The sequence below is a fragment of the Equus asinus genome, chromosome 7 (assembly GCF_041296235.1).
Source record: "Equus asinus isolate D_3611 breed Donkey chromosome 7, EquAss-T2T_v2, whole genome shotgun sequence".
NCBI lineage: Eukaryota > Metazoa > Chordata > Mammalia > Perissodactyla > Equidae > Equus > Equus asinus.
The window spans coordinates 103,147,378-103,219,466 of record NC_091796.1 but is presented as its reverse complement, the minus strand read 5'-3'; the positions used below and the strand labels follow the sequence as shown (position 1 = coordinate 103,219,466).

General features: G+C 43.7%; 2 long non-coding RNA genes across 3 annotated transcripts; both read left to right on the top strand.

Moving 5' to 3' along the window:
* The first annotated feature begins 20,649 nt into the window (after positions 1 to 20,649).
* On the top strand, positions 20,650 to 40,861 carry LOC139045732 (uncharacterized). The gene is made up of 5 exons (XR_011504783.1): positions 20,650 to 21,771; positions 22,351 to 22,446; positions 22,537 to 23,365; positions 35,984 to 36,051; positions 39,697 to 40,861. It is a non-coding gene; the product is annotated as an uncharacterized lncRNA (long non-coding RNA).
* Positions 40,862 to 43,899: 3,038 nt separating this feature from the next.
* Positions 43,900 to 51,342, top strand: LOC139045731 (uncharacterized). Of its 2 annotated transcripts, XR_011504782.1 has the most exons (5): positions 43,900 to 46,249; positions 46,539 to 48,229; positions 48,475 to 48,950; positions 49,189 to 49,245; positions 50,797 to 51,342. It is a non-coding gene; the product is annotated as an uncharacterized lncRNA (long non-coding RNA). The 2 variants fall into 2 exon arrangements; XR_011504781.1 differs by having other exon boundaries at positions 46,539 to 48,950.
* Positions 51,343 to 72,089: the final 20,747 nt, after the last annotated feature.

Sequence of the window (72,089 nt, the reverse complement as noted above, 5' to 3'; positions counted from 1 at the left end):
GCCTTCTTCGATCAACTGTTGACATTGCTGAGAACTTTGATAACGTATGTGAATCAATTTCACTGAAATAACAAAGTTATTATTCTAAAATAAAATGTCTCTTCTGGATCTGTTTCTGATCCATCTATTTCTTCACCATGTGTCAGATTCAATTCAACCACAATAACCACATTTTGTTGTTGCAGTTACATCTGCATTAAAGTTCTACTTTGTACCAGTTCCTATGTCTCCTATTGGTGTTACAGAGGTGACTAAGTTCTGGTCATCCCTGACCTCAAGGATGTCTTAGTTCAGAAGAAGAGATGGATATTGGCTCATTATACCTGACTTAGACTCTCTCTTTTTCCTCAGCCCTTTAAGATTTTCGGAAGTGCCCCCTGACCCATTTCCCATACTGTCCTTGAGAGTGTGGGCAGCTCCACCATGCCTCTCCTTCTGGAGTTTGGGCCACCAGGAGTGGGTGTCCTTCTGCCTGTCACTAAGCAGAGATGACTTGAGTGGGTACAACTGACATGTTTCTTCCTTTTGGAAGTGTGGGTGCCTGCAACATTTTCTTTTCTTCCTCCCTTCTACAAGTGCAGCCGGGAGAATGCCAATGAGGAGTGGGTGGTTCCAACCACAGCCATCCAACTGGCCACCCTGAGTTCTCCAAATCTTAAACATCCACGCTGATGTGGGGTTGAGAAGATCAGACAATATGTTGCTTCTCCCTTGCCCATATTGGAAGAGGCTCGCAGCACTGCCAGAACAGGATACTGAGATTATTCAGATCGTCATACTTACAGAGAATGCCAATGCTGATCCTAAGGCCAATGCTAGCACACACTAAGAATATGGCTTTGTGTTCCTGCACTTGAATGTCTCAGCTCAGATTTCACTTCCCTCAATTTCCTCATGGAAAGTTTCCAAGCTTCCTCTTCCCAACGTCATTAGTGCCCTTTGCACTTCCTATTATGACCCCCATACCATCCCGTACTTACCCTTCTATTGCATTCTTTAGGCAAGTGGGAATATGTTTAATGTCTGTGTTCAGCATTAGCCTGTAAGCTTTAATAGGAGGAGTGAGTGAATGAGTCTTGTTCATCATTGTCCTTTCAGAACCTAGTATATAGTTCCTGGCACAGAGTAGGTGTTTAATATATAATATTTACATAGTCGAAATAAGATTTCACATTTTATTGAATGACCACAAAGACCTTTTAAGTTATGCAAAACAGATCTTAGTATCCCAATGTACAGATGAGGAAACAGGCTCCAGGCTGGTGACTGAGATCAAGCCAAAGCTCTAGAACCCAAGTTTTCTAATTCTTATCAATATTTTCCAAAGAATTTTTGTGCAATCTTGAGGAATACCAGAGAAATGTTTGGGACTCATCTGTAGAATGAAGACTAGGTGGTCATTAAGGATCATTTTAAGCGATCAGTTCAGGAAAACGAGTCATTGCTTACCTAGGTGCTTTGGAGAGAGCCTTGAGTATATAGGCAATCAACAAGAATGAATGTCAGTACCTCAGTTTCCTTTCTGTACAGTGGGAGCAAATGTGATTTGCTAGTTCATTGTGTTGTTCACAGGAACAAATACAATATCAAATGTTCAAGATTTTGGAAGTCTGTCTCTGTGTCAGATGACGGGGATTGATCTCCATGACATATCCATTTTGAAAGTCTATCTCTGTGTCCCATTGTGGGGGGGTTATCTCCATGACATCCTCATTTTTGGCGCCCCTTCGCTGTAGATCTGGTAAATCTCTTGGGATTGACTGAAAGCCCAGTAGCAAATGTTTTAGAAAAGAGCTTTCTAAGACTTCTACTCCTGTAACAATATTTCCCTTGGAGAAATAACTCAGGAACTGCAGTCTATGCACCCAAACCTGATGTTCTCTACTTTCTAGAATTCCAGGTCTCTGAAAATTCTAGTTCAATATGTTCGCCTTGATCTGGCCCCAGGTTCTGTCCTTTTAAGTTTATGGACTAGAGTATGGGCAAGGTCCGTTAGATTTATCTTTAGAATTGTCCTGGCAATCTGTTTGCCAAAGGAAAAAGTTGTCTTTCAGAAAGAGAAGAAAGTGGGACGTGCATGTTGTGCTAACATCAACACTTATTGGTCTCAAGTAACTATATACATATATTCACATGCTACCTTCAGATGCCAACACATCTGAGGCAATAGAGGGCAGATCCACAACCCTGAAAGTTTCCTTGTTTTAGTGCAAAATCTCTCCAACAAAATTCACTTTGGCCTAACCATGTCTTTTAGTCAGCTTCCCACATTTAAAGATTTGAAACAGTATGTTCCACTCCCAAGATTTCTTGCCCCAAAGTTAATTTATATGACCCCACCTTGATGAATAATTGGTGCTGGAGTAAAAGGTCTATGTTGATCAGTTGTAGGAGAAAACTTTTTACTTTTAAAATACACAAATTTTCAATTGAGTTTCTATTTTTAGAAATTTAGTCCATATCATATAATATCAAGATTAATGATAAAAATAAATGACTTTTTTTTTCACAAGCGTATCTTAAATGTGTAAAATCTACCTTCTCTTATGTGTGAAAGTAGGCAGCCCAACTGGAATTCCTGCTGGATCCAGGCATTAGAATGGGCTTAGCACCACACTCCTTGAAATTCCCACGTGCCACTGATTTCATTCCTGTTTCACTAGGGCTATGGACTTACCACACTCCCGTCCCTTGCTTCTTACTTTCAGGAGCTCTTTTGGGCTTGCTTTCATAGCTCCGTTTCATTCATCCTTTGGTTATTGAAATTTGTTACTTGGCTTTTAGTTTCTATTTGAGGAAATAAATTCCTCTATCTTTGCACCTAAGGGTGCATGATTGGCTTTAGAATAGCTTATTTTATTAAGAGCAAAACTCGCTAGGCTTAATAATCTAGAGAGCTACCTCAGTAATGGCCTCTAAATGGGCTGGCATGGCCACCTCTGATAGAGGAACATGGGAAATTGGAACATCTCTAGCACTGAGCTTTGCTATTCATTGACCAAAGTCTTCTAACCAAATTTACCATCATCTTGTAGTTATGTATGGCCATCCCAAAGATGTTAGCAAAGGCCCATCTGAGAATGTATGATTGAACTATAGTAGGTCTCTGGAAACCAGGCAATAGATTCCTGTACACCTGGTTCTTTATTCATACTTTCTATCACACATACATATCTCAAACTTTTGAGCATCTGCTATGTACCAGAAGGCATTGTTTTGTCACTGAAAATGCAGCGATTAATAAAATATTTTTGTTTCAAAATAACCTTGTAGGAGAGTCAACCTTGTACAGAATTGACTAGAATGAGAAGCATGGTGACTTCTATTCTGCTCTGTTTCCCTTTTTCATTTCATACATGTCTTAGACTCAAATGCCCCCAATCCTTAATGATATCAAATACCAATGGCAATTTTTGTCCAAACCTCCGAAATGAGGACAAAAGCTGTTGGTGGAAGGCTGGCTGGACTAGAAAACACCAGGAGTGATGAGGAGTGTTTGTTGTACCTCTGCCCCGACTCGTGTGTGTCTGCAAGCCACACAAGTCTTGGCTTTAAGTTGCATTTCCTGGGCTGTGAAATGAGGCTACTGCTAACTGCTCCTGTCACTGAATCAAAAGAAATATGTTTATGTGAAAGAGCTTTGAAAAGTCTCCAATACAATGCAAATGTGGTGAGAGGATATTAAACACCTTTGCAGAGCAACATGGGACTTTATGCAAACTGTGGATGGTGTGGAGTGAAGAGACAAGAAAGCGATGGACATTGGATCTTTTACCAATCTGTTGAAAGATATAGAAGACACTTTAGAAAATGCACAAGCCTACAACAATTTTCAAAAAATGTAAGGGAGTTCACAGACTCTCTTGTGGCCCATTTATGGAACACTAGAGAACTCTTGAGTCCCAGCTGAGAGCTGTTGGTCAGAGGAAGTATCCTTGGAACTCAGCAGGGATGACCAAGTCAACTTAAAGATGAAAACCTTTGAGTAGCCCAGAAATTAGCAATACCCGTAGACGCGCCCCTTCTCCATCCTGCACTGCTGAATATGGCTGTGCATATTTACATCTTATCGTTTCTTCTAGTGAAACAAAAGAGCACCATCTGCCCAACCACATTCCGCTTCCAGGAAACTGAAATGAGAGCGGATGTTGTCTTTCACTGCTTGTTTTCATTTTGTGTTCTTCCTTTTCTCTATTTTTGTTATTGCACTCTTAAAAGAAAATATATACTTGGAGCTGTTTTTTTTCCCCCGAATTATTCCCTGAGTTTTCCAAAGTCTACGTCCTCTTAGGTATAAGATGGCTGTCACTCAGAAGAAATGAGCATTCTTGTGGCTATTTACCAAACCAGGTTTCAAGCTGCCCTATAGACATTCCCTCATACCCGTCCATGGCAGGGGTCGTGCCTCATTCTCCTCCTATCCCCAAACCATCATCTCTTAGTAAACATAGGTTGAAATTTTAGGACCAGGAACAGGTCAGGAAGTCCTGTGGGTGAGAGGTCACAGGAAATGGTTAATAGACCAAAGGTGCCAGGGTGTGGCCTAGAGGGAGCTTTCTTGTGAAAAGACCTATTGACACCAATCCTTATGACGAAGCGTCCAAGAGTGAGGGTCCCTAACAAGACAAATAATCCCTCCAAGGCCAGTAGGAATCTGGAGTTCTCCCCAATTTGATAGCTCAGTCTTGTCTGGAAGAACAGGAGATTAGTGAGCTACAGGGTCAGGAATAAAATAGATGAGCAAGATTGCTAGAGGGCATCAAAGAATCGTCTACGAAAGAGAGAAGCCATGAAGCACAGATAGAACTTTGTCCCTGTCCTCTGTTTACTTGACTACACAATGCCTTGGTCAATGCAGTCCTTGGTAGATAACCACTTAAATGAGAGGACACTGGCTTGTCTTCAAGGGTCAATAAGCTGTAAGGAGCTGGACAGAGTGTGCCTATGGAGAGAAAAACACCACATGTAGGTGGGTGGTCACTGCATCAAGTTACCTGGGATGTGTGGCAAGGAGGAGAGGAAAGGAATAGGCAAAATTGTCTGAAAAATAACCCTAGGGCATAATGAGAGAAGGGTCCAAGGAGTTTAGCTGGGAACTCACTATGGCTCCACTGAGCCTTCAGACAAGGAGGCTCACCTGGAACTCCAGAGTGTGGCCAGAACAAAGCTGGATGCCCAAGTCAGGGGTCAGGACGGTGGACTAAGATGCACAGAGTGCACATCCCACCCGGGGAGGGGCAAGAAGCAACAAGACTTCACCCACAACAGTGAAGGAGTATGTGACTGGCTGGTCCAACTGCAGAAAAGATATTTTTCTAATGAAAAATGAGCATGCTGGAGTTCTAGGTACCATTTACCTGTAATGTAGCCTGGGAAAAGTCCCTAATTCTCCTGAGACTCACTTCCCTCTTTTGTAAAAATGAGGCAAAGATAATGACACTGCCCACTCCCCACCCACTAAGGGAGCTATAAGGCTGCAGCATAGCAGCGTAATTTGTGTGAAACCTCTTTGTAAACTGTGAAGTGCTGTTCCAACTGCAGGGCCTGTTGTCTTGTATTCCCAGGAGCTGTTCTACATTTGCTGTGCATGCTGCAAGACAAATAGGCTCAGGATACTTACAGTCTAATTGGGAAAGGAAGAGAAGTGACTTTACACTCTTAAGCAGCTAAGACTCTTAAACACCAGCTTCGTCTGTGGTATTTTCATATACCTTGCCTTATTTAATTTTTTTGTTTTAATGATCTTCCAAGGAGGTCACTACTTCTCTTCCTTTTGGAGGTGAGATTACATTGACATGGGGCACAAGTGCTAATTGGTGGAAGTAGGATTTGACCAAAGATTTTCCTGACTCTTTCTACTTTCATAGGCTGGGCAGGCCTTCCGTGAACTACACTCCAGAGGTGAACATCAATTTCAAGCTATAGCCAGGCTCCTAGATGTTACAGGCTCATAATCTACAGTACCAAAGAAATTGAAGTCAGAAATGGTATCTTCTTCCTACTTCCCCTCACTCAGAGCATCCTAAACACGTTGTTAACCCTCAATTTGCTAAGGCTCATCTCCCCAGACAAGATCAACGGCAAAGGTAACTTGTAGCTATTCCACCATGGAGACCCACTCTTCAAGCTCCTGTTGTAGATGCAGAGATCTGAAATGTGTGACTCCTGTGGTAACAGACAGTAGAAGAAAAATGACAAGGAGGTCATTACATGATCAATACAAAACTGGACTTGCTTCTAGAACCATCTACTGCTCACTGCCCCAGAAGGTAGCAAGCTGTCTGGAGACATTCAAGGAAGACTAGGAAATCTCTTCTCTTGCATTCCAAGAGAGGATCTCTGGATCAGGTGAAATAGTAGATTTAAGAATCTGTAATATACAATGTTAATAAATGCAATCCTAACATACTCTACATAATAATTTCCTCTTGATTGCATAAGACTTAGCACTTCAGCAAGAATTTTCACACTTTCATGCATGGCCTTAGAGTTGAAGAGTCTTGATCAAGGCCAATCAGCCAATATCCCTATCTCTTCTTCATAAATGTCAACCCTCCCTCACTTACCCAGGCAGCTCGTTGATGATATAGAATATGGGAGAGTATTATGGAAGCTGCATCCTGAACACCTGGGTCCTCAAGGTCAAGGGCAGTAACTCATACTGTTTCTCTAGTGCTTGGCACAGGAGTTCAGATTGCAGCCCCCTAAATAAGAGTTTGTTGAGAATTTTCAGAATTGTAGGCTCAAATCCAGGTCTTCACTCTAACCGGGGCTGCTTGTTCTGTTCTCTCCTGCTATAGCTGTCTAACCATCATCAGAGAAATTGCTTGGAATTTCTCTCCTGATAGAAATTTAAGATCCATCCTTCCTTTCTTCCTTGCTCCTTTCCTCCCTCCCTCCCTTCCTTCTATCCTTTCTTCTTTTTTTCTTTCATTTTATCTGTCAATAACTATCAAGCTCTGACTACCACAATTATAGCATGAACAAGAAGGACATGGTTCCTTGCCAAAGTTAAGAATTACCATAAATGGACCACAAAATAAGGGGTGCTCAGGTCCATGATAGTGAAAAATCAAGGTTAGAGGAACCCATCAATATTAAGTCCAAATGAGATAAAAGCAGAAAGAAGGCCAATCCTTGCAATTAGCAAATTTAGCCTTCTGAAAAAGTCCATAACAACGTACTTCCAAGATTAGTGAGAATTTCAAAGAAGTGCCAACAGTGGACTGGCCATTGGGAAAACCTGTTAAAAATTAAAACTAACCTGGGGACTAGATCTTGCTCTTTAAGTCATTTTACCTTTGAAACAACCATTTATACCTCCCAGCCTGTGGGGCTATTTTTATCAACAGTTAAAACTTCCCACTTTCAGGTGCTAGGTCATTTGGATGAAGACGATAAGTACCCTGCTCTCATGATCCTTGGAGACCAGTACAAAAACATCTGGGCTGGTGCGTCAGACTTCCTAACATCTTAGTGGACAAAGATTGGCTTTTTGCTGTTTTCAGTGACACTGTTTTCATCCTAAGCAGAGCCTTTAAAATATTCAATAAGTTCTTTTTTATTGGTTTGGAAAACAAAGCAAAAGGCTGAAAACCCAAGAATAGAAAAGTTCGGTTTTGATAGACTCCTTTATTCTTGCCTTTTTTCATTGAAAATGCATTAAAAAAAATCAGGGGCTGGATTTCAGTAGCTAGTTTCCTTCTGGAAAGAAAGGGGGGTGGGCAGTTAATCTGTTATCTTGTGTTTATGTAGCTGTTAATAAGAACTGCTTTGGTTTGCTCTGATTCAACTTCAAGGAATGTTTAAAAAAAAGATATTTTCGAAGGAAGAGAACACTTTTTATGGTAAAGAAGATGATAAAAGAAGAGTGCATTCTAATGCAGAGTGACAAAGACTTGATCTTGAAATCCTTTCAAATAATAATAACGGTGATGCTCATTGCTCCTTGCACGTGCTCAGAACTCTTCCCAGGGCATTTCTGACATGGAAACTCATTTAATCTTCACCACATGTCCAGCGCTCTAGCACTATTTCCATTGCTGTGGACTCCTGGGCAGGTGTGTCCACCAAGAATTAATTCTAGGATCCTCAGCTGCACAAAGGATTTTGGACTTTGTAAAGAAGATCTTCCCAGGGAGAGCGTTAGGTCCTTTCTGTTATTTTCATTAAAGTTGTGTGAAAATCCATCCAAGGAGGAGGAGGGGAAGAACGAGTGGTAGGAGACAGGTCTGGTTTTGTGACCACACGTGACTTTAACCTTCGTTCACCTTCCTACGAGATGAGTGGGGAAAGTCACCAACTTGCAGAGCAGGCTCGTGTGTGTTGTGGGTTTGTGGGAAACGATTCTGAAAGAACTCTGCCCAGGAGCCAGGCAGCATCTTTTCCTGGGGGCAGGTGGGACCCCTGCCCTGTGCCACAGATGGCCGTGTTTATTGCAAAAGCAGACCTTTTGAAAGTATTCTGAATGACCTTTTTCTGGGGAGCCATGCTTCCCAGGCCATGTGGAGAGGCTGAAAGGAGGCATCACGAGAGTTCATTAAATATCAGCAAACGGAGCTGATTGTTCAGTCCGGTTTCAAGGAGAGATTGTTGGAAATTATTCCACAGTCCCTTGCTCCCCCCTCTTACACTCATGTTCCACAAACAGAGCTCCTTTGCAAAGAGCTCACCCAGATCAGTTGCTCGCTCCTCTGTGTAAACACCATGGCATACAAGGGAGCCAACATTCTTTGAAAAATTAACACCTTGTACAAAAAACGAACTCCAGATAACCAAGCTCTTTGGTACCAGATTACAATTGATCAAGTCTCCATCCTGTCTTATCGGGTAACTTTGTCTTCCCCATAAACTCCATTAAGTGGAGGCACACAGTTTTTTGTCAAAGCAGGATGGGATTCACCAATTGGAGGCTAGCTCCTCATTTTATGACCTAGTTTCTCTGTGGCGGTGTGTGTACCCTCTCATAGGGTCTAAATGTTCTTTTTCCTTGAAATAATAAAGCATAGTTAAATATAAGAGAACAGGATTCTGAACAAGGCTGCTTATTCACACCTCAAGCTCTGTATATGAAATGCTCCCAACTCTGAGTCATCGTTTTTATCTTGAGGGGAGGTGTCTACCAAGGCTACCAGCCTTTCCCGATCCAGCTGGGGCAAGAAATGTTCCAGACACTCTAGGACTATCTTTTCTCTCCCTTCTAGAAAGTTTCTAGAATAGTTTTTATCAAATATTATTTATATCCATTTGAACACAAAGTACCCTGTGCCACCACATTAGACAAAAATTCAGAAATGCTCGGGAGGAAATCTCTAAGAAGGAGACAATACGACAAATGCCGGGGACAAGTTGGCACAAATTTCAGAACCTGCTCAATCCTCTGAAGTCAGTCTAAAACCTCAGTTATGTATACATATATATATAATGTATTATATAATATATAAGGGACACACATGAACATACTCTTCCAGCAGCACGAGCTTCCGTGAACTCTAAGAATTAAAGACAAAATGGCATTTCCCTCATTAGAAGGGAAGTCCCCTAGCTTATGTGAGAAAGGGGAAAAATGCCCTTAAACTGAATTAAGGTTTTCTTTTACTAACCTGATTTGAACTAAGGCCAATATCAAACCTGTGCCCAGTTCTGAGTGTAGAGGGGGCAAACCAAAGCTGATTGTAAACTGCTGTGAATGGTACATTTCAGTTCTCAGAAGAGGACATCCTACGATGCCGTTGCTGCTCAAAGGAAGCTTTGAACTGCATGTCTCCCTTCCCTAGCTGTCAGGGTTGGGGGTGGTGACCCCTCACCAGTTGTCTAGTAGAGCACAGCTTCTGCAGCAAAACTGCCAGGGTTCAAATCCTGACCTTGCTCCCTCTCCCTGAGAGTTCTTAGATAAGCTTCTGACCCTTTCTGTATCTCAGTGTCCTCATTTGTCAATAAGAACCACTCCGAGGTCGTGGGGAGTAAGTGAGGTAATATGCAGGAAATGCAATGATTGGAAAAGGGCCCAGTATACAGTTGACCTTCCATATATGTGAGCTGTCACCAGCCTCCAGTTTTCATTTGCCTGGGAAAATCTTAACAAAAAGTCAGCTACCTGAGCTGATTAAAATATAAGTCACCTGCTCAGATGGTACCTCCTCCAGGCAGGCACCCTAGACTCTCTCAGAGAGAGGGAATGTGTTCTGCCCTCCCTTGCCCACAGGATGGTATACATACAGTCATTGCCTCTGTGGCAGCTCTTGTCCTACCTGCCTTCTCTGAGTCTGGGCATGAGGGCCAGGCAGGGTGTCCCCGAGAGTACAGACTGTGCCCGTTCCCCTGTTCGCCCCCACAGCCCCCTGCACACTGCCAGGCACACAGAGGCCTCACTCATGTGTGTCAAGCTGAGCAGGTAAAGAAAGTCGAAGCCCTGCTGGGTATGATGCACCGCTGTGTATAATCCCAGCGATGCAGGCAAACCCCACACGGTTCCTCAGCCTATCCAACTGCGTGCTGTTTTCCTAACTGATTTCCTGCTGGGGGTAAAGTTCGTACGGGAACAGTCCATAAGCAGAGCTGGGCAGATCATTCCTCTTTTGGACCCGGGGCCTTCTGAGGCTCTTTCTAATAGATGGTCACTTAATCTTCTATAGGCATCAAAGATTATAAATAACCAACACAAGCCTGCTGCTTTCTTTTAGTTAGAGTCAAAAAAAGGGAAGAAGAAAATAAATTGTCACCTGCTACAAATATCATAAAAAGAAATATCTCTTGTGGGGCTGGAGTGGGAATCCTCAAATAACAACCCCAAAAAGAAATTCTGTCTTCTAGTATGGACATGATTTAAATTTTCATGAACAAATCAACTGGTTCGCACAAAGGCGGTGGCAATGGAAAAACGTAATAAACCATGGGGGGTGGATCCGTGACCCCATGGGGTTCCCCAGAGGACCCCTCTGACCAGGTTTCTGTGTGTGCTCCTTGTCGCGGAGAGCATCTCCTGCACGGGGCTAATTATCTTTTAAAATTCATATCTAGAGCCATGAGCTGCCTCATGGGATTAAGCACAGTACGCTTTGCAAATTGAAAATAAGATAGCTGTTAGGAACCTATACTTGCCTCTATGATTACTGCGGCAAACAAAGGCAAAACATTAATTTACATCTATTATAATAGAGAAACAAAACCGGAGATATTCCTCGCATCTCAGGCAAGAGATGAGTTTGCAAAGGTGATGCTCCCGGGAGATGAGGTGGGTGCTGGGCTGCAGAGGTGAGGGCTGGAGGGGCAATGGTGAGTCCACCTGCTCCTCTGTGAGTCATGGCATCCCCCTGACACCTTTTAGGCAAAGAGACAATTGGAAAGGAAGAGGCAGAGCCATTTCTAGCCAGCAGGTGAAGAGCACAAAGAACATGGTCGGCCCTGAATCCACACTTGAGTTTCTGATAGTGCAGCGGCCACTGAATTTTGTTTTCTAATCAGGAGCTTGTTGGGATCATATCAAAACTCCTAAAATAATATATTTGGTACAAAGTGGAGACTTGTTCTTAAGCCAGATTGGACAGAGCAGAAAACAGAGGGTCAGAGAGGCTAAAAACATCTAGCCTTTCTTGGCTGTGTACCATGTGTGAGGCACTGTACCTACTGTTAATGTCCTATTATTATTTTTCCCATTTCATGGATGAGCAATCAACATGCATGAGGTTAAGGTACTGGCCCAAAACCACAGAGCCGGAAAACAGCGCCTAGCCTGCACCTCGGCCACCTTAGCCCAGAAACAGGGTGTTTGGAGGCCCATGCCATCTCATGCCCTTCTCCCTAGAAGGCCTTTCCAGATTCTCAACCCGGACGCTCCTCCTCAAGATCAAGTCCCCTTGTCTCAGAGTCTTTGTAATCAACAGGAAGATTTTATCTTCCCCTCTTCCAGGTCTGCCATTTCAGTCCTCACCAAACCCCTCATCGTATGGGGCACAGCATGTTGACCAATCTCAGTCACCAACTGAGCGGGGAGCCCAAGAGGGCAGGGACCACTTCTCTCTATCAGAGGCTGCGTGTGCCCTTGGTGGAGGCTCCAGCAGGAGTGCAGCTCCCGCTCTACCCTCTCCATAGCGCGTTTTTCTGTCTTATCAGCGTGTCGTCCCCTGGGTCATCACCTGGACCTTTTGTCATCTCATGTGTATGTGCCTACTGTCCTATGTGCTAGCAGCACCAATCCTGGCTCGTCAAACACAACCCGTTGATGTGATGATGCTGAGTCCATTCTTAATGAGAGAACTCCCTTGACATTGTCTCAGGGTGACTCGGATGGGGTGGCGGGAGGGCAATCTCAAGATATTTATGGGGCTTTGGACTCTGGCTTAAGGCAGGTCTTGCAATTTGGCACCTTGATTAGAAATGGAGAAAGGAAGAGTCTAGATATAGTTTTAGGAGTGGCGGACACAGCAAAGTGAGGATTTTGAAGAGTCTTGGGGAGTCAACTATTGTTTGATGCTCTCTTAAAGAATACAATCATTTTGTGTTCTTGTGTCTGAGTTTTCCAGGAAATTCCTGGAATATATAATGAAGATATTTACAACCTTTTTCTTCCTGGGCAAGGATCTCCTGGAATAATAAGATCATGCTATTGTAGTCAGTAGACTGTGTGGGGCAGATGGTTTCAGTTGTCACATACGTATTCTCATGTCCCCACCTCATATTGGATCCCATAGGGAGGCCACCCCTCTGGTGACCTCTAAGTCACCCAAAGGACACTGGGTTTAGGAGGAGAAAAGCCTGGATTCTGGTCTGAACAATGTTACTGTGTCATTATAAGATCTTAATGAATTACTGGTCCTCTGTGAACCTGTTTTCTCCTCTGTCCAATGGGGCTTAGGGGCAAGACTCCACTTCATCCCACGACTCTATGACTAAGTTTATTTTCCTAAGGTTGAGGCTTTGGGTAGTGAAATGACTTTCTAGCAGAGACAGGAAAGAGGAGGGGGGAGGGGCACTAGAGAGAGCAGGGGGAGGTGGAGAGACAGAAGGAACAAGTGCAGAAGGCTCTAGAACAGCAAGGTCCCTTCCCTCAGGTCTGGGATTTTTAGGTGTTTCGTTTGGTAGAAATGCATACAGCATTTACAAATTGGAAATAACTCTGTAAACTCAGATAAGATTGTCCCAGTAATATTGTATCCAGAAACCGCTCACCATAGCTTCCTTTCAATTAACCATTTAAATCACAGCTCATACAAACCCCAACCCCTGCTGCCTTACAACAAAAAAGAAAGTTGGACCAGAGCTGAAGAGTTCTGATTCATGCTGCTGAATACGGAAGATGCACGATCTTTCTCTCGGCGCCTACAGTCTAATGTAGCTCTTTGAAAGAACATTCCTTCAGCTGCTGGCAGAGATATCTCCTCCCTTTCTTTCCTCCTGAGCTGAATGGTGATTCATTATAGATAACCCCTTCTGATTAATTTTGTTTTGACTTTAACTTTGACATTAAAAAAAAAAAAAGCTGTAATCGGTAAAATTCTCCCCTCTAACATTCACCGCTCGGCTATTTTTAGCTGGGTTTGGTGTTTGATGCAGAAGAGGGAAAAATCTAAATTTAGAAACAAATTAAATTGTTGATTGTCATCAAAAGTCCTGACTGTCAGATTAGAAAGTCATCGTGTTAGACCTTTTTTGATGAATAATAAATCAACAATTTCCTTGAAATTTCTTATTTGAGTTCTTTCCCTTCTGTCAACTGGGAGCGTCACAAGACGCCTTGGTTCATCAGGCACAAGCTGGATGATCTACACCAAAGCCTGTTCGGATACGCAGCTACTGACTTGCAGGCCAATCTGGACAGCCTGGCCTCCGTGAAGGGACTGGGAAATTAGCTGTGTACCTGGATTGACAGGGGCGGCATGGTCCAGCTGCACAATGAGGGGCAAACAAGGCTGATTTGAGACCTGCTTCCAGCAAGTGCTAGGAACCAACTAAGTCCTTTTGTTTCCAGGACCTCGGTCTTCAACTCTACAAGATGGTCAGCAAAATACACGTTATACAGAGATGTCATAAGATTAGGGCCCATGTATGGATATCATGAGCACAGCATGCTGCATATGTAGGCATCCAGGACGTGGAAAAAGTTATCATAGTTATAATACTTATTGGTAACAGTGTAGACAGCTATGGTAACTCGATAATGCAGAATCCACAGGGAGGCATAGGCAAGTCTGAAAGTGACTTTCAAGTGTGTTCTGTCCAGTTTGGATGAAAGTTAATGAGTAAATGGACTTCCCTTTACACACACCAAGCTGAGTTGAAGTGATCTGAGATCAAGATCTCACTCCCTTTCATGACGAGAGGTACAGCTGTGTTATAATAATTCTCAAGCATTGTGATCATAGCTAAAACTCCAGTGAAAGACTGAAATCATAACCCTTCGAGGAACAATTAACTTATTGAAACTAAACTAAGTGTGCGCCTCGGCCACCTAAAATTAGGCAGAGATTTTTTTCATGAGTCTTTGCACACCACACTCCTCCTCTGTCTCTGCCCGCTTGCCCTGAGACACATGCACGCCCCATAGCAATTTCTCTCTTCTGTGAAGTCTTGTAAAGAATGTGGTGTCTGGGCAAAACATCAGGGTGGATAATTCACGGTTTTGCATTGTTGGAAGAAGTAAAGGATGGACAGAAGGAAGGGAGAAAGGGAGGAAAGAGGGAAAGGAGAGTGGAGGGAAGGAAGGTGACACAGTAAGTCTTTATAGTAGGAGGCACTTCTCAGGTATAGAGCATTATTCTGCAGTTTCTACATCATGGAGAGTAGGGCTTTGACCAGTCTCTTCGTAGTAGCACCGTGCACATAGACGAGACCTGATAAATATCATTGATGAACGCAAAGAGAATTTTAAATTTAAATTTGGATAACAATAGTAATTTTATCATTACAAGCAGCCTCTACTCTGCATAATGCATGTGCAGTGTTAGCTAATCTTTTTTCTCAGGAATATTCCAAAGGTTCCTTAATTCAAATTTAATAAATAAAAGGTAGAACAAAGAGCCGCCAGGCTCCAGCCTGCCTTCTTCTCTGCCCTCCAGCCGTGTCTCCTTCACCATGGCTGGTGCCCAGCCGCACAGGAGTCCACCAACGTCCTAGGAGGGAACAGGCCAGAGCTCATTTAGGACAGTGGCATTTGACTTCAGCTGCTGAGGGACCCTGGACATCAAATGAGCCCACCGAAGCACCTTGGTTTGGGATGGAGCTCAGCTATTTCAGTCTTCTTGGGCTCATGGAGGGTCTCTGAGGCCCATCTTCTCAAGGCAAGGGTCCTGTGGAACTAGCTGGAAGCTCCTCATCGCGTCCAATCATTTTCCAGAGCTAGGGACACTCGGGCCTGAGAAGAAAAGTGACTGGCCTCGGGTCACTTGGCCAAGTAGGGGAGGTACTCACATTAGAAAACTGAGTTTTCAGAACCCCTGTGTTGGACTCTTTTTACCAGGTGGCCTCCTCTCAGTTATGAGAGAAGGAGTTTGAAGAGATCTCTCTAGAACTTGATCATTCTGTCACAACGTCTATACAGGGATGTTTATTGAATTTGAGGGGCCCTCATAGTATACAAATCTAGGACAATTGCAAGTGGGGTGAACCAAAGTGTGGGTTTGGTGAAAAGCTCAATGGAAACCTCCAGACTCCTTTCTTTTTCCCAGGAGGGGTAAGTTGTCCAAAGCAGAGTCCTCAGAGCTTGGCTCAGATGCCCTGTTCCCAATGACGGAGGGCCGCAAGTGGTCAACCTGGTGTCCCTGCTGGCCTGGGGCTGGCACGTGTGCCTGTGTGTAGTGTAGGAGCCTGCTCCATCTTTGGGACACAGGAGGCATTCACTCAATGTCCGAAGGACGGAGAAATGAAGCTCGGCGTTAGTGAGGTGGCATATTGTCCACGGTCTACTTCTTGGTACCGGGGTTCACTGGGAGTTTCATTTATTTGGAATAAAAACTTTCAGTGCTTTTAATTTTAGAATGAGCTGTTTGCTAGATATGGGATGAGCACAAATAAACATATTTCTCCTCCGCTCACTAACGTCCTTTCATTAGCCATCATCCTTTCACCTAGGTGATGTCCAAAATCAGTGTCCCCCCCACATATTTAGACAGATTTGTATCAACATTGCGTTGTTACACTTGACTTCCTCCTTTTTTTTAATTATGCAAAAAAAAATCACATTAAGCCGAATCTAATTACTGCAATGTATATTAGAAGCAGGGCACCATCAAAATTTTATTTAAATTAATCAGGTTTTGATTTAAGATATTAAATTCAAATTAATCATGTAAAAATGGAAATGATCCTTGACGTGCTTCCAGCTGTGGCTTCAGTCTGTTTCCTCGTGAGTCACTTTCGGGATGTCTTGGGGGGAACATTACAAAAATTCACGCCGGTGCTATTTCAATTAGAGTTATTTAGCAGGACAGATGTAAAGAATATGGTATAATTAAGAAGGAGCTGATGACATGGCTACAGATTTTCAGGATTAAAAGGAAAAAGAAAATACATGAACTAAAGTGAAAATTGACTACTGGCCATGATGCCCAAGTTCAAGTGCGGGGAGGTTAAGGGCTCATTAAAGACAGAGGTTTGCAGAAATGTGGGACTTTTTCTCTGGAGCCATCGACACACTCCTACTTTGGTTTCAACTTTGAAGTTTCATTAACAAGCGGGTACTAACTGATATTGCAATTCTTATCATTCCTGAAATTATCTTTCCCCGTGGCAATCATGGCCGTTGACTAATTTGATTTCAGAGTCATCAGAAAGCTACGAGACTTAAAATAATGCTTCAAGAGCCATTTTAAATCAAATTGCATATATTGGCATATGTAATATTGCATCTATAGATCCATTTATTATTTATTCTCACACACATATATTAGGTGTGATTATATCAATACATTCTTAAAATAATGCTGATTTCTCATATTTATAATATATATGACAGATTACAGAGTGTTTGGCATATATTAACTCATTTTTCACAACGCTTACATGGAGTGGGTAATAGTCCTTTATTCGTGGATGATGAGGTGGGCTTATAAAGGTTACACAATTTGCCCAAAGTCTTGTATCTAATTGAATAGTCCTGGACTAGAACCTGCCCATTCTCCTGGTCTGCCCGCAGCAATATCTTGTTGCTCTCCGTACCCTCTGTAGCAGCCTCACCTCTAGGTGAATTTGGTTTTTGAGGCCTCAGAAAGCCCCAAGAATCATAATCCTGTTTTTAGAGCCCTTTGGGGGCACACCTGGTCAGAATAGAAATCCTGGCGGTGTGGTGACAATGCTGGGGCCCTTTGTCTGTTTCCAGTGATTTGGCTGAACCCCAGAGAGGGACTGGGGTGGGAGTTTCCTACCAGAGGATGTGACTCAGTCTGGGTTTCAGAGTCTCAAATAATCAATATTTCCATGTAAAGAGCACTGTGTGTATCCCTTCTTGCATCCACTCCAGTCAACACTGCTGCTCCCATGGGTGTCCTCTGGCCCCTCTGTCCTGTTCTGACATGCCTGAGCCCAGGACCATGGCTGCACCCCTCCGCCCCAGGACAGCCCTCCAGGGCTTAGGGGACAAGCAGAACCTCTTCTCCGTGCAAGTCCTTATGTCTCAAGAGCCTCGGGTCCTTCCACCTTGCCTTTGGCTGACCTTTATCACAGGCTGAATTCTGGTGTCATTAGTTGTGGGTGCAAAGCTAGAATGTCAGTGTCTCAAGGGAAGGAACCCAGGCTTGTTTCTCACAAATAAACTTGATTCAGAAAAAATCAAGGGTTGCGTCTTGTTGGTCTTTGGATTCTTAACTAACGTGGGGCTCGAAACCTATTAGGTACCCTGTAAATGTCTGTGCAAGAGGAAAGAGAGGGAGGGAGAGAGAGAAGAATAAAAGAATAAATTAATGAATGAATGTTTCCACCTCTGAGTTAATAGTGAATATTCATTATGAATGAGAACGAAGACACAGGCAGGAAGCTCTCCTCTCTCCCTTATCCCAACCTACCCTAAGTGACCATCCAGTGGGGACATGGTCCCATCCCGTGGACATCGACCTCAGGTTTATCTCACACGTGTGTCTGGATTGATTTCCGAGTTATAGAAACAGGTGATTCATTGACGGGTCTTGCTTCCCACTCATGTGAGACAAATACATGTAATTACTCTTTCAAAAGCATGATTCACTCTTAAAAACAAAGAATCAGGTAGGAGGTTAAAATAATAACTTTTTTCTTGATGGAAAATGGTCTTGGCACGTTAGGTGCTGTTGCTGATTTCTCAGAAATCCAATCAATCCGATAAAAGGAATGTTTCAAATACTAGGATAACAAGAACATATTTTTTTCTGGTCTCCTTTTGCTTTGAGTTTCAATCTCATTGGACACTTGGGCGCTAGTCCCGTGCATCACACAGAACGGAAAGGATTTGAATTCAGACCTCACTGAATCCACAGCCCTCAAGCTGTGGGGCCTAAACAAGACTTGTTGCCTTTCTGAGCCTCAGCTTCACTAGCTGTAAGTGCCCATTTGTTTTGGGACAAGATTCCAACCTGTCCTCATGCTGCTTTCTGCCTCCTCCTGAATTTTCGTCATTGTCACTTGCCGCAGCTGTTCCTGTCTTGAGAGGCAGGAACGGTTGCTGAGTCCTTACAATTCTTAATAGATGAAATGCGACTACCTGGCTGGGGCTTATGACTTCATTCTAAATTCTCTGTTCTAGAAAGGCACTGTGGAAAGCGTTTGCGCTTTGTAGGTTTGAGACAGAATCCTGCTTTGTAGCTTAAATTTTCTATAATGTAGGGCAAATACTAAAGTTTCTGATCCATAGTCTCCTCTCCCGTAAAATGAGGCTGACAATGTTTGTCAAGAAGAAAGATTACAGCGATTAGCTGAGAAAACATTCAGCTTCCCTGACCCTATATTCTCTCATTGTGGCTTGCACACTCCTTGATGTTCCTTAAATGTGTCAAGCAGGCTTCTGCCTCAGGGCCTTTGCACTTCCTGTTTCCTCTACCTTCCTCCAGTTAGCAACATGCTTTTCACTCAATGACCTCAATGCCCCCTTTTCAGAGACTCCTCCCCTGGTCATCCACTCCTGCTGCCAACAGTTTCTATCCAATTATCCATTTTCATTTTTCTTCACAGCACTCACACCCTCTGAAATACCTGGTCTTACTTCCCTATTTGTCTGTTGCCTTCTCCCCAGGCCACTCTCAGAGCAAAGACTTTCTCTCTTGTTCAGTATTGTATCCCCAGGATGTCAAAAAGTGCCTGGTAAGCCATAGGCACTTAATAAATATCTGTTGAATGAATACCTATGTCTGAAATAAAGTGGAAAATTCACCCACACAATGCAAACTCTCCTGTATTCTCTGAATTATCTTCTTTTTGGAGAGAACCCTGGCTTCAGTGGAGGAGAGTGGGAATGTCACATCCACGGAGCTTTGTGCTCAGAGGGCAGCTAAGTGCCCTTGAGGGTGTACGTGCAAAGAGATGGTACAGAGACACCTGGAGAAGGAGAGAGGGACCGGATCAGAGTCAGAGTCACACGGAGAGAGGGAGAGCTAGAGAGACTTAAAGCAAGAGGAAAGCAGAGAGATGGGAACAGAGGCCAAGAGGGAGACAAACGAGAGGAGGGGAAATCTAGCCCTCAGAGCAGAAGCAGGAGGCTGAGCACGCAGTGCTTCCCCTCCCACTTTCCTTCTCCCCTTTGTGCCCAGTCCCTCCACGGAGAGCCTGCCCTGTACCCGAGCACAGGGACAGCCTTGCATCATCACCCATGGCGCTTGGGAGGCCCAACTCTGTGCTATTTACTCAGCTCTCGTGGTCAGGGCTGAGCTCCTCTGTGAGCGCAGCGTCCCTGAGAGCTCCCGAGAGGCTGGGAGTCCTGGCAGCACCAGGTCGGGGACAGCTAATTAATATTGAAAAGGTCTTGGTGGCTCCTGCTAATTGCCATGGCCTCTGCAGGTCTCAGTGTGCTGTTACCTACCCCAGCCTAAGCTCCCTGGAGCCACATCCTACTCCAAGCCGAGGGCAGCGAACCCAAAGAAGTGAAAGTTTCACCACATGTTTGCATCAGGTCTAGAAATCCTTACAAAGAGCAGATGAAAGTATGGACCACCTTTAAGCACCCAGAACGGCCGCCGAAGGCAGAATCTTACGCATAAAACCACATCCACCTCACAGCAAGCCTGCAAGGGAGATGCTTTTGCTATCCCCCTCTTGAAAGTGGGGAAACTGAGGCTCCCATTAGTTCCACGTTGGCTGAAGATGCCCCAGGCCTCTGCTGCCTCAGCCAGAATCAGGCTCGAGGTCCATATTCCACCTGCCACCACTCACTGCTGCCTGCAGGACACAGCTCCCAAGTGGGTCACTAACTTTGATTCAGAGGCCCACGGTCCCTTTTCTGGAAACTCTGGGGCCAGATGCATTTCAGGAATCAGAATTTGGCACATTGTAAGAAGTTAATATGTCTCATCATCGTATACCGTATAACACCCCCCAGAGGAATCTGGGTCAGCACCTACATAGAGAATGCATTAATATTTCTGGAGCAAAATGTATGAATATGCACACTATGTGGGAAAGATGAAGACAATAAATAGATTTATATTCATTTCATCAGTTCAGGTCAAGTTTTGCTACCAGATAAACGATGAAAATGAGTTTTGATTGACAAAGCTTTTTGGAATTATGACTATAACGTTATGGACTGGTTTGGGCTGAGAGGCAAGAGAAGGTATTTCTGTTTATAAGTGACAGGTGGTATGTACGGCAACCCAAGAGCTGTGCACAATTTCAGTTGGTAAACTAAATGTCGTTTGTAAGCAGAACGTACATGCGGAGCGCAGAAGTTTCTCTAACAGAGCGTTGGAGGGCAGGCTGCCATCAGCCTGGATGGGTTCAGGTTTGGATGGCACTGTCACCGGCACGTCACCCAACCTCAGCATGTTGGGGGAGACACACGGACCTGCTCCCAGCAAGGCAGCTTGAACCGAATAAATGCCCAGCATGGGTCTGATGCTCAGGAACCATTCTGCTGATGGTGTCTATGATTGTCGTGACGTTGAGGAGCCTGGTGAAAATCAGATCAAATGTCTCTTAAATAAGTAGACACGTGTACCACGGACCTTCAGCAGACAGTCACTCGTTTCTCCCAGCCTCTCTCCAAACAGGGGTTTGGCAATGCTGTGCATTGAATTTCGAGTCTTTTCAGATGTCCCCCAGCCTCCACATGGCTGTTGGTCATCAAAGCTTATGTACCACTCTTGTTACAAATACAGAGTGTGGAGTGAGGCAGAGATGATAAGAAGACGGCACTTTCTAAGACTTTAATTCAGAGCGTCCTCTCCAAAATACAGAAGAATCTTTCTCCCCACTCAGGGCAACTTACAAGAAACAAGCGTCTCTCCGTATTTAGACCAGCGAGCTTACCGCAGGCTCGCACTCGCGTGGGAGACGGGCTATTTTGTCAAGGCCCCAAGAAAACGTCTTCCTCCTCCCATCTGATAGGGTTGCTACTTCCTTTACAGTACGAAGAGCAGGGGTGCAGCTCCCATCCCCCCGCCATGTGGCCCAGGCGAAGAGCAAAAAAATAGGTGAGGTTTTCACAGAGGAAGACCAGAGGCTGCAATTACGTAACCAGGTGCAGCGCCTGCCAGTTCAAGTTGATGGGCGGGTGGGAAGGAAGGCAGTCCTGGGCTTCTGGCTCTGCTTGTCTGATTCCAGCCGCTGGAAGCCACACTTACTGCAGAGCGAGCGCTCCAGTACCCTCTCTGAGATGCGGTGAGTGTGGAGGCTCCCTGTGGAATCCCAGCTCAGAAAGGATTTGCCGTCTCCGTTTTCTCATCTGTAAAGTGGGCTCACTCACGGCCACTTCACAGGACCTCTGGGACCTGAGGATCTTAAACACGGAATGAATCTAACACACAGCAGTGGGGCGAATGAACTAAGTTCCTGAGTGCTCAGGACTTTGCAAACATCATCTCATGAAATCCTTTCCCACCTATGGCATTGATTACTTTTATCCCCATGTACCAACAGGGAGACTGAGACACAGTGTCTTGAAACGATTTACCCAAGATAGAGATTTCAAGTGGTGGAAGCCAGGCCAAGACTCAGGACTGTCTTGACTCTGTTAATTCCAGTCACTAGGTCAGTTTTAAAACGAAAGCAACAACAAAAAAGCCAATAACCAGTACATAGCAATAATAGCTAGAAAATGATGACTCCTCAGATCAAAGTGTCCAGCTTTGCAAAGAGTGCTATGAGTACATATTACATGCTCCTATTTTTTAAAGTAGGCACAGTTCTCAGCCCAGGGTAGATTGTTAAGAAAGAACTGTCGTCTTAATTTGCTTCCAGATTGCACCTTTCTTGTGGGCCGTGGAGGCCCGAAGTGCAAAGATGGACGTTCTCTTCCCCAGGACAGGCAGCGTGGCCCCAGAGCAGAGACCCGGGGTGAGTCTCTGGGGCCTGGGAGGGAGAAGGTTAACCTTTGAGACCATGCAGAACGGGTAACTGTGTCTTTAACAGATGCGCTGTCTCCAGCCTTCTCAGGGCCGAGCACAGCAGCAGGCCTGCCCCCCTAGGCCCAGGCCGACTGTTTTCACAGCCTCTGAAGCCAGGCTGGCTGCTGCCCTGGGAGTCTCTCGGCCACAGGTGAGGTTCCACGGCCCCAGCAATGCCCAGGGGGCCAATCAGGCTGGGCCTGCATGAGGTAAGATGGAGAGTCACCCCGTGTGCTCTGGGCTCGCTCAGAAATCTCAGCAGATCAATGTCACTGTGGCTTTTAATTACCCCTCCTAGGCCTCATCATTATTTCATGGCCTCTAATACGCCCAGCAGGCAGCCCTGGGCACACAGATAAACAGCCACCCAGCATGACCTGGCCCCCGAGGTGGTGCCCACTGAGGCCTCCCAGCCCAGGGGACAGTGGCTTGACAAGGGTCTGGCCCTGCTGATTGCAGAACGTTTGGACACCCAGAACCTTTGCATACCTTGCAGTAGCCCTTGTTTCTTAAGGCAGAGGAGTCTTAGCACCATTCACTGAGGACCTACTGTGTGCCAGGCTGGAAGTGCTGCAGTGCCGCCCACGGCTTCTCCAGGCTTGCAGCCTTTCACCTAGAGCAATGTTCTCAACCCAGGGGCAATTTTGCCCCTGGGGGACATTTGCCAATGCCTGGAGACATTTTCTGTTGTCACAACTCGGGGAGAGATGCTACTGGCATCTAGTGGGTGGAGGCCGGGGAGGCTGCTAACATCCTGCAGTGCACAGGACAGACGCACAGCAAAGAACAATCCGGTCCCGAATGTCAACAGAGCAGAGGGCGAGGACCCTGGCCTGGAGGTACCAAACAAGCCCGTTGTCCCGGGCCAGGTGAGGTTGCTTCTGTCTCTCCTAGACCCTCCCTCACTCACATTCTCTTCTTCAGCAATAGAAACCACAAATGGGTCACTCGCTCCACACCTGCCACCCGCCTTAGCGGAGCTTGCCTCCCGCTGTCCTGTCCTCTCTGCCTGGATGTCCTTCCCAGTTCTCCTCACCAGCTGACCCACTCATCCTTGAAGTCACACCCCCTCAGAAGGCCTGTCAGCGCACACACCTAGCTCAGTGATCAACCCTCCACCTTCTACTTGGGGACCCGACAGGTTTACTTCCCTCCCTCCACTTCCATGCCAGCAAACCAAGAGCTCAGGCGCTTAATCTCACGTGTGGTCACTAATCAGGATTGACGCTCTGGGAGTTGGGAATGGTTTGCACTTTTAAATAAGCTTGAAAAACCCAGTGTCATCTCTCTGAGCGGGTTTCTCCATCTCATGAAGGTGCTGCTGAGCTTCTGTGCATAGTCAAGAACCCCGCTGGTGCTGGAGAAGGGTGGCATTCAGCGACCTGCCTTCTCCATCCCTCTGGGCACACAGTGCCAGGTGTCCAGATCAGCGGTTGGGACAAGTAGTTGCTCAAGAGAACCTGTTATGTGGACATGTGGACAAATTCATCAGGTGTTCTGTGATGGAAAAGAAAAGTTAAAACTAGCTAGCTCAGACTGCGATCTTCTGGAGGTCAGGGACAATGGCTGTCTCCTCCTGGAGGCTGGAGACAGTGGCTGTCTCATTCTTCCAGCCTCTGCTCCTGTCACAGGTCAGCTTCATCAATATTTGCCAAACTCCACCACTGCATGCTGCCCAGTCCTGACCTCAGAGAGCTCGTTCTCACCTCAAGAGGTAGACACGTAAACGCCTAACACCTAAAACTGTGATAATTCTCACCGAAAGGCTTAGCCAAAATGATCTCAGAAAACAGGTAAGGAAAACTTAATTCGTATTCTTCTCTAAAAGAGAAGGAAGGAGGCCAGCACCTGGTCCAAGTCCACCAGCTGAGGAGAGATGGAGCCGGGACTGTCTCTGATGACATGTGGAAACTCAGCCAGACCTGCCCCTGAGTTGACAGTCCTTCCGTTTGCACATAAGTCGGTGCAATAACTAATTGTACACGGTTCTGCTCAGGGCAGACCAGGGCCAGGATGGCGATGGACCACACTTGGCCCCTGACTGACGTTGCATAGCTCACAGCAGCTCACATCAGAGACAGCAGCTCCCCCGGCCCTCAGGACTAGACGGGGCATGGCCAGGGAGGGAGTCAGGCATGGCTGGGGCCTTGGACACCCCCGTCCAGCCACCTCCCCTCAGCGTGGGACCCAAGGATGGAAAGAGAGAAGTCCTATCAGAGCAGCCAGGGGGCTGCCAGGAGTCCCCAACTTTCTGTGTAATTTTACTCTGATGTGAACTCACGATGAGTGTTGGGATGTCTTCCTTTAGCTCCTCAGCCTCCAGCACATGCACCTCAGAGTGTTTCCCCTTCGTTCTCTGCATTTCATCCCCTGAACAAAGTCCAGAGTCTTCTGAGGGGAGGTTTTATCATCCGGCCCATCCCCATACCCCTTCACAGGCCTCCATCCTGGGAGGTGGTCCCACAGAACTGTCACTGGGGGCAACTCACTTACACCCTCTGAGCCTCATGTTCTCACATCAGTGAAATGGGGAAAATAAGACCTAAGGTGAGCAGTCCAGGTCTGATGCACACGGGTTATGGGGCACAGTGCCTGGAAAGTGCCAAGGCTCCGAATCTCCAGGACACAGCAGCTATTTCCCGCTGCCATGCTTTTGCACACGCTATTCCTGCTGGCTGAGACTCGTCAGGTACAGACTGCAGCGATGACCAGGAAAAACTTGCTAGGGCTCCTTCTCAGTCCCAGTCCAGCAGGACTCTCTGATTCCAGAGGGATCTATGAGTGAAACAGGAGGCATTTGAGCTAAATTCGAGGCCGTGCTTCCTTCTTGGGATCTGCCACTCAGGGTCGACCGGGCTGGCCGCTGACCGATCACAGAATCTGGTCTCTATGGCGGACAATTCCAAAAATTTCCTGTCAGCCTTGTTTCCAGTGTCCTGGTTAGTACTAGCTTATCCCTTCCCATCATCCTCACATCTTAGGGGGGACCTCTCCCGTGTGAGTTTCTCTGGAGTTTCGAGCCTGGGCTGGCTCTGCACGTGATCATCACTGAGTTCTTATTCCTGCTGGTTTCTTAAGGGAAACCGAATCCTTGATATTTTTATCCAGTCAGTAAAGTAATTAGTTAGCCAGCCGGTCATTGATGAGTTAGACTTAAAGGAATAAGGAAATTAATCATTTGTATTTGTTTGGGAGAGATTTTGTACATAAATAGCTTGTCACAAATTCAACTTTAAAACACCTGAATTTACCTAAGGCTAATATTGTTTCAGGAAGAAATTTTGGAAGGTTTGAAAACATTGTAGGAATTTAGATGCTATATATGGAGCTATTTCTGAAGTTTTCCTCCCATGCATCCTCCCACTCTCCCTCCTTCCTTCCCGTTGCCCGCCCTCCTTCATACAACGTCAGAATTCTGCCTGTACGATATTTAGCGAAGAAGGGGTTCATATTTGCTGATGACCCAGTTTGCATCAAGGTTTCTCCCAGGAACTTTATGTGTTATCAAATGTCATCCTCATAATAGCACTTGGAGAAAAGTACCACTTTCCTCACTTTTGCACGATTTTCTGACTTGCCCACGTTCACAGAACTTGCAAGTTACAGAGCTCAGCTTCAACCCAGAAAGTCTGACCTCAAAACTAATGCTTTTCCCTGCAAAGATGCACTCCTGGAGAATTGGAAGTAACTGAGGCGCTCTGACGTGATCTTTTCACCCAGCGTTCACTGCTCTCATGGAACATTTTGAACTTTAACCTTGATTTGAAGTTTGGATTAAGGAAGGGGACTTCTGGAATTTTCCTAGAATGGAGATGGCAGGCATAGTGTGTCATCTGAAGCTGGATAGCTAAACTCTTAAATATTTCTTGTGGTTCCTCAAAAAAACAGATTCTTTCTTATGCTACAAAAGTCAGAGACTGAACTTTAGGCATCTCTGACTGAACTCTGAGTGTTTCTGACTGAAGGCCGGTTGTCTCTGGTTGAACGCTGGGCATCTTTGACTGAACTCTAGGCATCTTTGGGCATCTCAGAGTGGACTCTGGGTGTCTCTGGCTGAACTCTGGAGGTATTTGATTGAACTAGAGCATCTCTGACTAAACTCTGGGTGTCTCTCTCTAAAATCTTGGCATCTCTGACTGAACTCTGGGTGTCTCTGACTGAATTCGGTATCTCTGACTGTACCTTAGGGGTCGCTGGCTAAACTGGAGCATCTCTGACTGAATTTGGGAATCTCTGAGTGAATTCAGGTGTCTCTGACTGAACTTGGGCATCTCAGAGTGAACTTGAGTGTCTTTAGCGTCTCCTTCTCTGCCTGGTGCTGAGCAGAGGGTGTGACCTGGGACGGTTGCTGGAGACCCATCTAGAACCTTTCTTCTCTTCTCTCCTCCTCTCAAGGTCTCCCCTTCACATTCTGTATGTTTGGGTAACACCTTAACATGAACCCCTCACACCTTCCCACCACCCTACAGCGCAATAACGCTCACACCTTGTTCCCACATCTGAGCTTCCTCATGAGGCAGCAGGACAGCAGCTATTTCCCCAGCAGACAAGCCAACAGTCTTCGAGACCCTGGGTCATCTCTTTTTCTCCTTTTATAATGTTCTGCTGCTCAAACAACTTTCCTTCTTCCACGTACTCATGTGCATTTGTTTATCCTTGTTTGAATTTGATTTTTTTTTTTAACATGGTAGAAGGTTTGGGAGCTAAAAAATATCTCTCGTATACAAACTGTAAGAAAATATGTCACCATTACTCTCCCTACCCCCAATCCTGGAGACCTCCACTATCTTAAGTCCCTACCAAGAAACCCACTTTCGGTTAGTCAGATTCTTTGCTGATGCAAGTTGGGGCTTGTGGCCTGGTCTGGTTTGTAGGCTTGCCCTGGAACGCTCCATTTAGGAGGAAGCTTCAGCAGAGGAAACCACAAGCCATGGTGTCAACTGGCTAAACACCCACCCAAGTGACTGCGGACGCGTCTCAGGGGCAACCACCTGCACATCTGCTCACGGCGGGGCGGGAGGTCAGCGAGGCTGAGTTTGAGCGGGAAGGCCACAGGGGTCTGGTGCCAGCTGCTGGGGCCTGCTACGTGGCTAAGCTTTCTCCCGTGCAGAGGACTCCCCTCACGATAATGGAGCCAGCGGGACAAGGGGAACACAGCCGCTGTGCCATTCTGCTGAGCTTGCATTTTTAAACATAAATCACTCTTAAAGTGGCTTCGTGAAAGAGGCCTGGATGCAGAAGCACATGTTTCAAAGTATTAGGTTTGCCAAGGGACTTTCTAAAGGAAACCCACGTGCAGGTCCTCACTAGCAAGAAGAGGGCGGGGTGCAGTGGAGTACATTGATTTTGACCTGTATTTGCCTGGGGCACCAGCTCCCTGAGCCCAGGTCTCCCCGTGTTCACAGGGAAAAGCTCTTCACGAGCACGGCCAACGTGAGGATGAAGAGGGATGAGACCAGCAGGGGTGCTTATCCCGGCGCCTGACACAGAGCAAGTGCTCCACAGGGAAGACGAGAAGAAAGGAGGAAAACTCCATCAGCAAAGGCTGTTTTCTGGGGACGTGGCGGGAGCCACAGACAATAAGCCCTCCTTCTCTGGCTGGATTTTCTGGAAAATTGTATCTCTATTTAAGATGAGAAAACTCAAGGCTCATGTCCATCCTCCTCCATAGGCTTCCTAAGTGGGGACAAAGGGTGAGCTTATGGGTTTTGGTTTGTAAATGTTGAGCGCCCCCCACCCCACCCTGAATCCCTACGCCCCTGGCTCTCCATCTCTGTCTTCTCCCGCAGATCAGCAAGTAGCCCATATACTTGCCAGGACTGTTTCTCAATGATTGATGTCGAAAATCATGAGGAAGAAATTGTTCTCTGCGTAACAGTCAAGAACCTGTTTGGAAACCCGACTTCCTGGAAGCCAGCATGGGTGGGGACTTTCTTGGAGGAAGGGAACGGGAAGAGCCTGGAAGTCCCTGGGATGGGGGAGAGGAGCCAGTCCCTCCGCAGCAGCCCTGGGAGCTCTCAGGGCCAGGACGGGAGGAAGCTGGCCTTCAGGAACACACACAAGTGCGTGTCCGAAGTGCCCCATCCAGCAGGTTCCCATTCATTCTAAATAATTAGGCTGACATCTGGGGATGATTTATAACCACAGTTTATTTGATGCAACAATAAAACTCCAGAGTTTGGCAGGGTGATGAAGCCTGCTGAGGCCGAAATGTGAACGTGATATTGTTAAACTAAAGAAAATGCATCTATAAATCACATTACACATCCTTATGGGGATTTCAGATTAATGTTCTCAAGTTGACAGCATTTTGGACTCCAGGACCCATTTTATGAAAGGGTCACAAAGAAAAAATAAATTCACGAACAAAGCAAAAGAAAATAATTGAGGAGGGGCAGGAAGAAAGGGAAACTTAACAGAGGGTCCTCATTTCTGTATGTGTGAATTCCAATTAGGGAATGAAGCTGAAACGAGGACGTTTTGGCAAGGTGGGTTAAACTGATTGCTCAGGTTTATTGAGCATTTACTATGTGACAGGCACAATGCTGAGTGCTTTCAAGGAATATCTCATTTAATCCTCACAATAGCACAATAGGGTAAGTTCCACGTTACAGATGAGAGAGCTGAAGCACAGAGAGGCGATATATCACCCCAGGCTGCTCAGCTTTCCAGTGGTGGAGATGGGCTCAAGTCCAGGCAAGTTGACCCCACAGCCTCGGCACACCTGCCTCACTGTCCAGGTTGAGTAGGCAGATGTAATGGAAGGAATCTTTTCCTCAAGGCCCGAGAACCCTGCATCCTACCATGTCCATTCCAGCCCCCAGCTGGGCCTCAGCAACTGCCTCTGTTCAATGTGGATGATGATACTTACTACTTAGAGTTGTCACTGGGAGAATATTTGATTTAATCTGATAAAAATGTCGATCTCCCACAGTGCTTAGAGCGTAGGATAGTCTCAAGTTTTGCCACTTTCCTCTTTTTCCTTTTCTTCCTCCTATAGAAAGTGAACTGAATTAGATTTGACTTGGTGTTATATGGTCTCTGGCTAAAAGGGCTGTCAGGAAACGGTCCAACGCCCCGGGTAATTATTCCTGGGTTTGTGCCCATCACCTAGTAATGGGCGAGGTCTGGACTTTACCTTGTGGCTGACCAGGACAACACTGATAAGCTCTCTCTGGAAGGTCATTCATTCAGGGCTCAGCCAAGGTCAATCACAATGGTCTTGCCAATGGGCCCATCTATCTGATCAGAAAGTGTACTGAATGGGGCAACATAAAGTGACTGGGGGGCATTTGCTCAGAGCCTCCAAGAAAAGACTGTGGTCATGTGTCCCTTGGTCCAGGAGAGTTCCCTGAATTGTGTTCTGGGCCCATATGAACTAGGCTGGAGCATCCAACTTCTCATAGCCCATTGTTTGGCCATGGAGCGGCACGTCCACTCTGCTGATGCCATTCCATTGCACATAGCCATGTGCTAGTCCCTTAGGATGACCCCTAGGATTTAGTAGAGCACTCAAAATAAAATTAACTCTTAAATTATTGCAAATAATACATGTGCATTGCAAAAAACTCAAACAATATAAAATGAGTATATAAGGAAAATTCCCTTTTGCATCTGTGTGATGACTGTTAATTGTATTCATTTTCCCAGAAATAGACTATACATTATCAAGAGTGCGCCTTTGTCCCTCTGTGTGATGCGCTGTCCTGCCTCTTCCTTTTTATTCAGTTGATAATCGTCTGTTGACCATTCCGTCCAGGTACATTGCTGTCATGATGGTATAGTTCTCTCTGGTGGATGGATTATCATATGGCTAGAGACTCCTGTTTAGATGAACATTCGGTTGCTGCAGATTCTTCCCATTATAACTACGCTTCAATAAACATGCTTTTAGATATTTTGCATGTAGGTGTGAAAATATCTGTAGAATAAAACACAAAGGTTTGTGCACTTTTAATTTTGATCATATGTGGATATGCCTGAATTGCCCTTTAGAAAGGTTGGGCAATTTAAGCCCTCATGTGGCAGGATCTAGTCCTCGTATCCTTGCCAACACCTTTAAACTCTCTGGCATTCTCCATTCTGATAGGGGAATAGATCTCATTCAATTCTCATTTTGCTGTTTTAATCTGAGTTTTTCTGACTATTGGGAAGAATCAGAACCTTCTGAGGTCCGTAAGCAATTTCTGTTTCCCTTTATGTCAGTTGGCTGTCCATCTCCTTTGTATGTTGCAGATATTCTCTCCTATCTTGTGGTTGTGGGTACAGAAATTCAAAAATTTTGCATCCTCAGGTTTATCAAACATTTCTTTTGTTGATTCTCCATTTTATGTCTCACTTAGAAATAAGGCCTTCCCTTTGACAAGATTGTAATGAAACATGCTTTCCCATATTTTATCCTCTGCTTCTCTTTTCATTTTATTTTTGGTAAATTTTAAATAATTAAATTTATTTCTTAAATAGCAGTGCCTCGACCCCCCACCCCCCAAAAAAAATTGCAGTGCCCAGGTCCTGGGGCCGAGGGAAACCAAGAAAGGCTCTAGCATCACCCGTTCCTGAAGGTTCAGAGGGAAGTGGCACCCCTCCTTATGGGTGGCAACAAGAACAGCAGTGAGAACGATCTCAGGGAGAGGGTAGGGCCTGCAGCCCACGTGGCAGCTCTTTTCAGACACCCCCTTCCATGCTCTTCTTTTCAACACCGCTGCCAAGAGCTTCTCTCGGGCAGTACTTCACTGCTCACATTTTAGGGGTCTTGATGTTTTTGGTTGGTTCACAAGAAAACCTTTCACTTTTATCACCCCAAGTTTAGTCCAACGGTTACTCTGGCCAAGCCCTAAACAGATCAGCCATCTTCAAGTCCTAGGAATGGCTTGAGATGGAGTTTTGACAAAAATAACATGTGGGTGGGAAGGAGTCTAATCTGAGACTTGGATTAACCAAGAGCAGGCCGGGGTGACTCCAATGGCTGTGGACATCAGAGGGAGGTGGACCTTTCAAAATGGAAAAAGAGAGAGTGCCTGGGAAATAGCAAGATGATGGAACTCGGCATTGAGACTCCCAGCAAGCGGCACTGCTGGTCCAGGAAACTAAGTCTGGCATTTGAAGAAGGTTTCTGGTAGCAGCGCAGACTCTCTGTCTCTGAGGACCGCTGTGTGCCAGGATCTGCGCTGGGGTCTGGGGGATTCAGATGAGGCTCCTGGGGCCCCGCTGCGACCTCATGGAGGACGGGACTACTGGGGGGGGATGGTAAGTTCAAGGGTCACTTTTGGAAACCATGGAAACCAGCACCAGCTTCCAGATTCACCAGTTACCAGCCCCAGGTCCCAGGCAATGCCCAGATCCCTGAGCCTTGATCCATCCCTCACCCCAAAACCATCTCCAGGCCCTCTTCTACTGCTAACCCCATTAGATCCTTGGGAAAACAAAAGGGTCTTCTTGTAATCAGCGAGAAGGCAGTTGTGGTGGCAAATAACAGGTCTGCCCTCCATTTTTGGGAAAGAGGGTAGCAGTGTCATTTAGGGTTGTTGCAAGGATTACTGTGGGCTTAATGTGTACAGAAAACACTCAGTGACTGACTGGCATGCCGGATTGCTGTTGGGGAGGCTGCCATGCAAACAGATGGCGTACAATAAACTTAGTGAAGAAAGGTTTGCATGACTTCTTAGAGGTTCTCTACCCGTTCTTGAGAGGTAAATGGAGATTGCACCAAGGGGCAAAGGTTTTGAAGGATGAATAGGAGTCTTCCCTAAAAGAGAGAGACAGAGAATTTCAGGTGAGGGGATATCACAGGCAGAGAGGTTAGTTTGTAGGGAGAACAAAGAATGTGTGTGTGTTTGGAGGGAGGGAAGAGGAAATCCGAGCCTGGAGCACCAATCCTGGGCTCTGCAGAGTCATAAGCCACTGCAGCTTTGGGTGGGACTACAGCTGTGTACAGGAACAGAGGACACCTGGAACATATAATGCTCCCAGGCACCATTGCTCCTCCCAACACCTTGCTGTGTCAGAAAATTCTTTCAAAGCCTGCCCCACCCCCTCCCTGGGCTCCCCGCCCTCCACAGGATGGAACAGTGCGGAAGAGCACAGACTCTGCCGGCCTCAAACTCCAGACCTGTCCCTGCAGCTGTCTGACCTTCAGCCAGCTACGAAGCCCTCTTTCTGCCCCAGTTTGCTCATCTGTAAAGTGAAAATACGAATAGTTCACTGAGATGGGTGGTTGGAAGTACTAAAGGGGCTAGCCCATGGACAAAGTCGAGAATTCAGAGAGACAGCTTGAAAAGTGTTGGGTAGTGAGACTGCTTGTAGATACTGCAAAGTCTCGTACACACAGGCACTGGCGGGAGGAGGTGTCCCTGCCCTGAAAAAGCTCACAGACCAGCGGGAAGCAGGCATGGAACAGACAGTTGTCGTATAAGTGTTCCTAGAGAGCAGGTAGTGAGGAGGCGGTGGGAGAAATCAAGGGGCACTCCCCAAGGAAACTGACTTGATCTAATTTTTCACAGAAGAGCAGGGCTTTGCCAGGCCTGAGCGAGAGGAAACTAGGGCCAGTTTCCTTCTAGATCTTTCCATTCTCTCCCACAAGATGAGGAAGCCTGAGCATCTCCCCTTAATCCAGATGCTTCTCTTGCCTCAACTGGCATTTAAATAATGCAGCTTAGGCGGGAGGTGGGGAGAGTCCGAGGGACTTCCTGACTCGCTGTCCCCTCTGTATGCTGGTGCCGCTGCATAATGATCCAGGCTGGCTCGAAAGAAGGAAACTTGGTTCAAAATGTATGAGTTCATTTTTATGTTCTACTGAGAAAATTTATTCAGTGTGATGCTCAGTAGCGAGTGCCGTAAAACACCTTAATCCCTGGTTGAAGAAAGGTAATACCTTGACAGATGTGTGCCTCCTTCTTTCCTCCCGGCCATGTTTCAACAACAAACCTTTATTTCTGCTTCTCGGCTGTAGCAGGGAAGAGAAAAAAATGAGGAGAGCAATAAAGCAGTCAGAAATCTCAGGAGCCAGGCGGCGATGCAATCGTAATGACAGATTTTTAATGTGGCGGGAGAGATTGACAGGGAAATGTCTTCGGAGCGAACACTCGCCAGATGGAATGCAAACGGTTTATTGGAGGAGAGAGGTGCAGCTGAACCGAGGCGAGAGGGGGAAAGGGTGGTCTTTCTGGCTGCTGCCAGTAAACACACCAGAGGGAGGGCCAGGGAGAAGGGAAAAGACAAAAAAATAAATAAACCGGAGGAGGAGGGACACAGGCATTGAGCAGACCCCAGATTGGTCTTTCAGGAAAGGGATTGGCATGTCCTCAAACCCCAGTTGCAGCCGAGAGAGAGGCCCCCAAAAGCTGAGACAGGGGAGAGGGCCCACTTGGAGACAGGAAGATTCCAGGCCAGGGCTGGTTACATTGATAAGGTTCTATCTAATCGTGGGCTTTTCTGTAACTTTCAGTCCTTCTGATGGTGCAGATGCTGTTTTTGGTTCTACACATGTTTTTAGCATCTACTTGGTCTCAGGTCCTAGATGGGGACCTGCAGACAGAGGGAGGAAGAGAGCTCTGTCCTGAAAGAGTTCAAAGAGATAGATGCATGCATAGTGTTTGTTAGCTTGATCTCTGTGGAAAGCAATATAATTTATTATTAATATGGTATCATCTGTGAGTATATAAATATATATTTGTTTATCTATCTATGTATTCATTCATCCACACTATCTATCCCTTAATCTATTCATCTATCCATCCATCCATCCATTCATTCGTCCATCTATTTATCCATCCATCCATCCATCCATCCATCCATCCATCCATCCCTTTTTCCTTCCCTGTAAAATCAGTTTCGTGTACACAACCCATAATTTGTTTGAAGTGGCTAAAAATGGTGGTATCCTCCAATTTAAAAATCAACAAAAGCACAGTATCACTTAAAATAAAAAGAGTGGGGAAACCATTTTAAAAATTCTGCAAAATAATCAACTCTTAATGCTATATTTGAGTCCAGAAAGATAGTATTACATGGAAGGGCCACATTTTCGAAGTAGATATAGTTGTGATATAAAAGAATGACTAAAGCAAAAAATAAAATGAATATTTAAGGCATCCTGAAGACCATGTCAATGACATGAGTAATCTGTGGTCCCAAAATATCCTGACTCCAGTTCAGGGATGTCAGCATTGTGATGAACCAGCTCTGACTTTGAGCAAATTGCTTGTGTTTTCTGGCCTCAGTTTCCCTAGTTTGTAAAAACCAGGTTTGGTTTATTGAATGAATACATCACAACTGACAGAAAGCTTCCTTCCTTACATCCTTTTATTGCTAACATTTTAGGATGCTACATGCAGGTTTCTGCCAGTGGATATTCTCAAGGCTAACCGTAACTTTAAAACAACAAAGCCACGAAATGACATACACAAGCGGAATGTGCTTTACAATACATAATACAATAAAAATACTTTGCTTAAATAAATCATGACAGATGAATTCATCTTCTCTTTAAAAAAATCCAATCTAATGTAAAGATGCCCCTTTCAGCACCAGGGGCTACAACCCTCCTTGTCCTCAGAAATAAGCAAATGAAACTTCATGTTCCCAGGGATGGTAAGTCAAGTTGAAACCTGTTGTCACAGCCCTGTGGAAAATGTAGATCCGTAAGATTTCATGCCAGACGTTGGGTGCCAGACATCTTGCGATGGGGGAGGCGGAGAAGGGGAAGGCGGGCAAGAAAAATAGTGGTTAAATGGAAGCAAATAAAATCGTACTCCTAGCCATCCAGACAGCATTCTTCTCTGACACGTTCGTGATACTGATCTCAGCCGTGAAGTCCATGAGGAGACGCGCCCTGTGAGCCCCTTGGGGTAGAAGGTGTTTTGTGTCAGAACTGGCTTGGTGCAAAGGGGCGTTTTTAATCACTTTGCGTACGACTCTATTTTCCAGCCATAGAGTGTTGGGGCCTTTAGCGTCTGAGAGAAAAAGAAATAACCAAATCAGCGTGCGACAGAAAGTTGTGTTTGCGCCGTGTGCATCTGGCATGGTTTTCATTCACGTTTCATCCTGCCCAGTCTTACAGTCTCAGAGGAAATAGCCGGAAGCCTCTCCTGATCTGTTCAGCCCCATGTTTTCACTTTTGTCTTGAAACAAATGGCCAAATAAACAAACGATTTGTTTTTCATAGACTACTGTTCTTTGGAGCTCCCATATTATCCTGTTCAAATTTACTTCTTAAAAAATTAAAATCCTGCTTGGCATGAGAATCTGGCTGAGTAAGGATATTTTGGTCACAAAACTAAACAAAATGAAAGGTTTAGAAGACAGGCAAAACAGACAGCTGGATCTTTGGAATTTAGACAATGGGTTTCTTTGGGTTCATTAAAAAGAGAAAATAAGGCAACAATCATAACTTCTCGATTTGACTTTGCATTACTTCTCCAAATTTCAGAAAAGGTTTTTGAATTCAACAATCCTATCCTAACAAACCTTTTCCCACTCTTTCTTGCAAGAGATGACCATGGGCTCAGGGGCAGATCGTTTGTTCCAGCTCTGTTCCATTTCTGAGATGGGATTGCAGGTAAGCCACTCCCGTTATCAGAGCCTCAACATGCTCACCTAGAAACTGGGCGCAAGATCACCAGGAGAGATGGGTGCAAACAGGATCTGTAACCCCTAAAGTGCCCTATAGTTATATCCTAATAATTGTCCTCAAAAATTATCCTAATGTCACTGATGATGAGGATGACATTTTCTAACTTGTTGCTTTCCAGGTAACTCAAGCTACATTCACAAATTTCTAGAACAGCATCTTGATCAGTTTGGTTCAGAAATAAAATAGCTCAATCACAAATACAGCTCCTACGTTCTGCCGCTTCTCATTTTCCCTTTGTCTGCGTGCAGGACCTAGGAGCTACATCTGTTCTAAGGGGATTTTACAATTTATTTAACTTTTGTTTGGCTTTATTTAAAGGTAGCATCTATCAGGGAACAGCTAATAATTTGGGCAACATTTTTGCTCCACTCCCTGCCTCCATCATTTTGAGATCTTGAGGGAGAGAGCTAGGTTGAGGATTCAACTGGGATCAGCTGGAGATGGACAGTTAGGTTGTGCATGGAAAACACAGTAAAGCGAAGTCAGTTTCAGTTGAATGGGCTCGGGTCCTGCTTCACCTCTCCAGCAAGTGTCCTAATGCTTGCGGACTTCAATTTCCTCCACTGCGAAGTGAATATCGAGGTAAAGATAACTTCTAAGGTCCTCTCCTCCTTTCAGAGCCTAGGATTGAACTCTTCTATATTATGAAACACAAAATTTGGAAAATGATTCAGCACCCATTTTATTTTATTGATCCTAGTTATTAAGAAATCAAATCTTGAGGCTGTCACAATGTTTAAATCAACTGATTTCTTTCAAAAAATGGAATCAATAGCCAAGCATGGACCTGCCATGTGTATCAGTAGTCTTTGCTTTAAAATTGTTTTTAATTATAAAAGTAGCAAATGAATAAAATAAAAAAATCTAGAGATGTTACTGCCTAGAAGTTTGTGTAAATGCTTCTCATATCTTAGAAATGCATATGCATGAACAGTTTTGCTTATTTACCCAAGTGGTTTCATACTGCGTGCACTGTCCTATAACCATTTTCACTTCTTATAATATGCTTTTTTTCTACATCATTAAATATGCTGCTACAGAGTAATGTTTAGTTATATATTTCCTATCTTCCCAATTAGAATGTAAGCTCAGTGGGCACAAGAATTTGTTGCCTTGTACAAAGACGTGTCCTTTAGATTTAGAGCAGTGCCTGGAACACAGAAGGCCCCAAATAAATATTTTGAGTAAGTAAATCCATAATAGTCCATCCTGTGCATATATCATAACTTGGAGATTCATGAGAATGGGACCTGGTGCTCCTTGTTTTCTGCTGTGGCCTCAGCACTTGGAACAAGTCTTGGCACTAAGTAGTTGCTCAATAAATACTGCTCAATTAATGACCACAGTCTACCAGCACTGGACTCCATAGCTTCAAATATTTTGATATTATAAACAGCAAAGTGTGAACATCTTGGTAGCTACAGATTTGCCAACATCCTTACTTCTGTTTTTCTCCCCAAAACCCCAGTGCATGGTTGTACGTCCCAGTTGTAAGTCCTTCTAGTTCTTCTATGTGAGCCACTGTCACAGCATGGCAACTGACAGACGGGTGGTGTGGTTCCATGACAGGGAAATGATCCCAGGCCACTGAAGCAGTGAGAGTACAGAACTTTAACCACTAGACCATGAGGGCTGGCTCTAAGTTTTTTAAGGATAAACTCCTTTCATGGGTCAATGGGTAGGTATATGTTAAGGCTCTTGATACACATTGGAAATTTGTTCCCCAAAAAGGGGTTTTGTTTTTACCAATCTATATTCTCAAGAGCAGCCAAAAACATCTTTTCCTCATGCATCAGCACCAGAGAAGTCAGTTTTTTTAAACCTTATTAATTTGGGGATGAAAAGTCATATCTCCTTGATGTTATCTTACATTTCTTGGACTATAAACAGATTTAATATTTTTATATGTTATTTCAGTGTTTATTTCTTTATTTGCTCATTTTTATTTGTGACCTTTTCTTGTTAACTAAAAATGCATAAAATCTTTAGGTGACTTGGCAAATAGTAAGCATTGTTCACTGTTATTATAATTCATATTTTATTTTATTTTTTCTTTCTCTTTTTCATTGATTTGCAAGAATTTAATATTAGGAATCACAAGCATACTTACATATTATAGTCTGACCTATGTTGAAAATATTTTGTCTCTTTATTTTACTTTATTAATATTTTATCTTTATATTGTCAGATCTACCCAGTGTTGTCTTCTTTGTCCTCAGTTTTTGCAGCTAATTTGTCTTTTGAACCATGTGGGTAACATTTCATATACGCTGCAGACACATACAATATGCATAGGATGGACTCAGTTTTGGAAAAATACCACTAGCTAAATGATATTATTAAACAAAATCTTATCATGTTTGTGATTGACAATTTTCAAAGCAGTTTAATATATGCTTTGTTTAGGTCTTCCAATAAGCTTTGCTGTGGTGGATGGAACATTAATACACCCATTTTTACAGATGAGGTAACTGAGCTTTGGGCACAAAGAGGACACATATAAAGCAGATGAATGAGAACTGGCAAATAGTCTGAATGGAATTTCAGGAAGGATTCTATATATTTTGGCTGTTTCTTGAAAACCTGAGAAAAGTGATGACAATGGTGATGACAATGATGATATCTAACTCTAGGTTTGGTGTGAGCATTTTGATGATCTCTGTCACCTTCTGTTTCCTAAGTCCACTAAGAGGGGCAGTAAGATAATTAAGGTTTCCTGAGTTCTCGTCACTGGCCAGGTGCTTCCATATGCATGTTCTTTGTTAATCCCCACCGTGAACCAAGGTAGTAATAGTTATAATTCCAGGTGTCCTTTTTCCTTCCTAAAGGGCAGGGATCTCAGACTTCCAGGTCCCCTCATGTGGCCAGGACCCACTAATAAACAGCAGAGCCAGGATTCCTACCCAGACAGTGCACACCAAGGCCCGAGGCCCTCCCCATCCTCTGTGCAGCATTGAGTCTGACAAAACCAGCCTCCGACTTTGAGTGGCAAATTATAGCCTGGTTGTATAATAGCTCTCAATCTTATTTATTCATTTTTTTTTTGAATTCCTAAAAATTCATGGCAAATAGATCAGCATGGCCCCCTGCCCCCTGCACTGTGGAAGTTTGATAATGTATGTCCTAACCGCTTAATTGATTGATTACCTCACTGTAGCTTCCTGAGGTACCGAATTTATCTCTAATAGCCAGAGTCAGGCTCTGCAGGCAACCGTGGGGGGGACGGGGGGCCCTTGGTGTCGATTTGTTCTTAACTGGAAAGTCATTACCACTTAATACATGTAGCTTGTGTTGGAAGAAAATTACGTGTAATGAAATGAGGGAAAAATTAGTGGAGTGTTATGGGCGAAAGCAGATGTTAGGGAGGAATTATGCTAGCAGAGATAATCGCCTTCGTTGGTATTGTGTGCGCTGGGGTGTTAACTGAGGGAGAGGCTGGGAGAGAGTAAATGAATGCATTGATCGACACAGATTCGCCCCTTAGAACCGGCTGCAAGGAATGGCACCCCCAGGACTCAGCGGCTGGGCCTCCATAGCTGGGCTCACCAGTATCTCCCTTTCTCCCTACAGCTGCCTGGACACAAACGGTCTGCCTGTCGGTGCTGGGGAAATGGAGTGGACCAGCCCAGGTCTGAGACCAGGTGAAAAGCCTCCAGCTCTAATTCTTGCAACATTAGTGGAATCTGGGAAAAAGCAAAGCAAAACACCCCCCTTCCTGCCCCCAGAAAAAAACCCTAAACCAAAAAGAGCTTAATCTTTAAGAGGGTAAGACTGTTGAATCTTTTTGTAAATAGTCTAACCTCAAATGGAGGCATTTAAGTGCCTGTGTCTGTGCTGTGTGTGTGGGATCAGAGGGAATAAAACCTCATTGCTTTTATGTCTCAGGATCCTTGGGTACAAGAGCTTGGCATTCACAGGCCAAACCTCTTGCTCGATTCATTTATGGATGAGGAAACTGAAGCCAGAGAGAGAAAAATCCTTGCCCACAGTAACAGGCCCAGTGAGTGAAAGAGGAAGGTGGCCATCAGTGTGGGGCCAGCGGAAGTCCAGCACACCAGGCTGCTTCTTCGAGGGCACTTGGGTCTTCCTGGCTATGAGTGATGTTGCAAAATGAAGGCATGCTTTCAATATCCTGGCAAGCATACGAATACCTACATACATCACAGAAGCTATCAGAGGTCTGGAGTCAAGTCTCAGTTTTCAACAAGTAGCCATTCCAAGATTCTATACCGAAGAGCTTTTCCCTAGAAATGTTTAGATTGATCCTATTTATAGAAGTTTGCAATGTAACATAGTTCAAGTCCCATTGGTTCTTTGCAGTGTTAAACAGGCTTTGTGAAACTAGAACCAGTTATCCTTAACCATGTGAGCTACATGCTCAAGGGTCAAGGTTAAGTCCATTGCATGACCATGCCAAGTTAACAGCCTCTCCAACCAGTGTCCCATGTGTAGAAGGAGTGGCTGCAGGTCTTACACCGTAAGTTTGCTGTGAGTATTGACAAAAATAATATTTACAAAGCACTGAGCACAATGCCTGGTTCACGCAGTAAGTGCTAAGAAGTTGGTTTTCATTATTCATATGAAATAACTTAGATTTTGCATAGAAGTATATTACGCTTGTATATATAAAAATATATATGCATATGTATTTAGACTCTATTGGGATTAAAATATAACAAATCATCTTAAAAGATTACTGAATTAATGCATCAAAGTCTTTCATTCATAAGCGTGACTTCATTAACATAACGAACACTATAATCTGATGTTGCAGACTTTTGTTGTTAGGGTTATAAAGAACCCGAATGCTTGAAATGGTTGAGGCTGCCTACTCTACACATAGTAAATTCACTCTGTTCTGGAAAAAACTGGCAGAAAACCAAAAGACCAAGAGTTTAAATAAAGAAAGCCACATTATCTACACTGACAGTGTCCTTGGATAAAGTCTATTTTATTGTAAGAACCATTATTGTGCTATCTTCATAGGCCTAGTAGAAGTGGTAGGGAATTTTCCTCCATCCACTTGCAAATGTTTCAGACAACTACCCTTTGGATTTTGTTATGGAGACTGGCATCATGGTTTCCTTCAGAGCTGGTAGACTTTCCCAGATAGCAACTGCTACCAACGAGACTCTACAGTTCACTGACGCCGTGAAGATGGAACAGGTGTTCCAGGATGCTTGACTTTTAATGATGCTTATGGTTAAGAAAAGGACCGGACCATGCCACAGGGTATTCAGGCACGAGTCTTCATTTGCTAGTTACTAAAGAAGTCATACTCAATAAAGAAAACTTGGCAAACAGAGAGAAGCTTAATAGACACAATACACACACACACACATACACACACACACAAGCAAAATATCCATAATCCCCTTCCTTGTTCAACCTGAAGCCACTGTTAAATCGTTCACGGGTATTCTTCCATTCTTTTTCAATGTATACGTGTGTGTGTGTCAACGTGTTTGCATGCATCTGTACACGTGTGCATCATCCTTAAGGAACTGATGGTATACAGTTGAATTCAATACACTGTAATTTACACAACTAATCACAATCTGTAGGATCCTTCCAGTTCTTTTGTTATAATAATCCAGCAATGAATATCCTTATGTAGTGTGTAACATATCTCTGATTATTTGCTTAGGGTTTAAATTCCTAAAATGCAGTTGCAATGCCATAGAGTATCATCACTTTAAAGATTCGAGAAATATGCAGTTAGTAGCTTTGGAATGGAGTCCAGGTGAAAAGAGGTACTAAAGTGGCTTAGTTCCTTTTGAAAAAATACAACTGACTCTTTGCCAGGCTGACTCCATGAAGCTAAGTGGTTTAGATGCCACCATTTACTCATTAAAAATAATTACATATTCACCATTCTATATGTTATGCATATGCTATGAACTATTACATTTTAAGCGTTACAAAACCCAACAAAGTAGGGATCAAGCCCTTTTACCAAATGGGAGAACTATCTTTGCACGTTGACTAAGATCCACAGTAACTATTGAAGAATCCTGCCACGATTCTTTTAATGCTAATATATGGTACAGTGACTTTAGAAATTACCTTGGAGTCAGACCTCAAAATGAGCCCTGACTCTGCACATTTTCTATGTGATGTTTAGTTCATTGCTCAGCTTCCTTGACTCTGTTTCCTTATCTGATAGTGGACGTAGTCTAACTTGCTAGATTATTTGGAGGGTTCAAAGAAATCATGAATGTAAATTGCCTGGTATACATGGTTTTCAATGATAAACTATTGTCAGTCTTTTCACAATTATCTAGGAATTTTATGTCCCTGGTAAGAGTTTTAGACTAGACCCGTGTTCAAATCTCAGCTGGGTGTGTGGCATTGGTGAAGTCATTTTAACTCTTTAGTCCCTAGTTTTCTTACCTCTAAAATGGGAATAAAGATACCTGTCTTGCTCGTTTTCAGTGACGAATTGATGAGAACTGTCAAGTAAAATAGCCCCATGCAGAACTCAGCATACAGTAGGCACTCATAGCAGGAACACAATAAGTCTTTGCTTTTTTAATCCATGAATAACAAAAACAGAAATTACACTTTTAAAGGTATTGGCTCTCTTTCCCCAGATTCACAGCTGAGCGAAATTTTCAAGAGGCGGCCACTCATTGCCTCTATATTAATGACTTCAAGAGGCAAGCCGGCTCTCTTGGAGCCACCGGAAAACTATGATGAATGTTTCAGTGACTAAAAGAATAATTAAATCACTCCGTGCTGGATGCTATTAAATGAAATGGCACCACATTAGTGGCATGTAGCTGTTATTATTTATTAAGTACAAAAAAAGCAACATTTAGTTAATGCTTTGGGTCTGCCTGCTACAGATCGTTCATACAGGCCATCAGAGTGTGAACTCCAGCCTATATGCTCTTGTCTTTATGCACTTAGGGGAAGGGCCCTGGGTCTGTGGTTGGTTTTGCGGGTGAATGTGCACAACACTAACAAATTCCTGTCCTCTGAGTCATTGCCTTTAGTACCAGGACCTCCACTTATCTCACTTCAGCACGGGATGAAGTGTCCCACACAGGATGGTCTAGACAGCTCATGACATGGGCTTTGGAAAGGAACATCCCCGAATCTGAAACTCACCATGTGACTTTAAGCAAGAGAGTTATCCTTAAATCTCATCTTTCCATCGACAAAACAGATCCAAAAGGTGCATTATGATGATTAGAGGAAATATCGTGTGGAACATCTCCGGCGTATGGTGGGACTTCAAAAAGAGGTTGAATTTCTTCCCTTTCTCCCTCTGAAGGCAAATTTGTTCTATTGTCTTATTTTTACTTTTTTGTTAGTTTTATTTTAAACGTGGCAGGAGAACTTTCCAGTTTATATTCAGAACCACCGTATTATTCTTACTTGACACTTAGGTAAACAATCACACCTTGAGATCGTAGGACAATCTGACCTGATACCAAGTGCCCTCAGAATGTCTTGATTCTTTTCCTTATATTTCTTACTTTTTAAAAACTTTTTTTTTTGGTCTTTCTCTTCTTGCTTGGCCTGTTAACAGCCAATTCTCTGACTAATAAGACTTTTATGAGCCACTTCAGTCATCTATCCTTTTAAGTAAGCTTAAAATCAAGTGATTATTATTCTATTTATCGATTCTGAATTGAGGCCATAGGGTAGGACTAAGACCTCCCATATGATTTAAGGTCTTGGCTCCTGAGAAGCTCTTTCAGTTTCTTGGCTGGGCTAAGGAGAGTTGAGGACTCAGATGAGTAATCTACGGATAAAGATGTTCAAACTCTGAAGTGAGAAATCAGGACATTGACATTTAAGGTCCTTTGCATCCTGATGTGGGATGACTCACAGGACCAGGTTCTTGTGTTATAATTATGCCAACAGGATGTCTTTAGTTGGATTTTGGATAATGAATTTACCGCTATCTACAGAGTGCTTAGTAAACCACGGAGGAATACATCATGCACAGCAGTAGATCACATTGCCTGTGGTTGAGCTGAGTCTAGTTTCCCTCTGATTCTGACGAGAGTGGGCATGTGTGCTTCTGGAGTACAGGGCCATCTCCAGAAGGCTTGTCCTTAGCAAAGCATCCCAGAGCCTTCAGGTGGCCCAATAGGGTCTGTGGCAGCTGCAGACCTCTGGCCAGTCACCTCTTTCCAGATCTCTCTGCTGTTTCCTGCTGTTTTTCATACTGTGTCACACAAATAAAATCATTTCCTATGTGTGCCCTGTAAATAAGTTAGGCAAGCACTGCTAGGCAACATTTTCATCATCTAAGTGTAACTGCTGCTAATTTCTGTAAGGATGCCCTTACATGCTGTATCATCACAGTTGCATTTTTTAGCAAGAGAAAAACACCATAGATGACTATTCTTGCTTGTCCTATCTCAGCACATCATTTAGGATGCTTTCTCTGCTTGACCCACTCGCTCCTTTCCTCAGCCAAGTACTCCAGAGGACAAGAAGAGGAAGTTCAGAGTAGTGTACTGGTTAAGATCATAGGATCTTCAGTCAAAGGCACCCGTGCATGATTCATCATCAGGCTACTTCTTAGCGGCATCATCTTGGACACAGTTCTTAGCTTCTCTAAGTCTTGGTTTCTTCATCTCTAAAATGACACTGCTAAAGGAAAGGGTGTGCATGTGCATGTGTATATGTGTGTGTGTGTGAGAGAGAGATTAGAAAAGTTAAATCTTGATATGATTTAACCATTTTACTCTTTTACTCCCAAATGAAACTAACGACCTATTCAAGCATTAAAGAGCCTTCTCTGGATACCTACTCTATGCTAGTAAGAAGAGAGAAGATGACACATAGGCATTTTACGTTCTGTTACCTTACTGATGAGTTGGGGAAGATAATATGTAGATAGGTAACCCAGTAGGTTTGGTAATTTGTTCAGAAATACGCACTTTCTCTCTACTTTTGCCATCCTGAAGACAGAGCTTACTTCCCCATCTCTTTGACACAGAGGTTGACTGTACGATCTGCTTTGGCCAATGGAGTGTAAATGGATGTGATGTTTACCACATCTAAGCAACAGCTCTTAGAGGCAGTGTGAGTTTCTGCCAGCTCTCTTATTCCTGACCTCTGCCATGAGCCAACACCGTGTAGCAGGCAGGGGCTGTTTCTTTATCCTAGATCCCAGAATAAGAAGACCCAGGGAACAGATCCACAGTCCATCAGCAGCTTAGAGAAGAGCTCCAGAGCCCAGAGCTGCAAAGCTTTGGTCTATGCAAGCTTACGTGTAACATGGGCTGACAAATAATTGGGAGTTGTTTGTCAAGCAGCATTGTTACAGCAATGGCTGACAGATACAGATAAGAGCACAACAGATACATTTTACAAGACAGGAGCTATGAGAGTATTGAAATGTATTTAGATCTATCCTGAGAGGACAAGGCGATTTCATAGAGAGGTAGCATTTCAAGTGTGAGTCAAGAGTTATGGTATGAAGAGTAAGTTTGTTTAAATGCTGACAACATGTTTGCTGAAATGTCAAGTAGGTTACCAATAAACAGTGCACAAGTCAGCCTGGACAAAGGGCCGACTAGAGAGCATGTCTAATGAATGAGTCTGCTCTCATGCATTATTGTTGACTTCAGGCTCTGCAATGGCCTGGAGATTGAGAACTTCATTTTGGCTTGACTTGCTTTGAGTTCTTTCAGACATTGATCTGTAAATCCAGAGTTTAGGCTCAATTCAATTGGAAGGAAAGACAAAACCTTACCTCTCTTAGCATCAATGCTATCATTTGTAGAATTCCTTAATACAAATTAATATTTATGCAGAAAATCTCAAATATAGATTTTTGTATTCAGATGCATGCACTCGGATGGGTTGTTTATATGCATTTGAACGTAAAATTCAATTATCATAATATTTCCTCATATGTCTATGTCTATAATGGTTTATGTTTACAGAATCTGTTCAAAAGAAGATTTTGAGATCTATGTACGAGAATTTGCAACTTGGCCCTTTATTGCCTGATATTGCATGACCTTGGGAAAATCACTTAATGTCTCTGAGACTCAGTAATCTCACCCCAAAAAAGGGCAATTATTATTCCTATCTGATGTTATGATTTTGAAGAAAAAATGAGATAACACCCGTAAAAGTACTTGCTGTACAAGTAAGCATTTCCTATCTTCTCTTTCCTTTTTTTCTTTCTAGAAATGCATATGGTGTGTATGCAATTTATTCAATAAATAAAGGTTTGTATATAAAATCCAGCCAAAATTTAGAATTTAGAAGAAGATGACTACATCTATGTTTAAAGAAACATGTCTCTATATTCAAGAAGTGTTTCATCATTTGTAGTTCTCTTTCTTCTCCTTGAACACCTCTAACTTTGGATATGTCCCCATCCTTTTCACATGGCCTTTGTTTCAAATAAATGACAGTCATTTTTTTTTTTTTAGGAAGATTCATCCTGAGCTAACATCTGATACCAGTCTTTCTCTTTTTTCGCTTGAAGAAGATTGTCCCTGAGGTGACATCTGTGCCAATCTTCCTCTGTTTTGTATATGAGACACCACCACAGCATGGCTGACAAGCGGCATAGGTCCATGCCCAGAATCCGAACCCATAAACCTGGGCCGCTGAAGCAGAGTGTGCCAAACTTAACTACCATGCCACCAGGCCGGTCCCTCACTTTTATTATATAATTTTGAAAGAAGTTAGTTAATTCTAAAAACACCCCATGAGGTAATTATGATCAGTTTACATTAGTTTATCCTTATATATAAGTAAACTAGGTTGTAAAGAAGTCTAGTAAATGAACCCATAAAGGGATTTTTAACCTCTAAGACATTAACCACTTTCAAAATTTTATATCATTTACTTTAAAATTTAAAATTGTTTTATGTTGCTCACCATCAGATAAAATTGGTGCTTCAGAGACATGCACTGTGTTTATCCTGGGAGTGTCCTCTGGTCCCCCCAGGAATATACACACACCAACTTGAGAAGCCTGGGTGTTAGGTATGAATTCTCAAGATGGTGACATGTGACACTGTGGCAAGTATTTGGACCAAAATGAGTTAGCCTCCTCATTGAGGATGCTAGTTACAGAGTCAGCCTGATACAACTCACCAAATCTACCACAAATCCAAAGGTTTAGTTAAAAAAATGAAAGTGGAGGGTACCAGCAGCCAGGAGAGTGTACTGCAAAAGGTCTTCAGGTTGAAGAATTTGTTTTCAATGCTCAGACCTTCTTTGCCTTGTCCACACCAAGCTCCTGGTTGAGAGAGAAAGTAGACTGGATGTTCAGGGTCTAATCACGTGGTCTTTTTAACCGACCATCAGATTTGTTTTAATGATTCTCTGAAGAGTGATTCCTCCAGGACCCTCGCCTGCGTCCCTTTGTGCCTGGGTCCAGATGTGCGTCTAGAACACATTTAGTTCCACGTTTTCAAAGAGTGGCCGCCCACTCTGTGCATATGATTAATTCTACATGCAGCTAATTATACCCACAATTGGCTAATTGCACTGACAATTAGCCAATTGCAGGCCCAATTGGCCACTTGTCCCATAATTTGAAGGTGCAAGTGGACAATTGAAGGAACGATTAGATGCATGCAGAGTTTTACATATTCAAAGAGGAGGGTAGGGGCGGGACAGCCTTTGAAAATGTGGTCTTGAGTGCAAAGTGAAAAATCCCTGTGTGTAGGTCTTTGAGAAAGAAAGTTACGTTCACTGGACACTTTTTCAACCTCAGTACTTGGGCTGTTCTTAATTTTATTTATTTATTTTTTTTTACAAAATGCAGCAAACAACAAGCTTCTGTGCTGGATTGGAAATTTAAAACAAATTGAAATGTTTTGAATTTAAGTCAGAATGACCACACCCCAAACCATCCTGTATCTGTTTATTCTCAGGCAATTTTCAAAATCAACATTTTTCCCCAAAAGATTATAAACAAGCAAACAGACAAACAATCAGACTTCCAGGACGGATGTGATTGACGCCAAGCTTTAAATAAGCCAGAATTCATGAATCAGTCTCAAAGCCTTTGAATTTTAAGGGTTAATAGTAAATCAAGTGTGTCTCTGAGAGAAGCAAAAGTTACCAAGCTTTTGGCCAAATCTTGACTTTTCTCACGCTTTCCCAGGTATTCTTAATTTTCTTCATTAAAAGAATTTCGCATCCCATTAAAGTCCCTTATCGTTTGTTTTTTTCCCAGTGGCTATATTATCTAGGATACCTAGAAAAAATGGCTGCTTTCACCTCTCACTTATATGATCACATCCAGGGATCATACTTATTGTTAGAAATTATCTGTCAAAGCACAACCACCTAATTTCATAGCCCCCAAACCTATAAATACTCACCCTTCTGTGCATGCTTTCTTCTCAGGTGTCGCACCACAGGAAGCCCAGATCCAGAAATAAGAGCCTAAAATAGCAAGAAATTGTGTGAAAACTGGCACATTGTAGGCACCCAGTCAACAGCGACTGAAGATGAGTGTCACTTATGGGGAGTTTGAGGGCCGAGACAGAGGTTCAGAATCGTCTCCTGTAGTGTGGATTTAACTGCATTGCAGTTAAAATGAAACATGATTGTTTCGCTTCCCTCATATCTGCACTTTATATTTTTAGGGACTTTAGTCTTCCGTAAATTGGCCACAGACTCAGAAGTAAACGCAGCAGACGTCCATATATCAGGAATACACGCTACAAAGCAAATGCACTAAAACCCTGTAGAAAATGCCACCGCACCCAAGTGTCCCAAACTATAACCTTTCAAATGTGAGTCTCAAGGGATTTTCTGAGAGCAAAGGATTTCATGGACAAAGATGGATGGGAACACACAATACTACTTGCATATTTAAGGTAAAATATAAAAAGGTCAGCAATTAAAAAAAACCCTCTATTTAATTCATGTTTTAACCTAGAATATTTCAAATGTAATTGATCAGGGAATCCTACTTTTCCATAATAGCTAATGCTATGCTTACTGAATCAGAGTTAAATGGGACACATCTTTGGAAATGCAGCACTAGAACACAGGTTAGAGCTAAATTGCTAAGTTAATACGTACCTTTAACAATATTGATTATTCATTTTTCAGCTCACAGAAGATTTTAAAAAGATCATTTTCAGAGCTCAAGATTGGGACCCCATAAAGGTACTCTGAAATAATCAATTTGGAATCTTTATGACAGCTCTGTTCGTTGGAGGTAAAGCACTCACGTCTCCGGGCCTCGGTTTCCTCATTTGTATAGTGGTTGAGCTGTGTTTGATGAACGTCAAGGTCCCTCCTGCCCTGGCATCCTCTGACACCCACTTGTTGAGCCAAACAAAGGTCTCTCCTCTCTCTCCTCAATCTACTCAATCTCCAGGGCTTTCTATACAAATAGTTGGAAGACAGAGTTTCTAATCTAAATTTTCTGCATATCAGTTCATCACCTGGGATGAATTTCACCTATTCCAAGCCTCAGTTTCCCCAAAGAGAAACTAAGGATAATAGTATAGCCCAAAGAAGACTCAATGAGCTGATGACTGTTAGAACCATTTGAAAAGTATGAAGTACTCCCTATTACCGTGCTGCTTTATGAAATAGGATACTAGCAGTTTATATTAATATAACTGGTAGTTATATTAACTACTATAACCCAGATTCAATTATTCATGTTAATTGCCTTGTAACCGCTACTAATATGCTAATCGCAATAACGAACTGATGCTGTGCTTGATGCATTTCGGCACCAGATTTTGTTCTGCTAAACTTGGGGTTTTGCTTGGAGGGGAGAGTAGCAGTGCTGGCCTTCGGGCCGTGCCAGGAAAATGTGTGGGCCAGATGGCAATCCAAGTTGGTCTGATAGAACATTTCTATTTCTGTGGATTCTCAAAAATGAACTGACAGGCACGAAGCAAAGTGGTGACTCATAGTCTTCAGGTCCCTGACTTTCAGCTTCTGAGCTGAAATTTCCTATTGTCCTGTGAAGCATATTTATGGAAGGATACACCCGGAACCTTCTATCCTCCTCCTCCTCATCATCGTCATCGTCATCGTCATCATCGCAGCCCCTCTTCACCAAGCACCTACCATGTGCCTGGACCTGTTTTGTGTTCTGTTAATATAGACTACCAATCTTTCTAACAATGCCATGATGCATGTATCTGTATTGCCATTCTTCAGATGAGGACACGGCAGGTCAAGGAGATTAAGCAACTTGCCCACAATCACAGCTACTGAAGGGTGGAGTTGAGAGCTGAACGTAGAATGTCTACATTTTTTTCTTTTACATGACATTGTCTTTAAAATTGAAAATATCCCAAAGTTTGCAATCCTTCTGTAGGCAACCACCATTGTGTGTGTGTATATGCACACACGTATGCATATATTTTAATTCCACTCCCCAGAGGGACTATGGCACTGGCCTGGAACAGAACATTCATTGGGCAAATGCTTGCTGGCTTGAATTTCCAATAAGTCCAAAAGTTGGTCAACAGCCATGCTTTTTATCTTTGTAAACTGATCGAATATTAATGTTGGCCTCAAATTCTCATTATATAAATGTCTATATAAGGGCTTGAGCAAAACTGTCATTGGCAGACTAGGCTCAGAATCTAGATCATCTGACTCCCAGGCCAATGTTCCACACACCACCCTTTAGGAATGGGGAAACCCATTCATTCTTAGTCACTGTTTCTCTTTAATCTTCTCCTGTTGCAGGTGAATAAATGGTTTAATGAAAGGAAGGCCTATCTACCTATTATCTTCATCTTCATCATCACTATCAAGAACATGTGGGAAATGGCAGAATGCTGAGGCTTCTCAAGTTGTACATGAATACGAGATTGAACTGCAATAAGGATCACCCCCAGAGCTGGAGTCCACATGGACTTGGGGGCCTGGTATGGGCTTCAGCCTGGTGGTCATCCAGCCCCCAGCCTCAGAAAGACAGTACCTGAGGCCATCAGAACAGATGGTGGTATGGACGTCCAGCACAGTCGTCTGGGTAGTGAGATAGTAAAATATTATTTTGGATCACATTCTTGTTCTTTTTTAGACATGCACTGGGTTTTCTTTACCAAATGAGCATTCCATTAAAAAAAATTACCAAATTAATAGCATAACAAGTTTTCAGGGGAGGTTTATTAGAGTCAAATACTTAAAAAGCTGTCATTTAAACAGAACTAGTTGTTAAATTGAGGAGATAATTAGGTACCTGAAATTAATCAAAGTATGTTTTTAAAAATAAAACCTATATTTGACTCATTGCAAAGACATTTCAGCCTTGTCTGTTTCCTTGTATTATATTAGAAATTGGCAATTTTGCAAACTAATCTGCAAATTGCCTTTGGCCATTAAAATCCTGTTCTGCCCTTAACATGGTGGATTCTATGAAAGCGTGCCTCAAATCAAAAATCAAGCTATGAGCTCTGTGGGGTCTACAGGCATTAACTATAATGTACAAAGATGATAATGCTAAATTGAACACCTTTGTGCTCAATTTTCTACTGGTCTCCTCTTTCTCTCTTTATTTTTCTCTCTTCCTTTTTTGAATTGCCCATTTCTATCAGTTAAGTATACCATGACGTTGCCAGCTTAGTGGGCTAACGGAAATTATGGGAGTGAAGAATAAGAAAAGATTGGTGACATTCAACCAGTATGAAACCAGAAGTGAGTTGAAAATTGTTTATTCAAAAAAAGTATTATTGAGCCCTTGTTATGTGGTAGGTAAGGTGTAATGCAATTTAAAGTCCTTGGGTTTGTGAATTTTCATTCTGGTGAGGGGAAAGAGACAGTACACAGGAAAAGAAACCAATAAAGAAACAGATGCTATATCAGGTGAGAATAAGCCATATAAAAACAGAACAGGGGGGCCGGCCTGGCGGTGCAGCCGTTAAGTTTGAGCACTCCACTGTGGCAGCCCGCAGTTCGCCAGTTCAGATCCCAGGCACAGACCTACACACTGCTCGTCAAGCCATGCTGTGGCAGGTGTCCCATATATAAAGTAGAGGAAGATGAGCACAGACATTAGCTCAGGGCCGATCTCAGCAAAAAGAGGAGGACTGATGGCGGATGTTAGCTCAGGGCTAATCTTCCTCAAAAAGAAAAAGAAAATAAAAACCCAGAACAGGGTGAGTGAATGAGAAATGATGAGGCTGGGGAAGCAGGAAGAGCTTTCATGGGAGAGCAGGGTGGAAGCGAGAATTCCACGCCTTCAGAGATGAATATTTATGTGGTGTGTGGTCTCTCACTTGTGTTTCTGCTTCATTTTTCTTTAAGTGAATTTTATTTCTTTACATTTACAACAAAATGAATTTTATCTCTTTACAATTTCAGTTTTGTAAGAGCCCAGGTGATGAAGGAGACAAAGGTTTCTGCTCAGCACACAGACAATTCAATGGCAGAGGCGGATGTCAGGGCTTTGTGCAAACAGGCAGGAGCAGCAACGGTACTCACTTGCCTCGAGCCCCCGAGACTCAGGGACGTTCACCTTCCATCACCCCCGACCTGGAGGAAATCAGACCCCATCCCATAGAGCATGCACTCATTAGGGAAAATACTGAAGTCTACTCTTTCTTCATCATCTCAGCTAATTGCATGCATATTTTGCTAACCCCGTTGATGAAATCGGCTCTGCCTAAATTATGGCTTAGAGGTTTTTTCTCTCTCAGCAGGGTAACCACTTTACCAATTCCTTATTCTCTTCTTTTCTCAGCCCTTACGGATCTAGCTGTTCTTCTTCACGTCTTTGTCTTGGGTCCATTATTCCAGAGAAGTAGCATTTGATGTTAGGACCACAAGGAGGAATAGGAAGGTAATACTGGGCTCCAGTGATGTGCCAGGACCTGGGCCAGGTGCTTTAGCAACTGCTGGACCAGTTAACCCTCATGAACAAACCAGGAGTAAAGAATACCCCTATCTCCAGGAACGATTCCAAGGTCACAGAGATTATAAGTGAAGAGGATTCCTCTGAGGCCCTTAAGTATGTACACCCAGCCATATAGTCCACATCTTCTTAAACTTCATTGTGTACCTGCATTTCCCTGGACTCTTTTTTTTTGTTTGTTTGAGGAAGATTAGCCCTGAGCTAACTGCTGCCAATCCTCCTCTTTTTGCTGAGGAAGACTGGCCCTGAGCTAACATCCGTGCCCATCTTCCTCTACTTTATATGTGGGACGCCGACCACAGCATGGCTTGCCAAGTGGTGCCATGTCTGTACCCGGGATACGAACTGGTGAACCCCAGGCCACCGAAGCGGAACATGCGCACTTAACCCCTGCGCCACCGGGCCAGCCTCTGGACTCTTTTTTTGAACAATGCAGATTCCTAGGCCCAAGGTCCATCATAGTCTGATAGCCTGAATCTACAGGTGAGCCTGGGATTCTATATAGTTTAAAAACAAACAAACCAACAAACAAACATAAAATCTCCTTAGTGATTCCTAAGATCAGCCAAGTTTGGAAAACTTTGGTTTATTTCGACTTCCTCTTTTACAATCACGATATGTGAGACCCAGAGGGAGAAGACATTTCCCAAGACAAATTTGAGGCTGGCTCCCACATCTCTGGCCAGGCTATTTAGTACTGAGACTGCCCCCCTTTTCTCCCGTACTCTGCTCATTTTCCTTTTGTCCACAGCGCTCACTGCCTCCTCACATGCTATTATGTCTATTGCTGGGAGCCTGACTCCCCAGCTGGAATGCAGGTTCCGCTGTAGCAAGCAGCTTTGCCTGTTTTGTTTCCCTGTTCCAAGCACCAAGGACTACATCTGACTCATGGAGGATGCTCAGTAAATCTTGTTGAATTAATTAGGATCTCTCTTGATTTTCCGTAAGAGCTATTTCCCTTGGACATGGCCACCATTTCCCTCTTCTGCTAAGAGCTCTTTCAGCTCTCCAGGAATGGATTTCAGGAATGTTCCTCCCTTTTGTCAGTCACAGTCTAATAGATTGGGTAACCATGGCCCTTTTCCCTACACAAGAGCTGCGAAGATAGACGGCAGAGTCTGAAGGAAGGTGGAGAGGGTGGGGCTCCCACTGCCCCATCTCTGCACCCAAAGGCCTGGTGCTCACTTCTATTACTGGGCAACGCTATCAGTGCTAAAGTCTCTGAACACATGGAAATAAAGAGGAATGGTGACTATGGGGAGAATGATTCTGAAGGAGCTGCTGGCAGCAGGCTAAGGTCAAAACAGCACTCTCTGGGGAGTCACACAGACCTGGCTTGAATCATGCAGCTGTCATGTACCAGCTATGTAACTTCAAGTCACTTCACCTCTCTGAGCTGCAGTTCCCGCTGCCTTCCAATGAGAAAATGAGTCTCTACCTCATAAAGCTATTAAAAGGGCTAAAATAAAAAAGGTGTATCAAACTGGCTAACAGATAAAAATAAAACATTGTGGTATTTTTTACAGACCACGAAAGATAGTGAAGTGATGAAAAGAATCATATTTCTACACATGCGTAAATATATACACAATTTATAATTTTGTATATGTATATAATTTAAAAGTAAACTGTGATGATTTAATAAAGAAGAGATGAAATTCGATTGTAGGTGGCCTGCCGCCTGGAGCTTCATCCCTAGGTCTTAACGCATTTCCCAGCTCACAGTAATGGCAAAAGTCCCTTTCTGGGGTCCCATAAACATAGTGGACATACCATAAAGACTAGAGCGTGCAAAAGCAAGAGACTCAGCATATTTCTAGACGTTACATAAACCAGAGTTATACGTTCCAGTGAAAAGGCTGGAAATAGCCTCCCTTGCCCAGATCCAGTATCACCAGTACATGGCAAATTCAAGATAAAACCAGTGTCACCTTGGGTAGCATCAGCATAGACTGCTATCAAGAGGACCCCCGATATTATTACCAGCTGCAGTAAAAAAGCACTTCTTTGAATGTTTTTTCTAACTAATTGTCAAAACTGAATAATATTATCAGCTTTTTTATCCTTTGAGTATTTTTCTAATAAGAAAGCACGGAGATGCATTGCAAATAAAAGCAGAAGATTTGAGGATGCAAAGCAATCATGCAAAATGACTTTCATATCAGTTTGATAAGCAGCTGAAATTTAATAACTACATCTCTCCTATGGTGTTGGATGAAAGTTTAATACTTTCTTCATTGGCTTCTTTCTTCTGCAAGATGCTTATTCGGAACTGTAGCTTCTCCTTTTATAGTCAGGGAAATGAGAGGTACAGAGGATTAATCAAAGCCTGCGGAGGCTGGCCAGCCCCAGCCCAGGCCAAACCACAGCGACTTACAATCTAAACTAAACTAAACCCAGGGCCGTCCATGACCACTGGGGAAACGGGTAGAGATTTCCCGATACCTCAAATCGCAAGTGAAACATCACTGTGGAAAGCACATATCTCATTAAAAGATATGAAATAAGTTAAAATCTCCAAAATTTCTTTACACCTTCATTGAGGACAAATTATGCAACCAAAAAAAAAAAAACAAAATAAAGAAAACCACTTGGACTTGAACTAAGATCCTGAAATTTTAAAAAAAGATTAAATCAAATCCAAGAATATGATGACCCTGTTAACATCCAGAATATGTGCCCTCCCTATAAACATGCATTTAGTAAAGAATGAATGAATGAAAGAATGAATGAATAAATGATTGGTTTGCGATTGTATGTAGCCCAACCGCCTCAATTTAGCATTGGGGAAATTGAGATGCAGGAAAAGGAAATAATAGCCAAATTCAGGTGTCAGGTAAATTGGCAGGAGTCAAATGACCCTGGATGTCTGTCTTCATAATCCCTGCAAGAGCCTCCAGGATGGGAGAAGTCGCCCATTCCCCATGTTGCCTAAGCAAGCTGGGCAGGGAATGTGCCCAGGGCTCCTAGCACCCAACTGACAACGGCCACAACTTTCAAAGAACCCCTCTGAAAAGACTCTAAAACGAGAAGGAGGAGCATTTGATTAGATGTTATCCAGAAAGATGTGGGAGACCAGTTCAAACCAGCGACCTCTATTAATCCATGTTTCTAGCTCTGTGTCCACACGTGAGCCAGGAGGGGATGGGTTTCCCAGAGCTGGTGGTCCTGCCCCCTTGGAAGGACTAGCCAACACCGGGTTTGGGCTGGCTTGCTCTTCTACTGCCCCCTACTGGGGAGTCTCCTGACAGGGAGCAAAGTGGGTTGCTTCTAAGTTGTTTTTTCACAGTTGGGGGCAACTGGAGAAAACAGGAGATTCTAATTCAGCATAGAAACCAGAGATAATCTTGAAACACATACAGTGACTCCGAAGCATGCACAAGCCTCCTAAAGGTTAAAGATGAATCTTGATAACTTATATCCATCCCTACAATGGCTTGCCTTACCTCCTTTTGTCGAATTTGTCTGAAAGAACACGGGGCTATTTCTACACGGGTGCATGCATGCAGATACAAACTGAATATTTTTTTTTTTAAATATAGGCATAAACAAATGGGAATACAATGAAGGAAGATCTGATCCAGTCATCAGATCTAACTACAGCCTTTTAAAAAGGGAATGTAACTCCAGATGTCATCTTAAGAAAATGAATCAATTAGGGAAATGAAGAATTCCCTCATAAATCAGAGGAAGAGAAGCTCGAGTCCAGTCCTTGCTGAGGGAAGGGGGGGTGCTGCCAGGAGGCTGGCAATGGATCTGCTGGCCGTTTTCCTAAACCACCTAACCCAGGCTCCTCCTGTTTGCCTGAAGTTGTGTTTACCTTACTGAATGCTGGTTTGATTTGGAAAGAATGTTCTGAACGTTCTAAACCTTTTACCCTGAAGATAATAATGCCTCAGCCTTCAGGAGCGGGACCCAGTATAAGCTGGTGTCACTATTCATAAAATAATTGAGTTTACACAAAAAGTGATTTCAGTAATAGCTGCCTTTTTATAAGTATGTACATTTTATTTAAAATTACTGACTCAAAAGGCAAGGTAGAAAAAAAAATCACCTCCAACAACTTCCTGTAATTGCGAATTATTGTGAGGGAAACAGAAGGAAAAGATTTCGAAATTATGAGCCATTATGCTCGAGAGAGAGAGAGGGAGAGAGAGAGGGAGAGAGAGAGGCAGTGGGAAAAAAAAGACATCGCGGCTTCATGAAACACAGCTGACAAGCTCGACTAAATTACCCCCGGACCATTACAAAAATCACTTAATTGCCAAGCATTTTGTTAGGTCAATTGACTCTAATTGAAAAAATAACAAAAAGCTTATTATGCTGCAAATGCGGCCGTGGAAAATGAGTCTTCTGTTAGAAGGAAACAATAATTCTAAATTTCAGCTGCTGCTAACACTACAAAGTTCAGTGTTTCCTTCGGATAGAATCCGCCGTGAAGGAGAAAGCGAATATGATCAGATGATTTTTTTTTTCCTTTCAGATTCCGCCCCCCATTCTTACCCTCCCTGCTCCCCTCTTCTCTGCCTCATCCTCCCACCCCGTCTTGTCCCCACGTGAGCACCACCGAACCCCACCCCCCCTTCCATCAGCAGATACACACTCAACTCCCGCTCGCTCCCTATCTCCTCCTAGAGGGGAAGATGGGGGAGACAAAGGCCATCGGGGGGCGGGGCCCCGACTCTCCCGCTGGTGGGACACTGCCCTTTGGGTAAAATGCCTCCCCACCATTTTCTTTCCATGAGCCAGTCTCTCCCTCTCCCTTCCTGGCTGCTGCTTCATCCCATCCCTCCCCTTTTAAATATAGATAATAGAATAAGGCGGGAAGCAGCTTATGTCCGCGAAATTTCTCTGAAATTGCCCCTAACGCGCGCGCCCAGCGCTAGCCTTGATTGACATCAAGTGCAGTAATTAAAACCCCCGCCAGCTGACTTAGGTGAAGGTTTATTGATAATTACACATTTTTAGCATGGTTTGTCCAGAGTTGGTGCATTTCAAAAGATGAATCGGTCACAGCTCTGTTACTGCCCCAATTACAGGTTTGAATGGTGGGGGTTTGTAATGGGGATGATTCTACTTTGCAAAAAGTAATTATTTGACCATAAAACCAGGAGGCCAGGGTAGGAAAGCCTGATGGCAGAGCCTTTGTTTGGAGAGCGGGTGGGGAGGAAGTGGGTGTCTGTGTGTGTGCCTGGTGTGTACATGTGTATGTTTGTGCAGGAGTATGTACGTGTCTGTGTGTAGCTGTGTATGCTTGTGTGTGTACATTGTGTGTCTCTGTGTGTGTGACTATATGTGTACTTGGAGTGTGTGCCTGTGTGTATGCCTGTGTGTGTACATGGGCGTGTTGATGGGGAGCCGTAAATTAATTAAAATATATCATCTCCATAGCCCCCCTCCATATAAACACAGAGCTGTACATCACAAACCATTTCCCTTCTTGCTATATCTTAAAAATTTAAAATCATGGCCATTTTCAAGTCCAAGGCAATCAAATCCAACTTTTGCAAGCCCAAAGAGGGCCAGAGGGACCAGAGAGGACCCGGCCCATCAGTGGGAGCCAAGGAACTGGATCCGAGCATCAGGAGCACTGGGGCTTAGAGCATCTGTGAAAAGGGACAGGTGCCTGCTTCCCATTCCACCCTTCACGCCTGAGCCATGAGACAGCAGGATGCTGGACACCCACACCAGCGGGGCCAGTCCCTTCTAGGCAACCAGCAGGTTCTCTTGCTGACATCCGCTTGCATTGCTGCCTCTTTTAGAGCTTGGTGTCACTTACCCCAGGGCCAGAGCCAGTGCTATCAGGCTGTGCATCATCGTATGTGTGGTTTCTTGGGGGCTCCACAACTGGAGACAATGGCAGGAGTGGCCTCTGAGAGCCCCGCATGTCACCTGGCGACTTGGCAGGCAGCTGAACCCAGGAGTAAACTGAACCATCAGGGTGCTACAGGTGTTGAAAGCACGGGGAGCAAGGCTTGAAAAAATCGGCTAGGAGAAAAGGGAGCAACCGGAAGCTGTTCTGTGGGAGCCCCACCGGGTTTCAGATGTGCCTGGGCCAGGGTTGCAGGACGCCGGGCTTCCCCAAGAAGGCGGGATGCAAAGGCCACCGATGACCTGCGAGTCGAAAGAGCTGTACAAGGTCAAGACCAGGCTTGGGGAAGAGTCCCGCTGCCCCCAAACACCACGCAGAGAGGCCAGACTGCCTGGAAAGGAGCGAGTCCTTCCGATTAAGTGGCAGAGCCCTACTGAGAGAAATAAAAGTGAGGGATGGTGAATTCGGTACCACTTGCCAGACCAATGAGCCTCATCAATTAATCACAGCCAAATAATCACCACCTACATTAAAGAATAATACATGAAAAGGACAGGGGCCTCGCTGTAACTTATTCAGAAAGGGCTGCCTCCCTCATTCCTCTGAGTCCTGACATGTTAACTGGGTAGCGACTAATTAGATGTCAAAAATTCATAAGCGCTCTTTAATATTGCATATATCTGCAGCCGCCGACATTTCAATATGAGAGTTGTATACACAGAAGTCACTATAGCATTAAAACACAGCGGGGTGGGAGAAATAAAAGGGAACCAATAAAAACAATGTCTCTCAAAAACCCCAGAGAGCGCCAGCTTTGGAAGCGTGTACTTTCTTATTCAGAAAAGGTATCACCTTAATAAGAATTATAGGCAAAGGGGTTCTTCTGCTCCGTGCTGCGTGGACAGAAAGAGGGAGAGGAGATGGCCTTATCAAAGGCACTGCCAGGTAAATAGTAATTTATCGTGCATGCACAATGAACATTACCCAGTGTCCTGACACTGGGTGATAATGAAAGGCATGTTATTGTGGCATCCACCGAGGGAATTTCCACTCCGCCCTCCTCCCTTCTCCGTTGTCTCTCTTGAGCAAAGCAGCAGTGATGGGTCCTGGCAGCCCCTGCCTGTTTCAAGCCATTTCACATAATATAGGAAGCACCTGAAGTTTAGTGGATTAAGTAAGTGAGTTAGTTCGCTGGCTCGGTGATATATATGTTGCCTGCATGTGAACTTATATTTCAAATGCTGGGGACTATATTTCTATGAAACAAGCCTTTTCCTGTCGGAAGAATTATAGGAATGTGATATAATACAAGGCAGTGAGATTAAAAACAATGCATCATAGCAGGGAGAAAATGCACTGTTTTATGACTTGCATCCGTTAATTGAACCTCTCAGGAATAAAGAGAAGGGCTCCGCAGGAATCTGCTGGAAAATCACTCTTTTTTTTGACTTCCAGGGAGGTGGTTTTTGTTTGTTTTTTTTTTATTTTTATTTTTAGCAGGCATATCTACACACACGTGCATAGAAATATATTCACACATGCACACATATAAATACACGTATGCATACACACAGCAATGCCGTGAATGACATGCCTTGCTTTCTGTACAAGACTGTTCTTTAGAAAAAGTTATTTATTTTTGAAAAATTCTGATCACATTTGACATAGGAAGAGGGTGAGTAAGTTCTGTTGAAGAGCATAAAAGAAGCGATCTGCGTTCAAATCACTAGGTGGACAATTATTAGTAGCTTTGCACAAATTCCATTAGTATTCTGAGCCTCAGTTTTCTCTTCCGTAAGACAGGTGATGCATTTGGCCTACCCGGTGGCTCAGCGATTAAGTTCGCATGTTCTGCTTCAGCGGCCTGGGGTTCACCAGTTCGGATCCCAGATGCGGATATGGCACCACTTGGCAAGCCATGCTGTGGCAGGCGTCCCACGTACAAAGTAGAGGAAGATGGGCATGGATGTTAGCTCAGAGCCAGGCTTCCTCAGCAAAAAGAGAAGGATTGGCAGCAGATGTTACCTCAGGGCTAATCTTCCACACACACAAAAAAAAGACAGGAGAAGCAATGCCTTCCTCCTCATTGGTTGGGCAGCGTACAGTAATGACATCAGGAATGCCAAAGCCTCTATCTGTGAGATGCCAGGAGCTGTCTAAAGGCTGTGTGCCCTGATTAATTTCCACAGTAACTATGGCCAGGGCTGCTCCTCCTCACATACACTGCAATGTTGACACAGACTTGTTTCGTAGTGTCAGCTGAGTTTTGGTTTCTCCTGGAACTCCTGGATGATTGCAATGATGCAAGCCGCACAGCAGCAATTCATGATCAGTTTCATGGTTTGGGGGTGATCCTCCTCAAGCACAGTCCTGGGTCCCACCCCTGGTTATGTCTATGCTGACTCGACCTTTGCACACATTCCAGACTCATGCCTGTCTCTGGAACGTCCACTCCAGGGGTGGGGGGGCTTTCCGAGAAGGGAGATGAGCCCTGATTCAGTCATCTGGCACAGCACCATGGTCAATGGTCAATCATTATGTGATTATACCGGGTCTTTCATTTGGTATACACTACATTAATTCAGGCTGGAAAACATCCCTTGTAGTCAATATTTAAGTCGTAATTAACTGCATTCATTTGCTATTTTTGTAGCCCCTGATTCTTTCTTAGTGTTAAATTGGTTTCTTCCCCCATTTCAGCATTTCTTTTTTTTTTCAAAACAGGAAGCTCTATCAATTTTGACTGGTAGCTGGCAAACAGTCTCCCTGGCTTGCCTAGAGTGTAGGAAAGGAGACGTTTCTTTCTTTCACTGGATTGAGATTAAAGCCCAGGTCACTTCACTCATTCACTTCATTATTCACCCATTCATTCTGTCCCTCGTTCATCCGTTCCCACATTCACTTTTCAAATAATGTCGAGCGCACTTACCACTGCCGATCCTGTCTCCTCTTGGCAGTACTGTGAAAAATAATCAGGCTTTTCTACTCCCCCAAACTTAGGTTGCAGTGGGTCGGAGTAACAGGTAGACACGTGGCTCAAATACCGTGATATACGTGCTGGGAGAAAAGCAGGAATTAGTTGGGGGAGCGTTCGGGGCATACAGCACACGGACACCGAATCTACGCCGGGAGGGCGTGGTCAGGAGAGGCGCGACACTGGGCAGAGAAGGACTCGGCTGAGATGGGACGTGAGGGCTGCAGAGTGAGCGGAGGCGCAGGAAACAGCTATGCAAAGGTACAACCGAGAAGGCCAGTGCGGCGGCCTTTTCTGGCACCTGTTCTCTTTCCTCCATGCAGCCACCTCTGGAAACAGCACTTAGCATTGTTTGGGGGAGCCACGTCCCTTCTCAGCCGTATGATTTCAGCATGAGTGAACCCCCAGCCCCAGTTTCAGGGATGCGCTCCCACTGGTTTCATCAATTATTGTGCCCACCCCTTTGGTCACTGTGATTGGTTCAGAGATGAGCACACCACTCGCTCAAAGCCAATGAAATGTGAGCTGTTTCCTGGGGCTTCTGGGAAAGAGAAGCCTCCTCTCTCCTCCATAAGTTCTCTCAGGACTCTCTGCATAGTGTGCTATGATGTTGTGAGGCCAACGACTGCTGCACCCATTTTTTATTAAAACCGATAGGGAAGGGTCCAGAACTGTCAGAGGTATTGTGTGGAGTCAGAGGGTGATGCCAACGTTGTGAAAGAGAGTACAGAGAGAGAGAGGAAATGGATCCATGTGATATTATTTGAGTTGTTGGATCAATCCTCGCCTCAAGCTGGATGACTATGAACTTAGAATGATACAAGCCAATGAATTCTTATTATTGTTTAAAACAATCCAAGGAGGAATTTCCATTTGAAGCATGAGGTGTCTGAAGTGAAAAAATATATGGCATAATCTAGACGATGATGATAATGATGGCAGTGATAATGGTGATGATGATGAAGGTGATAATGATGGTGATGATGATGATGGTAATGATGAAAGTGATGATGGTGGTAGTGATGATGATGATGAAGGTGAGATGAAAATAGGCACCATGCATTGTATAATGTATCAGGCATTGTGCTCTGTGCGTTAAAAATATTATCTTCTTTGCTCTTCAAGAAATCCTATGAGGTAGATAGTAGCATTTCCAGTTTACAAACAAGAAAATTGAGATTTGTGGGGTGGGGGGGAGGTCAAGTGATTTTCCCAGAGTCCCACACTTAATAAGTAGAAGAAGTGGATTCAAACAGTGTGGTCTGACTCTAAAGCCCAGCTCATAGCTGAGAGGAGATGCTGCTGAAGAGGACGATGTGGGAGGTAGGGAGGCAGAGCCAGAGGCTGGTGACCTTTCAGACCAGGACAGGGGTCTGGATTTGGAACTTGGTAATGGGATGCCACACAAAATCTTTATTTGGAGCATTTCTCTGCCCTCGTCAGGCTTGAGCTCCACACATATGTGGACCACCCTTTGCTGCACCGCTTTCCACAGGTTATGGCATTAACAAGCTTCTCGTCTGTACTCCATGCCTTCTCCCACAAACACCTCCTGCTGGACAGCAAAGTCCTTGGACAGTGTACTAGTCAGGGTTCTCCAGAGAAAGAGAACCGATGAGAGAGAGAGAGAGAAATAGATTTATTATGAGGAGTTGGCCCACATGGTGATGGAGGCTGACAGGTGCCAAGATCTGTGGTCAGCAAGCAACAGACCCGGGAGAGATGATGTAGTTCCAGTTCAAAGGTCAGCAGACTCAAGATCCAGGAAGAGTCATTGTTTCAGCTCAAGTCCAAAGGCGAGAAAAAAACAATGTCCCGGCTCAAAGGCAGTCAGGCAGAATGAATTTCCTCTTCTTTGTGAGAAGTTCATTCAGTCTTTCTGTTTCACTCAGGCCATCAACTGATTGGATGAGGCCCATCCCTACTGATGAGCAATCTGCTTTACTCAGTCTACTAATTCAAATGTTTACCTCTTACAAAATCACCCTCACAGACACACTCAGAATCATGTTTAATCAAATATTTGGGTCTTGATAGCAGATCAAGTTGACACATAAAATTAACCATCACAGAAAGGAACTAGGACTCTGTGTGTGTCCCAATCACCTAATATAGCACCAGGTAAATAGTAGATACCTGATAAATACTTCTGAATGAAATTCAGGAAGTGGCCAGACTGACTGGTGATTTTTACCTTAGAGAAGACACAGCATTGAGATATGATATTTCCCTTCAAAAGCTTCAAAGTTCAATTGGATGACATCTGGCTCACCCACGACATCCTCAGTTCCTCACAGGTGAGCTTGACCCCAAGTTCATGTTCAGCCTCCCCAGACGTAGTTTGGAAGGATGTTGTAGGGAGCCAAATATCAGAGGTTCCTTTGAAAACCAGGCATGGGCCCCCAGCATCATAAGACCCCAGCCGCCTAACCAACTCCGCCCATTAGGGGTGCTGTCCTCTCCCTGGGTTCCCATGTTGCACCAGCCCACTCCAGCCACTGAGCCACTAAGTCCATCTGTAGCCTCAGTGAGCAGCTCTGCCGAGCTGAATCCTTTGGATCTGGGAAATGCTGCATCCAGGGACTTGTGCCAAGTCCCAGGGCCTGCCACCAGACCTCCCTTCCAGAAAAGCTATGTTCTTTGAGTTTCGAGCTCTGTCTGCTCAGATCCCTTCCATATCTGAACTCTCTTTTACTCTCACCTCTAGTGCCAAGTCCTGCTTCCCCACTTTGAGTGTTACCCCATTCGTTCAACACATCCATGCTTGCCAGTGACCTCTGATATGACAGCTAGACTAAAAGTGAGACCTTATTTTGTGTGCATGTAGGGGGCCTAACTAGAGCTGGTGATTAGGAAAGATGATTTTGACTCAAAGCAGAGATAGTTTATCCAGGCACATGTTTCTATACCCATGATCCTGATCTGAGTTAGCTGAACCTTCAGTCTGTTTCCTCTATGTCTTGGACAAGCAGGGATAAGAACGATCAAAGAATAGGAAGAGGATGAAGGAAGCAAGGATGGAAGAGGAGAGAGCTTTGGAAGCTCGGACTTGGGCAATAGATGGGAAGGAGACCTTGGATTGACTGTGGGCCATAGGCAGATGTGACCTCCCTTGTGACTTTCCTTTAGTGTGTGACCACTGGGACCTGGCTTTACCTCATCTGTTTTTACCATCCAGGGAAGAGTCAAAACCCTCAAGCTTTTTTCTGGGATTTTGTTCTGGGCCAGATTGGGAAAGGATGTTCTGCCTACAGTGGCTGGGTTGAAGAAAATCAGTCATTACAAAGCTTCCACCAGGTCTTTGTATACCTGAAATGCCCATCATTTTGTAGTGGGCTCCATGTCTATCCACAGAGAGCTCCAGCATAGTCAGCAATCAGGAGGATTAACCAAAGGGAATGGGTCTGTTCTGTGTAATGATGTAAACGATGGATGGTGTGAACCCCATGGCACACAGAAGCAGATTATGATACGGTTATATCTGTTGTCTCTTAACGTGATCTTAGAATGTTCTATTTCTGAGAATTATTTGGTGTCTCTGGATATTATGTGTCTCTGAAATGTTATATCTGTGTGATGTGTGTGTGTGTGTGTGTGTGTCCACAAATGTTTATTGAGCATCTACTATAAGGTAGGTGATGTTCTAGATGCAGGGGATACATCACAAAATCCGTACCAGGCTGAAGTTTGCCATCTGGTGAAAAATACATGCATTAAATAAATAGCTACGGATATAATAAGTGCACTCAGCAATCAGGGTTGTGAGTGATTGTCAGACGCAGAACCAAGCTCTGACTTCCTCCAGGCACTCCTTTGAGAATCATGACTAAGTCCCAGTTTCTACGTAAAATGGGAGCAAATGCGTGCATCAGGGACGGAGGAAGAGTCAGTGTAGCGGTCACGTTGCAGATCTCTGCAGAGATCTGCTTTACCCGGTCGGAGCGCTCATCCTCCAATTACCACAAGTGTTCGCTGCTGCAGGCTCAAAGCTGAATCATTCTATGGAGAATTGCCCTCTGCTGATGGAGCCCTTAGCCGTAGAAAACTCATTCTCCACCGACCCACACATAACACAGACGACCTGCAGCTAATAGCTGAATGAAGTCGGGGAAGAAAAGGCTGACGTCCATGTTACAATCTTGTGGTGCAGTTCATACTCCAGAGCTTCCTGTGGGATCAGGTGTAGGCCAGACTCCACCTGAAACCACATCCTTGTTCAGCTCCTTCAACTTTCCTTTCCCTGTTTTCCTCCCCCCTTTCTAAAGTTTCTCTCTCAATAAATCACTCCCACAAGATCTTTATCTCAGGCTCTGATTTTTGGGACCATCACACTCTAAGATGTGCAGCGAGGCTGGGTGTCCACACCAGGGGATAGAGCTGATGTCTTCTATCCAGTGTTTGCTTGGTTGCTGGGACCTAAATCTGTCCCTAATGCTTCCTGGACAATGTCACATGGGCAAATGAATAATGTCCAGGACCTACTAAACAATCCAGAGGACGCTCCTAGTTTATGCCAGGCTTGATTCTTAAAGCTCTATTGCTGTAGGCTCAAATGAAAGGTTGATGGCCCTCAACATCAGAGTTGGGTGGATGGGATAGGCCTAACAGCAGTTGACAAAAGGAAGCCAATTCGGTTTCACCTGGGATAACTCACTGGAGAGATCATTGGATTTCAGATCTTAAAGATAAAGAAGGGAACGGGCATTGAAGTGGTGATGAGGACTGAGTCCTTGAAGCCACAGCTCAAAGTAGAAGCCATAAACATTCAAATGATGATGATAATTCTCTTTTAGAGAGCCAAGAAATAATAATTAAATCCATGATGGTTCTAATTTGTTAAAAGCTTATAAAGTGCCAATCTGTATAAAATATACATTATTTCACTGACACCCTCAAAAAACATCTATGTAGGTAAATGTTCTTCTCCCAATTTCCCAGGTGGAAAACTGAGTTCAGGGAGAGTTGTCTGTGTGTAGGAGATGAGCTTTAGAGCTGGTCTATCAGATCCCAAATGCAGTATGATTATTTGACTCCATTTCAAGGATCAACACTTTAGCAGTACAGTTTTTTTTGCACTGTAGACACTTAATATATATGTGGACAAAGAACGACCCCACATGAAAGGTACTCAGTGACAGCTGGACGGACAGTGCCCAAGCCAGCGTGAACCAAGTCCAGAAACACAGTGTAGCGACTGCTGTACCTAAGGGGGACAACGTGCCCGCATCATTTCAACAAACCCTGCAGGTACAGGAACATGAATTTTAATGGCATTTGTGCTTTAAATTTCCCTGATCATCCCTTCAATTTTACATTTCACTTCGTATATAGCCCATTCTTTGTGAAATGATGTGGAAGAGGAAATAATAAATTCCAGAGAAATGGTACCCAAAGAGATGGTTAAAAATTATGGCAGAGTTTGGACACCAATTCATACAGTTTACATGAGAAATTTGGTGCGTTGTGTTTGCGGGGAGGAGGGAAGAGACTAAATAGCAGGCTAGTCTCAGACATATAAGGGCTGGTTGTGATAAATACAGAGACGTTTGCTCTCAAAATGTCTGTTCAGTCAGAATAGGCTGGTGGGCAGAGGGGACCTGAAGTGGAGAAGCAGGGAAAGAAGATCCGCAAGACGGAAGACACGGAGAGTGGCGCTTGTTCATTCATTCATATGCTCACCCCTAGCGTGAAGGGAACATCCTGCCTTTGTTTGTACATAACTACCTTCATGCTTTGACATTTCAGGATATATAATTGGCCTGAAGATTAAAAAGTCCTGCTCACTGGGTGACCAGGGGACTTAGATTTATCTTCATAAAGATGATGATGGTGATGATGATGATGACGACAGAAACAGCAGCAACAACAAAACAGCCACAGTTATCATGTTTCCTGGTGACAGAGGGCTGCTTTTAAGGTGAGACATTAAACAGAAATGTCTGTAGACCACACAGCAGCTAGAAGTTTCCTTTGGCTTGGAAGAAAAAGAAAGGAAATAACACGTTTGAGGACTTGTTCTGTGTATAGTAAGATGCTTGGCACTTTAAATATGGTATCTTATTTAATCTATTAGCAGCCCCTGCAGCTACAGAGTAAGGCCTCCATGAAATCAAAGAGGCTCAGAGCAGTTAGCTGCCTTGCCCAAAGTTGCAGAGCAAATCAACAGCAGAGCCTGGGTTCAGCTCGGTCTGCATTACAGTTTCCACAGGGACAGGGAGAGCAAATTCCTCATGGTCAGGAACCCCCTAGCAATAGTGGGGTGGAACAGATTCCTAACCGTGTTCCCAAGATGCTGCCTGGGTTACTCAACCTGTACCTTCTCTTCCTCTTTCTCCTCTTTTGTAACAAAGTGTCACTTTTCCCTCATGATAATCATATTATTATTTTTGAAGAAAACTCCTAGACAACCATTGCTAGTAAACATTGCCCAGAGCCCCAGTGACCCCCACCCAGCACCCCAATGATTCCTTTTAACCTGTGAATCTTTTGCCTCTCAATATATTTAAAGGAAGTGATTTAGAAGGAAAATAAACTCTGAAAGATACAAATCCTGTAGAGTGGTTTTATCTATAACAGGTCCAGATTGGGAAGAGCTCCTGTATCCAACACGAAAATATCAAAAAAGAATCATGCCCCCCATTTTAAACCAAATGCAACTTATTATAAAACAGAAGAATGACACCCTCTGAGATCTGTGAAAATAAAACCAGTGTTAAGATGTGAAACAGAAATCAAAAGTGTAATGACCTTTGAAAAGGAAGACGCAAAATTTACATTATTGCAGAATTATTATTACAACATTTGTTATGAGCACCTGCCTCAGAAATGTAAGAGGAGAAAATCCAGCTGTCCATAAACTGAAGAACGTGCAGAATTAATCACAGTTAAGTAATGTGACCATTTCAGAAGAAATACTCTAAAGATCAATAACTTTCCTACATATGAGCAATCATTTAGAAAATATCATGGAAAACTTAACTAATTCTCTATAGAAGACAAAAAAACTCCATAATCTGTCCTTAGAGCTATGTATACAATGCCTATATGGGGAGCATTGTATAAAGTTACTACTCAAAAATACACAAAGATCTTGATTGAGAAACCTGATGCCTATCCATCTGTTGGATTGCATCCCATGCTGTCCCAGGGCATTTGCACTTACTGTTTCCTCTGCCCAAAATGATTTTTCCTTTGTTTTTTTCATGGTTAAGAATTTATTAGTGTCTCAGATTAAATCTCATCTCAAAGAATGTTCCTTTACTTCCTTATCCAAATTTCCCCATTATCACTCCCAGTCATTATACATCTCTACTCTAGTCTTCACAGCGCTTAGCATTACTTGAAATTATCTCATTCACTTGTTTCTTTTTTTTAATTTTTTGGTGAAGAAGATTGTCCCTGAGCTATCATCTATGCCAATCTTCCTCTATTTTCTGTGGGACGCTGCCACATCATGGCTTGATGAGTGGTGTGCTGGTACGTGCCCAGGATCCAAACCCACAAACCCAGGGCCACTGAAGTGGAGTGCGCAGACTTAACCATTATGCCACCAGGCTGGTCCCAATCTCATTCACTTATTTACCTATTTGTCGTCTACCTCCTTCACTTAAATGAAGCTCCATGGAGCATCATTCTTTTTGTTTATCTCTATGTCTGGTGCAGGGTAGATACTCAACATGTATTTGTTTAATTAAATTTGAAAGGTTTAGCGTTCTTTATAAAGACTAAATTTTGTAAAAGAGTATATTCTCCTGGAATGTAATAAATAGTTTTCACTGGCTCCAAGTCAGAATTCAAATGAGACAGTCTCTAGACTGGGGACCGGAGACTTAACAAATGATGCTAGAGTTCATTTGGGAGAATAAATAAATAATAAAAGAAAACACAGACAAGCATTCTTGAAAGAAGACAAAGTGGAGGGGCACCCAGCCTAACATATTTTAAGATATTTTCTAAGTCTATCATAATGAGAGCAATGTAGCACGGGCTTAAGCACAGATAAGGACTGAAGCTGCAGAGTTCATTAGCAGGTGATAGAACATAGAACACAAATAAAGAATAGTAATGTATGATGAAGATGGCATCCAAATTTGTGGGTGTGTTAGGCATAATTCTGGGCTGGCCCCCCGGATTCATGCCCTCTGGTGTACATGACCTACCTAGTCCTCTCCACTTGCATCTGGGCAGGATTAATGAATATAATGAATTTCACCCTCCCTGCTTAGGTTACCTTTATGACAGAGGTGAAGAGATTTTACAAATGTAATTAAGATCCCTAATCAGTTGACTTTGAGTTAATAAGAAGGGAGATTATTCTGGGTGGCCCTGACTTAATTGGATGAGACCTTAAAAGTGGTTGAGTCCTTCCTGGAGGTTTCAAGTGTGAGAGGGATGATGGAGGGCACCATGTGGCAAGGACCCCAGGGCAGCCTTTAGGTGCTGAGAGTGATCCCCAGCCAGGCAGAGGAAGCAAGAAAATGGGGATCTCCATCCTACAACAGCAGGGAAATGGATTCTGTCTACCTCCTGAGGGAGCTGGAAGCATCATCCTTGGTCAAGCCTGCACATGAGGACACTGCCACTGACACCTGATTGTGCCTTGTGACACCCTGAGCAGGGGATTGAGTTGCACTGTGCCCAGACTTTTGCCTACAGAGCTGTGAGCTAATACCTGGGTGCTGTCTCAAGTCACTGTGTTTGTGGAATCTGTAACACAGAAATCAAAAACCAGTGCAGTGGGGAAGGGAAGAAAATTGGATAAACAGAATTAAGACAATTTGTTAGCTACGTGGGAAATACAAGTATGGATGTTCTTAAAATATTCTGTCACAAAATAAATTCCAGATAAATTAAATAATCAAATGGAAGAAAGCGAAACCCTATAGTATTTAGGTGAATACTAATATGATCTCAGGTTAGAGGCATGATTTTGGAGCACAAAAATGACAGAAAAACTGCAATTCAATAGGTTGGAATGTATAAAAATTAAAAATTCTTCAAATGGGGGCTGGCCCGGTGTCGCAGCAGTTAAGTTCGCACATTCCGCTTCTTGGCGGCCCAGGGTGCATGGGTTCGGATCCGGGGTGTGGACATGGCACTGCTTGGCACACCATGCTGTGGTGGGCATTCCACATATAAAGTAGAGGAAGGTGGGCATGGATGTTAGCTCAGGGCCAGTCTTCCTCAGCAAAAAGGAGGAGGACTGGCAGTAGTTAGCTCAGGGCTAATCTTCCTCAAAAAAAAAAATTCTTCAAATGAAAATAACAACAAAACAAATCCAGGAAAATATTTACTTCAGAGATAACAGATAAAGATTTGGTATCTTTCCTATGTAAAGAATGCAGACAAGTACGTTAAATATTTATGTGTCTATGTGCCACTTGTGTGTTCGTGCTATGCTGGAATGAGAACCCTCCCAGCAAAGGGTTCGTATCAGATATCTCTGGATGATGAAATTATGAGTGATTTTAAAATGTCTTTTGTAGATTATATTCCTACTCTGTGTACATTTTCTAAAATGATTCCGTGTTAACGTCATGACCATATGAAAATAATAATTAAACATACCATATTTCAATATATAACTACAAACAAATAGTATGCAACTTAGTAAGATTATTTACATTCTGTAATTTTTTTATAAATAGTTAAGCACTAAAGATCAGGGCAAACATTACAACATCTTGCATATGTATGCTATGATTATAACCGTGTGGAAACATTGCAAGTATAGATGGGTAAAGATGCAAAGACTTGTGTTGCCTTCAAAAGAGATGTTGTTTAGGATAGTGGCAATAGGCACAACTAAAAATATTCTCTTTAGACTATTTTCTGTTTGAATTAAAAATCTGTTCTGTATCTGCTGTATATAAATATACGCAAAAGATGGTAGATGGGTAGATAAATGATAGGTAGAAAGGTAGATAGTTAGAAACATAGATAGAAACATAGATAGATACACAACAGATAGAACGATAGATAGATGATAGGAAGAAGATAGATAATAGAAACGTGGATATATAGGTAGATGATAGAAAGATAGATAGATAGATAGATACATACGTACATACGTACATACATACACAGACAAATAGAAAGCCTTGTCGTGTGTATTAGTTTTTCTATGGTTTCTGTACCAAAGTAGACAGACTAGGTGGTTTAACCCACAGATATGTATTTTCTCAGAGTTCTGGAGGCTGGAAGTCCAAGATCAAGGTGTTGACAGGGTTGATTTCTTCTGAAGCCTCTCTGTTGGCTTGTAGAACCCATCTTCCCCCTGTGTCCTCACATCATCTTCTGTGTGTGTCTGTGTCCTAGTCTCCTCTTCTCATAAAGACACT